Below are 72089 nucleotides of genomic sequence, written 5' to 3'. Positions count from 1 at the left end.
TCTAAGTCCTCATGATATCATTTTATCTTCACCATGGGATTTTCATTTTATGACTGGGTAGAATTCCTGGTGGGTTTCCTGCTGGCTCAGACAGTAAAGAGTCTGCCTGCAATGTAGGAGACCCAGGTTCAATTTCTGGGTTGCGAAGATCCCCTGGAGAAGGCAATGGCAACCCGCTCCAGTATTCCTGCCTCGAGAATCCCATGGACAGAGGAGACTGACAGGCTACAGTTCACAGGGTCACAGAGAGTCCGACACGAGTGTGTAACTAACACTAGCACTGGCAGAATTCCCCAGGATCGGGATTTCTGCCAGGCAATGTCTCTGTATCATTCCTTCTTCCATCAAGGCTCAGCCGTGGCCTTAGGAAAAAAAAAAAATTTCTAATGCATCACGTTAAATGTACAGACTGGAATGACAGGATGGTTTAGGGTTCCAGTCAGAAAGAAAAGCATCCTTGATCTGCCTGACCCTGGATGATGGTGATGAGCTGCTGCTAAGTTGCCTCAGTCGTGTCCGACTCTGTGCAACCCCACAGACGGCAGCCCACCAGGCTCCCCTGTCCCTGGGATTCTCCAGGCAAGAACACTGGAGTGGGTTGCCATTTCCTTCTCCAATGCGTGACAGTGAAAAGTGAAAGTGAAGTCGCTCAGTCATGCCCGACTCTGTGCGACCCCATTGACGGCAGCCCACCAGGCTCCCCTGTCCCTGGGATTCTCTAGGCAAGAACACTGGAGTGGGTTGCCATTTCCTTCTCCAACTTCTAATTCTGCAGATGCTGTAATTTTTTCCCCCAAGTGAACCAGCACGGGTACTTTTCTAACTGTGTGGTTGATAACCCTCAGCACACAGGCCCGGCTTTATGGGGGGAAGGTACCCCTGGGGCTGCCTTAAAGTTGCAAATCTGTACCATTGTCATCCTGGCCTGAAGCTTTATAAAAGAAGATCTTCATGTCCTGCTAGGTCTTTCCTGGTGCCTCAGACTGTGAAGAATCTGCCGGGAATTCTGAAGATCCAGGATTGATCCCTGGGTTGGGAAAATCCCCTGGAGGAGGAAATGGCAACCCGCTCCAGTATTCTTGCCTCGAGAATCTCATTGACAGAGGAGCCTGGCAGGCTACAGTCCCTGGGGTCACAAACGGTTGGACATGACTGCAGTGACTTAGCCCATACGTATGTGGATAACTCATTCACTTTGCTGTACATCTGAAACTAACACACCATTGCAAATTAACTATGCTCCAATACCATGTTTTTAAAAAATTTAAAAAACAGAAATAGTCAAGGTAATGAAGGTAATTTAAAAGCCAGAGCCTCAGTCGGATGCCCGTTCTTTGTTTTGAAACTACAGTGGTTTCAGCATGGGGATTCCCTGCAGCTGAAGAATTACCTGGAGCTACCTACCTCAAAAAGAGGCAGGCGGCCCTCAGAGGAGGTGGTCTCCAGACGCCGATGACCGAAGATACAAACGGTAGTCTGCAGCTGAACAAACAGCTGTAGAGTGTGGGCTACTGACCTGGGCATGAAGCATTGAAATTTAACCCCTGGAGGTAACTCGGAGGGGTTCATGGTTGTAAAGAATCCACCTGCCAGTGCAGGAGACCCAGGCTCATTCCCTGGGGTCGCGAAGATGCCCTGGAGAAGGGAATGGCAACCCACTCCACATTACTGCCTCGGAGAATCCCCTGGACAGAGGAGCCTGGCAGGCTACAGTCCATGGACTGGCAAAGAGTCAGGCATGACTGAGCGACTAACACTTCATGTCCTGCCAATCAGCCCACACTTGCCGAGGCTTCGAGACTGACAGGGCCACTCCAAAGGAGAGAGGGCTTAAATATGTGGTGCAGTGGATGGATTACTCCTTGAGATGGACTTGCAGGCTCTGAACGGTGGGAAATAAAAGTGAATTCTAAAAGCCAGCGGCAGGGGTTCCCTGGTGGCTCAGTGCTCAAGAATCCACCTGCCAATGCAGGGGGCCATGGGTTTGATCTCTAGTCCACCCACATGCTGTGGAGTACAAAGCCCGTGTGCCATAACTATTGAGTCTGTGCTCCAGAGACTGGGAGACCCAACTCCTGAGGCCTGTGTGCTCTGGAACGAAAAGTCTCCCCTGCTCGCCACAGCTGGAGAAAAGTCTGCCCAGCCAAAAATAAATAAGAAAAAAAAATTTACTTAAAAAATAAAAATGAAAGCAAGCAGGCTGGGACCAGTTGGGGCATAAGGATGCTCCCAGTCTTGGAAGCGTGTGGCCTCAATGTGAAAGGGTCCCCGTGTTTAATTACAGCTTCTCTGTCTTTTCATCACCCCTCACCCTCCGCGTCCAGTGGTTTATTTGCTCTTTTCTTTGGCCTTCAGTGACTTCTGTGTCTGGGAAGCTCCGCCTTGCAAACCGTAATAACTCCTGCCACGGAAACGGACTGGTTTTTAACGACAGGAACTTGATTTTACAGGTGGTTCCATCAATTACTAAGAAGCTGCCATCGGGTGATAAAAGGTCGGGGAACCTAAAACCTAATAGAATGGCGGCTAAAAGGGAGGAAAAGATACCTTCGGGAAACCATAATAATAAAAACATCCAACCTGGTGCTAAATTGGGACAAAAAAAGATCCCCCTGGAGAGGGACAAAGTTCCTGCGTGAGGGACATAAAACCCCTCCAAGCTGCCAAATATCAACAATCGTCTGCTAACAATGCCAACTGCCTCTTCCATTCTGGTGGAAAACAAGATTAGTCTTTCTTTCCTATTTTTCTTCCTATAGGACAATGAAAGATTCTTTCATCGTTAAAATCAAACCTAGGGGGCTCCATGGGAGCTCTCTGTAGTTTCTGCTCAATTTTTCTTAAAAAATAAGGTCTGCCTAAAAACAAAATTAAAGCTCAGAAATCAAAAGCAGTCAGAAAGTCATGGAAACTGTGAAGGAAGCACCAGGGTTGTTTCGTGGCTGACATTTGCCAGTTCTGGTCCATCCTAAGGGAGCTCAGTCCCGAGCGTTCATTGGAAGAAATGATGTTGAAGCTGAAGCTCCAATCCTTTGGCCACCTGATGGGAAGAACTGACTCACTGGAGGAAACCCTGATGTTGGGGAAGATTGAAGGCAAGAGGAAAAGAGGGTGACAGAGGATGAGATGGTTGGATGGCATCACTGACTCAATAGGCATGAGTTTGAGCAAGCTCTGGGAGTTGATGATGGACAGGGAAGCCTGGCGTGCTGCAGTCCATGGGCTTCCAAAGAGTCAGACACAACTGAGCTACTGAACTGAACTGAACTGAAGCCTCAGTGTAATGCTCCTTTCACACTGTGTTTGCGAAATCTATGGACATATTCCAGGAAAAGAAGAAAAAAAAGAAATCCATACAGCATGCTTTTGTTTTTCTTCTGTGTATTTTCATGACGAGCTCCCCAGGTGGCCCAGTGGTAAAGAACTGCCCTGCCAACGCAGGAGACAGAGATTCTATCTCTGGGTCAGGAAAATCCCTTGAAGGAGGAAACGGCTACCTCCTCCAGTATTCTTGCCTGGAGAATCCCATGGACAGAGGAGCCTGGTGGGCTACAAAGTCCATGGGGTCGTTAAGAGTCAGACACGACTGAGCGACTGAACAACAGTTTTCATGACAGAAATTCCACGTGGTTTGAGAGAGCGGATCACGATAGATGCAAGGGAAGGTCAGCAGGAAGCCCATCCAAGGAGGGGACTGGGAATGTTTAAGATTGGAAAGGCTATGAGATGATCCGGACAACAGAGCTGAATCCAGTTTCAAAAGGCAAAGAACGTTACCTGCTATTTCAGCAAACACAGGACATTGAAGATATCCACCTGCTCACCATTCTATCCGGAGGGGAATTTGGGCTGGAGAAAAACCAAAAGAGTGATCTTAGGCAGTTATCATGCATATCATACCAAAGGAATACTTTCAAAGAGCCCAGATTCTGGAATCTTCCCATACATCAAAAAGCATGAACTTCCTTTGCTTGAGATATCTGATTTTCTTTAACAGAAACCTTTTGATCTTCAACAGCCACAGGGCTCCTACATACGAACCTTCAAGTTGAGAACTTTTGGAGATGTGAATGTGTGTCTGCGTGTCTGATCACCCAAGTTAGTTTGTGGGTCTGACTTACAGCTCAGACAGTAAAGCATCTGCCTGCAATGCAGGAGACCCGGGTTCAATCCCTGGGTTTGGGAAGATCCTCTAGAGAAGGAAATGGCAACCCACTCCAGGATTCTTGCCTGGGAAATCCCATAGACAGGGCTGCCTGGCGGGCTACAGTCCACAGGAGTCGCAGAGAGAGTCAGACACAACTAAGTGACTGACATCACACATAATATCTGATTATAAGAGAATGAATTATGGGAAAGACATGTGCAATAGAGCCTGTGGCTATGCGACTTGCAACTGCCAATCAAAACTGTCAGTCCCCGCCTGCCTAGCAAAAGTGCCAGTCGCTCAGTCGTGTCCAACTCCTTGTGACCCCATGGATGATACTGGAGTGGCTAGCTGTTTCCTTCTCCAGGGGATCTTCCTGACCCAGGGATCAAACCGAGGTCTCCCACATTGCAGGTGGATTCTTTACCCACTGGGCCACAAGGGAAGCCCGCCTAGATGATCACGTAAAATCTCGGTCTTGAAAACGCCCCCTAACATGAACATTCCTGCACCAGTGCCTCTCTTGGCTTGGCCCACCTCTCCCTTGAGGTAGTCTTTCTCTTCTCTCTTTGATAAAGTTGGCTTTGGCCATGGGTAAGACCTCAAGAGGCTTCTCTCTGTCCTTCCCAAGAACCAAGGCCAAGGACAAAGGGTCCTCCTCACCACTCCCTACCCAGTAATGCTGCTTTCAAACAAAGCTTGGACTCTGCCAAACCTTTGCCCCGATTCTACATTCAATTCGCCTCTGCTCAAGCCTCTTCGTGACAATCCATTTATCACCTAAACCTCTTCCTGAATATACATATAGCCATAGCTCCAAACTTAACCAATTTTGCCATTCATGGAGACACCACTTTGGGAAAGGTCCCCAACGTTCTCTTCTCTTGCTACAAGTAATATTCCATCCTTCCTTCTCTTGACATTTGGCTTGATTGTCCCTGGCTCAACACCCAGCAAGAGATGAGCCCAGCTTTTAGGTAACGGTAGAGAGAAAGCTGGTCCTTTGTATCGTTTCAATTCTAGCAATCTTGGGTTTCATCCTTGGGTTTAGTCCCTTGAGTTAAGAGTTAGGGTCCGTTCTTTCTGGACCAAAATAGCTTCTTGTAGTTTTATGCTTTTGATCAACTCTGGAAATGTAACCAAGTGCAGAAGAACTCTACAAGCCTTTGCATGCCTTACCCGTCACACACATACCCGCTGTCCTGGAACACACTCGGCACGGTGTCTGGCTGGAAGCAGGGCTCTCGTTTCCATATTCAAGGTGGCTGGTAAGTGTCAGGTCTGTTCTCCACGCCCCTTGGTTCTTTGCCAAGGGCACACTCCTCATCCAGTCATTGAATGATGATTCGTTTCCTTGTATTGAATGATTGTGGCAGTCGTAACGTGCGCTTCCCAGGAAACTCAGTGGTAAACAATCTGCCTGTCATGCAGGAGCCGCAAGAGACGTGGGTTTGACCCCTGGGTCAGGAAGATCTGCTGGAGAAGGGAATGGCAACCCACTCCAGTATTCTTCTCTGGAAAACCCCACGGACCGAGGAGCTTGGCGGGCTACAGTCCGAGGGTCGCAAAGCATTGGACACGACTGAAGCGACGCAGCGCCCGTGCATGATGTAAGATCTACCTGCTGTAATATAATAAAATGGAAGAGTATCGACTTCCCTCCATGTCTATGTGAACTGCGCCTTTTTGCTTGAAATGCATCAGACAGAAGGATGACTGCCTCAAGCAACGTATGACTCGTGCTGCTGAGCACTTTAAACCAATTTAAATCCCAGCTTTCTTACTGAGATTAGGAGCTGAAGGCTTTTGTTTCTCTTTTAGTGAGACATTTTTTTCCTCTTCATTTCTGCTTATTATCTCCCTAATGAGTGATCATGTTTGGTCTCAATTCAATGCAGCGATTCCTGTCCTACAAGGCTCTGGTGGTTAGAACATTGCTATTTGCAATCCCATTGACGCTCTGTTCTCAACATTCATTTATTTAATGACAAGGGCATTATCTACTACCGAGTGAGGGATGATGAAAATAAAATTAGTCTAGCAGTTAGGACCAAGGAGAGTGGAATCATGGGATCTCAGGTCCGAACATGGATTTGCTGCGTGATAACTCTGGGAGCCTGAGAAATGCCAACCTCTGTCATGAGTTTTCTGCTAAATATTACGGGGTCACAGTGAGGGTCGGACGACAACAGTGCTACCCATATAGTGAGTGCTACATCATGAGTGCTAGGAGGGTGTGAAGATGGTGATGTCATCTATTCTCCTTTAAAATTCTGCGAGAAGCAGAAACAATGCTGGAGTTTGCTCTCCATGGTCCTGCCAAGAACGGTGTTCTTTCTGCTTGCGAGAACTCTGTGTTGCCAGGAGCCACCTGACAAAACCAGTTTTGAAACAGAGCAGAACCCTATAGTCCTTGGCCCCCATGTCCTCAGCCGGCCTTTTGCTTGCAGAAAAATTTTAGCCAGGAATGAGTTTAAGGAGTAAAGGCAGAAAAAAAGGGAAAACAGGCCAAGAAGACTAAATAATAATAGTTTCGTCATTAAGGATGGTTGTATGCGTGTGAGTGCTCAGTTGCTAAGTGATGCCAACAGTTTGCAAGCCCTTGGACTGTAGCTTGCCAGAAATCTCTGTCCTTGGGATTTCCCAGGTAAGGATACTGGAGTGGGTTGCCATTTCCTCCTGCAGGGGATCAGGACCCAGGGATTGAACATGCACCTTCTGCATTGGCAGGTGGACTCTTTTCCACTGACCTCCTTCATTAGTCATGTACGGAAGTGAGAGTTGGACCAGAAAGAAGGTTGAGGACCGAAGAATGGATGCTTTTGAACTGTGGTGTTGGAGAAGACTCTTGAGAGTCCCTTGGACTGCAAGGGGATCCAACCAGTCCATCCTAAAGGAGATCAGTCCTGGGTGTTCACTGGGAGGACTGAAGCCGAAGCTCCAATCCTTTGGTTACCTGATGAGAAGAGCTGACTCACTGAAAAAGACCCTGATGCTGGGCAAGACTGAGGGCAAGAGGAGAAGGGGTCGACAGAGGATGAGATGGTTGGATGGGATCACCGACTCCATGGACATGAGTTTCAGCAAACTCCAGGAGATGGTGAAGGAGAGGGAAGCCTGGCGTGCTGCACTGATGGGGTCGCAAAGAACTGGATGTGACTGAGGACTGAACAACAACCGCAAGCGCTACAGATAATAATATTTACAGGCATATCCTGTGAGCCATCTTGTAGACACTGAAACGCCCACCATGGGGGAGAAGTCAACTCCGCGATAACCAGACTGTAGCTATGACATAAGCTGCCACGATTTCCAAACCTGACCTCAAAGGAAAGTGAAAGTGAAACTTGGCCAGTCGTGTCCGACTCTTTGCAACCCCATGGACTACAGAGTCCATGGAATTCTCCTTCTCCAGGGGATCTTCCCAAACCAGGGATCAAACCCAGGGCTCCCACACTGCAGGCAGATTCTTTACCAGCTGAGCCACAAGGGAAGCCCAAGATTACTGGAGTGGGTAGCCTATCCTTCCCTAGCGAAATCTTCCCAACCCAGGAGTCAAACTGGGGTCTCCTGCATTGCAGGCGGATTCTTTACCAACTGAGCTATCAGAGAAGCGACCTTAAGGAAATGGGTACAAAATGGAACTGAAGATTAACTGTACTTAAAATAACCAAGATGATGCTTGGTTATTGGAATGACCAATCTCAAGACACTGTCAGAGCTGACTGTGCTTTTTCTGCATGAAGACCCTCCCTCAGCCTATAAAATATAAACATTCTTCCCCTTGACTGTTAGTAGAGCTGGGGGGAGTTGGCCACTTGGCAGAAGTCCACCCTCCCCAGTGGTTGCCACCATGCAAAATAAAGCAAATCTTCCTTTCCGCCAACCTGGCTTCTTTATTGCTTTTGAGCAGTGAGCAACGGGACCTCAGCTTTGGTTACAGTTTTAATAGAGCTGGCTGGTATCTTTTGAACAAATGGAAGCACGTCTGTGATGGGTTTGGTGTAGAGAGTGGGTCAAATCTCTACTTGGAGACGACAGCAAAATGGAATCTGCAAAATTGAAGATGTTTTGTGTTCACTGGAGTAAAACCAAATTTAATTAAAAACGACATTGTCAAAAAAAAAAAAAGACACGGTCAGTCAAACTACCGTATGATCTAACAACTCCACTCCAGGTACACAGCCAGAAAAAAATGAAAACATTAAATCACAAAGACACATGCAACCCTCTGTTCACAGCAGCTTGAGTCACAGTAGCTGAGACAGGGAAGCAACGAAGTACCCATCAAGAGTTGGATGGATAAATAAGATGATATCATGGTTAGTGAAATAAGTGAGAAAAAGACTATAGAATATCAGTTACACACGGAATCCAAAAAATAAAATAAATGTCTGTAAGAAAACAGAAATAGACTCACAGACACAGAAAACAAGCTTGTATTGACCAGTGGGAAGAGGGGAGAGCCAAGATAGGGTAGGGGGTGAGTAAGAGATACAAACGACCATGTGTCAAATACATATGCAACAAGGAGATACTGTATGCTGCAGCGTATTACAGCCATTAATTTGTAACAACTTTTCAGTTCAGCTCAGTTCAGTTGCTCAGTTTTGTCTGACTCTTCATGACGCCATGGACTGCAGTATGTCAGGCCTCCCTGTCCATCACCAACTGCCGGAGTTTACCCAAACACATGTCCATTGAGTCGGTGATGCCAGCCAACCATCTCATCCTCTGTCGCCGCCTTCTCCTCCCGCCCTCAATCTTTCCCAGCATCAGGGTCTTTTCAAATGAGTCAGCTCTTTCCATGAGGTGGCCAAAGGACTGGAGTTTCAGCTTCAGCATCAGTTCTTCCAATGAATATTCAGGACTGATTTCCTTTAGGATGGACTGGTTGGATCTCCTTGCAGCCCGAGGGACTCTCTCCAACACCACAGTTGAAAAGCATCAATTCTTTGGCACTCAGCTTTGTTTATAGTCCCACTCTCACATCCATACATGACTACCGGGAAAACTGTAGCTTTGACTAGGATCATCACAGAAAAGTAAAGGTCATATGTCAGCAAGAATATTTTAGTAAACAATATTGTAAGAGTCACTGTATTTCATTAAGTATCCTGAAACGCATGTGGAAAGTGGATTCTTTTGTCAACATTTTTTATCAATGACTTTTTAAAAATAAATTTATTTAATCAATGACTTTCAAAATGAATTCCACTCGATTTTTTTTACAGTTGAAATACAGTGGACAAACCTAGAGCCTGTTATACAGAGTGAAGTAAATCATAAAAAGACAGTCAAATATCGTATATCAACGCCTATACATGGAATCTAGAAAGAGACAGCAATGGAGATTCGGATGTAGAGAGCAGATTTGTGGGCACAGTGGGGGAAGGAGAGGGTGGGATGAATGGAGAGAACAGAATGAAAACTGTGGAGTGAAAGTGAAAGTCGCTCAGTTGGGCCCGACTCTTTGCAACCCCAAGGACTATACGGTCCATGGGATTCTCCAGGCCAGAATACTGGAGTGGGTAGCCTTTCCCTTCTGCAGGGGATCTTCCCAACCCAGGGATCGAACCCAGGTCTCCTGCATTGGAGGCGGATTCTTTACCAGCTGAGCCACCAGGAAACCCCAACATGCACACTACCATATATAAAATAGATAGCCAGGGGGAGTTGTGTGATGCAGGGAGCTGTGTGATAACCTCGAGGGGTAGGTTGGGGTGGGAGGTTCAAGAGGGAAGGGACATAAGTATCCCTACGGCTGATTCATGTTGAAGTATGGCAGAAACCAACACAACGTTGTAAAGTAAGTATCCTCCAATTAAAACTATATATTTTTAAGAAGATGACATATGATTGACCAGCAACACGATATTGGTTTCAGGTGAACAACTGAACGACGTGCTATTTATATATATATATTACGAAAGGATCACCGCAGTATGTCTAGTCAACGCTCATCACCACCAGTTCCGCTGCACGGCTCAAAATTTGAAAAATCTCCTTCCTTGGCAAGAGTTTCAAAAGAAGAAGGCTGTCACGTTCTCCACAATGAACCTGAACAGAGCTTCTGCCCAACGTGTTAACTTCTCTACATCTGAACCTACAGGAGTTTCACCTTTTAATTAAACGAGGCGCTTCAGAAGCCAGGACCTCCTTGGATAAGATCCTTTTAACCACAGGCCCTGCCTCCTCTCCTAAGGGGAGTTGATTAACAGTTCTGCTCAAATTCTGCCAGCGTGATTTCTTAGATCTAATAACTCTGCGAGCCAGAATGTGCTTCCTTTTATAATCGGTCAGGCACTGCAAGTTGAACCATCGTCTGGCTTTTTTTCCAAGGGCTTTCTGCTCTGATTATGCAAATCTGTGCTGAACACGGGGTCTGGAGGCTAGGTTCCCCCCCCCCCCACCTTGTTGAAGAATAGCTATTTTGTCTGACTTTTGATTAACAAGGGCTCTCACTCACCACTCACACTGTACCTTAACACCGTAGAAAGGAAAAGATTGGACGATTTTATAGAGAGAGAGTTACACAGAAATACAGACGACATTAATTATTGTACATATTAGTGGGCTTCCCAGGTGGCATTAGTGGATCAAGAACTCGTCTGTCAATGCAGAAACTGTAATAGGAGACGTGGGTTCAATCTCTGGGCCGGGAATATCCCGTGGAGGAGGGCACAGCAACCCACTCCAGTACTCTTGCCTGGAGAATCCCACGGACAGAGGAGCCTGGTGGGCTACAGTCCACGGGGTTGCAAAGAGGCAGACACGACTGGGTAACTAACACACACACAATCGTAACAACAAAACTAATGCAAAGTGAGCGCCTCATTTGAGCTAGATGCTATACCATGACTCTTCACGTGTTATTTTTTATGACCATCAAGATGACCTGAACATGTTAAAGTGTCAGTCGCTCAGTTATACCTGACTATTTGGGACCCCATGGACTGTAGCCCACCAGGCCCCTCTATCCGTGGAATTCTCCAGGCAAGAATACCGGAGTCGGTTGCCATTTCTCCAGGGGATCTTCCCCACCCAAGGATCGAACGTGGGTCTCCTGCATGGCAGGCAGATTCTTTACCACCTAAACCACCACTGATCCTATTAACACCTCCTCCATAAACAAATAAGGTGTCTCAGATAACTCATCAAATATACCACATCAATAAAAAAGATTTAAAAAGATCAATTAAAAAAAACAACATAAGTGGGATTAACCTTCAAAAACATATCACACTATTAATAGTTTTTAAAGGCCAGAGGAAAACCACTACATAGGTTATGATTCTAGCCCATTTAAACTTGAGAACAGGCGAGTCTAGAGACACAAGGAGTAGATTAGTGCTCGCTGGGCAATGCGGATGGGGTGGGGACTGACCGCACTCAAGGACAGGTGATTCTTTCGGGGAAGATGGAAATATTCTCCAGGTGCATTGTGGTGATGGTGGAACAACTCTATAAATGATGAAAAAAATCATGACACACATGAGCACTATGGTGTTTTAGTGACTAGTCATGTCCAGCTCTCTGGGACCCCCATGGACAGTAGCTCACCAGGCTCCTCTGTCCATGGGATTCTCCAGGCAAGAGTACTGGAGTAGCTTGCCATTTCCTCCTCCAGGGGACATTCCCCAACCAGGGATCAAACCCAGATCTCCTGCATCTGCTAACTGACAGGCAGATTCTTTTCTGCTTGAGCCATTGGGAAAGCCAGCACATTGGTGTATACGAAAAAAAAAAAAAGCATCTATCAAGCCCTTACTGTGTGCCAAGCACAACCGCTTTGCTAACGTCTTTTATTATTTTTCTCATAAACCCTTGGAGAGTACACCTTATCTTGCTTTTGAAATGCAGAAACTGATGCTTGGAGAGGTGAAGTAACCTGATCCTTGGACCTGGAAGATCCCCTGGAGGAGGGCATGGCAGCCCACTCCAGTATCCTGGCCTGGAGAATCCCATGGACAGAGGAGCCTGGGGGGCTACAGTCCATGGGGTCGCAAAGAGTTGGACACGACTGAAGCAGCTTAGCACGCAGGCACACACTCAATCTAAGCATTATTCCCTTTCATCACTGAGCTTCTTAAAGGTATCAGCTGCATTCTGAAATGTCTGTGGTTGGACCAAGGGAAATGAGTACGTCTGCAAAGTGTACACGGCTGGATCTCCAATCGTATTGTAACTAAGTCATGCAATACTCCTGAAGAACTGCAACATGAAATGATGTTTTAACACAACTTATTGCCAAGTTCACTTTTATCAGACCAATGAATCAGTGTCAAACACTTCAACTGCTATAAATTCTTTTTTCCAAACTTCCACTTAAACCCTTTTTTAAAATAATAATAATAAAAAAACCCCTTTTTATTGCTTAAGGGCATATGAGACAAGCAGAAAGAATCAACAACATAGAGTAATGAATTTTTGTTAACACCTTCACAATGCTAGAGTGTGTTTTATAGAAATTTAGCAGAGGTCAGTGACCATGGGGCTATATTTTCGAGAACTCATAACACTGTATTTAATTTCAAGGATATCAATAGTGGCACAGCAAATATGTTTCTATTGAAAGCAACATGGAAAACTGTGTTATTTCATCTTTCTCAAAGAGGGCAATTTTCTGCACACGCCCTTTGGGGGGACAATTGGCAATATATGAAGATGTTTTTTTTCCTTCCACTACCTGGGGAGGATGGTGCTACTCACAACTCATGGGCATAGGGAAGGGACTCTTCTAAACATCTACAAAGCACAAAGTAACCAACCCTCTACTGCAAAGAACTAACTATTCAGCCCCAAAGGTCAACTGTGCCCAGACTGAGCAGACAGGGCTTACAGAGAAAGCGAAAGTGTTAGTCACTCATTTGTGTCTAACTCTTTGCAATTCCATAGATTGTAGCCCACCAGGCTCCTCTGTCCATGCGATTTTCCAGGCCAGAATACTGGAGTGGGTTGCCATTCCGTTTCTCCAGGGAATCTTCCCAACTCAGGGATTGAACCCAGATCTCCTGCGTTGCAGACAGATTCTTTCCTTTCTCAGCCACCAGGGACTGAGATCACACAATGAACTTCTGAAAGTGAAAGTCGCTCAGTCGTGTCTGACTGGTTGCAACCCCATGCGTGATACAGTCCATGGAATTCTCTAGGCCAGAATACTGGAGTGGGTAGCTGTTCCCTTCTCCAGGGGATCTTCCCAACCCAGGCATCAAATCCAGGTCTCCCGCATTGCAGGCAGATTCTTTACCAGCTGAGCCACAAAGGAAGCCCAAGAATAGTGGAGTGGGTAGCCTTTCCCTTCTCCAGGGGATCTTCCTGACCCAGGAATAGGACTTTTCCATAACCAGTAATCATCTGGATTCAATATTTTCTTAGTACCACTTGATACTAAGAATTACTAGAAATCTACAGACTCCCCAATCAGCACACAGAAGCACCATTTCAACTTCTGTTTAAGGAAAAGACTAGTTTTCCTGTAATAAGTGAGCTACTCAAGTGCAACACTATCGCAGGATCGGGAGACTGACATATGAGTTTGACTTGATAATGTGATTCTTTTTTCTTATTAATTAATGTATTTATCTGGCTGACACTGGGTCTTAGTTTCGGGATGTGGGACCTATTTCCCTGACCAGGGATTGAACCCGGGTCCCCTGCGTTGGGAGCACGGAGTCTTAGCTACTGGATCACCAGGGAAGTCCGTGCGATTTCTTTCAAAACATGACAAAAATGAGCCTGTCTATGAATCATGGACATAAAGAACAGAGTGGTGGTTGCCAAGGGTGGAGGGGGAGGGAGACGGATGGACTGGGAGCTTGGGATTAGCAGAAGCGACCTAGTATACATAGAATGGGAAAAAAAAAATGTCGTCGTGTAGAGCATTCAGAACTATCTTTAATACCCTGTGATAAGTCATCACAGAAAAGAACATTGAAAAGACTCTGTAAACAGAATCCCTTTGCTGTACAGAAGAAAGGAACGCCACACTGTAAACCAACCATACTTCACTTAAAAAAAAAAATTTTATCCATCACCATTTCTGGTCCAGAATGATACACCACTGCACATGGAGCCGCTCAAAGCAACATCCAGAAAAACATCCGCATGAGGGGAAATAAGCCTTAGGGTTTTAAGACTGCTGCTGCAAAGATGGAGCTGATCAAGACGCTTCATTTGCAACTTTCCTTTCCCGCTACGAAACGGTAATTAAAGTCTTTTTAGGGACTCTGGTTTAGAAACTGCTCGGCTGTGGATGATGTCTGGGCGTTGGGGCTAAATTTTCCTGGCTCTGGTCACTGACTGAATGAAGCGGATGGATTGTGATTTCCCACAGAAGGACTTTAGAAATAAAGCTGTTCCAGCCATTAATTTCCCCTCATCACGGAGGCATCAATTAGATATTGATTTATTGGAGAAATTTCAGCTTCCTGGATCTTCATTCCAGGCTCAAACACTCATGAGAGCCGTTTATGGTTTACCACACAAAAAAGTACTTTTCCAGTTAATAAACTTCTTATTTATCTGTTTAAACCTTACAGAAACAGACGGTCATAAAACCATCATTCACTATCCTGAAGGCTCAATTCAGAGTTCTCAATGAAAGGTAGCCACTGTCTCCTGTAGGAGACAGCTGTAGCCCAGATTTTTCCTGATTCCAAGAAATCCTCACTCCTGCCTTTGGCCAAGGAGGCAATTCATTCTATATTAGTCATCAAAGGTGTGCTTTTGGTGGCTCAGCAGTAAAATAATCCACCTGCCAAGGCAGGGGACGAGGGTCTGATCCCTATGTTGGGAAGATCCCCTGGAGGAGGAAATGAGAACCCGCTCCAATATTCCTGCATGGAGAATCCCTTGGACAGAGGAGCCTGGTGGGCTACAGTCCACGGAGGGGCAAAGAGTTGGACGTGACTGAGTGATTGAATACACACACAAAAAAATTTAGAGATTTAAACAATTTTTATGTGAAGGTTATTGGGACACAGAGATTCTTCTAAAAGCATGGGCTTCCTGGTGGCTCAGGGGTAAAGAATCCGCCTCCAATTGATCAGGAAATTGATCCCTGTGTCGATCAGTACAGTGGGTTTGATCCCTGGGTTGGGAAGATCCCCTGGAGAAGGGAATGACAACCCACTCCAATATTCTTGCCTGGATAATCCCAAGGACAGAGGAGCCTGGCGGGCGATAGTCCAGGGGTTCACAGAACTGGACACGACTGAGTGACTCACACACACACACGCACGCACACACACACACTCTGATGGATCCATGTCTCTCTCCTCCCTGTTCCTCCTTCTCCATCCGGTCTTTCCGGCCCCCTCTCCACTCTCCACCCCTTTTTTTCTCCTCCAGCCTCTTTCTGGATTTCCTTCCTCTGTCTTATCTTGCTGCTAACTAATCTCCTTGCCCCTCCTTCTCCCCACGCGACGTTTGGGAACCAGGCAACACGGTTTCCTGACCGGTTCCTTTCTTTCCTGAGCAAAAGCGGCAGGCAGACGTGGGTGTGGTTTGCAACCAGCAAGGAGGCTGCCGATCCTGCCTGCTTTTCCCACTTCCTGTGGGTGTTTGTATAATATTTAAGCACTAATTATGTAACGTTTGTCAAGTGTTTGATGCTCCCAGGGAAAAGGCACTATATCAAAGCACTATTATTAGTGTTTTTCTCAGCGCAATTTCCATCACCGAACGCGTCGGGAAATGAGTGGTGGCCATCTGTCACCCAGTTTTGAAAAGCTTCCTACACGCAGGATTCTCTTTCACTGCCGAACAGAGGTGCTTTGGAAGCCATGTACAAGAACCCTTTTTAAAGACGCGTCGAACAGCTGTTGCGCCCTGCACTCATTTTAACACCTTGCTAGCAGCTATTATTTTCAACAATCACGGTTTCCATTACTCAGTAATGCTCACGTAAGTATGGATTGTGCTAGACCAGAGGCCGTTTTGTTGATAATGAGCAAAAAAAAAAAAAAAAAAAAAAAACAGTGACTCCTACTTGACTTCTTAATGGATTATGAGGTTCTTGAGCTTCGCAGGTGGCTCAGTGGTAAAGAACCCACCTGGCAACACAGGACACCTGGGTTGGATCCCTGGAGGGGGTAGATCCCCCTGGAGGAGGAAATGGCTACCCACTCCAGGATTCTTGCCTGGAGAATCCCATGGACAGAGGAGCCTGGTGGGCTACAGTCCACTGGGTCGCACAGAGTCAGACATGACCCAGTGACTGAGCGCACACACAGGGTTTCTAGGGAAGCAGATCTTTCGTAAGCCCCTGAATGTCGGGAGACCACGCAGAGCATGGTGTCCAAAACACACTCAAAAAGCTGAGGCGTCCTGACCAAACCCACGCTCTGCCAGCCCCTTCATTAACACTCAGTGTTTCCGACTGTCTGTTGCATATTTTCATGTCCTTTAAATAGTTGTTTAAATTATACACACCTTATCTTTGTGCAAACGGTAAGGAAAGAATCTGCTGCTTCACCACCTGGCTTTTCAAGCTGCCCCATCACCATTAATACAATTTATCCATCTTTTTGAAATATCATATTATCATAGACTACATTCTGATGTCTGACGGCATTTTTCTGACATTCTACTAACTGCATTGATCTCTGTTATTAGGCCAACACCAAGCCATTTAAATACATTCACTTGTATCTACTAGGCAAGTTACATATATGAAAGTGAAAGTCGCTCAGTCGTGTCCGACTCTCTGCAACCCCACGGACTATACAGTCCATGGAATTCTCCAGGCCAGAATACCGGAGTAGGCAGCCTTTCCCTTCTCCAGGGGCTCTTCCCAACCCAGGGATCGAACCCAGGTCTCCCCCATTGCAGGCGGGTTCTTTACCAGCTGAGCCACCAGGGAAGCCCAAGAATACTGGAGTGGGTAGCCTTTCCCTTCTCCAGCGGATCTTCCTGACCCAGGGATCGAACCGGAGATTCCTGCATTGCAGGTGGATAGTTTAGCAACTGAGCTGTCAGGGAAGTCTTATTAGGCCAACACCACGCTATATAAATATGGTCTTCATAGGGTATTTTTGTACCGAGTCATGCCTTCTCGAGAAGTTGCATTTTCCTGCTAAATGAAATGGACTTTCTTTCTAAATTCTTTCTAAATGGCACGAAATGGACACCATGCCATTAACTGCAAACATTCAAAGAAGTCTTTACAGAAAGGAGAAAGTGAGTGCTGATGCAGCCCCCTAAAAACCCACTGATACTTTTATAAAGGGAAGCAATTTATGTCTCTGAAAAAGTTTCCAGCATTGTCAACTATACAGCTCTAAAAGCTAGGTCTAGGGTTCATCAGATATATTACAAAGTATCATCTTTGTGGATAGGTTTTGGAAAAGTGCGACTGATCCTTTTTCAAATACCGAGATCTTTGAACTGTGTCTGTAAATGGGAAGAGCTGAATTCCACCATAGCTATGCTCCAAAATATAACGGGCGATCAAAACTAGCCTTTTATCCTGACTCCCAAACAGAGATGGATATCGAATTGTGTGTCTGTCAGGATTCCCTCTGGCTGCAAAAATCCTGCTAGGGCACGGTAACTTACACAGTTCAGGGTGGATTTATCTCTGGGCACACTGCAGGGCAATGGTTTTTCCTGTGGTCATGTATGGATGTGAGAGTTGGACTGTGAAGAATGCTGAGCGCTGAAGAATTGAGGCTTTTGAATCATGGTGTTGGAGAAGACTCTTGAGAGTCCCTTGGACTGCAAGGAGATCCAACCAGTCCATCCTAAAGGAGATCAGCCCTAATATTCATTGGAAGAACTGATGCTGAAACTGAAACTCCAATACTTTGGCCACCTGATGCAAAGAGCTGGCTCACTGGAAAAGACCCTGATGCTGGGAAAGACTGAAGGCAGGAGGAGAAGGGGACAACAGAGGATGAGCTGGTTGGATGGCATCACCAGGTCAATGGACCTGGGTTTGGGTAGGAGTTGATGATGGACAGGGAGGCCTGGCGTGCTGCAATTCATGGGGTCGCAAAGAGTCAGACACGACTGAGCGACTGAACTGACTGACACTTCAGGGGTTGTAGGAGCAGCTCAGGAAGTGTACCCATGACCCAGGATCCTTCCATCTTTGATTCAATGTATCCTTTCTGGGCATGGTCAGCAAACAGTATTTCAAACTACTGACATGATGCCAAATATCCAGGTAGAAAGAAAAGAGAAAGAAGAAAGTGCCAGCAATAGATGATATCGAGGTTCACTGACCACCCTCATGTCAAAAGAACATTGTTGGCTGCAGAGAACTTTGGTAAATCAAATTCCTTTCCCAGCTTTTGGTATAGAGACAGATAAAGACAAAAGGAGGCTGGGTATAGTGTTTAAGTCACCAGCACTACAGTATCATATTAAAAAGTTCACCTTCACGTCAGAGGGTACTCAGAAATACGAAAAAGAAACCCATGCCTAAATATATATAGCCTTGGGATATGCAGACATTCAAAATCAGAAAAAGTTGTCAAGACTTCAGTTCCCCACCTCGTCTAAGAATTCAGACTATCCCGAAGAAACTATCAGTTTAACTCCAGAATTCTCTTCCAAAGTACACACGGCAGGAAGAAAATGGAGATTTGGGCATCTAAGACTGTAAATACAAGTTCTATAACCAGCCACGGAGAAAATGTTCAGTCATGAAAGGACTTCAAAAGTCTATCAAATGCATGTGCTTCTTAAAAAAAAAAAAATTCTTCAAGAATGCTGATAAACTGATAAATGAATCAAATTAATATACCCATGAAGAGAAGTGCTTTGTATAATTAAAATGTCAATAAGCCATGAAATACTGAAACTCTTGGCTGGTTTATAAAGCTGTCATCATGATGAGGCTGAATTCAACACAAGCAACATATATAGTTCATGTTATCATATGTAAATCATTATGTCTACATAACGAACTACATGATAAACACAGATGCAGATAAATGCAGATGCATGATAAATACAGATGCAATAATCTTGACCTGAAAAAAAAAAAGCAATTCATTTTAACCAAAATCTATGCAGAGGAAAGATAAACAATGCTTAAAATACTGCTGAATCATTACTAAGGAATAGAGGGCAGGTGATGGGATTTTAGAACTAAGTATCCAAATATTTTTTCTTGGGTAGAATTTTCAAATACCCAGAGCAGGGAAAACAGAGGAAAACTTGAGCAATGAAGTGAAAGTCAGAAAATGACAAGAAAGAACACAAACTCAAAATTTTAAAAGTAGCAGACAAGCGAATATCATGAAGAAATGAAATTTTACTTCTGTTCACTTAAGTGAAAGTCGCTCAGTCATATCCAACTCTTTGAGACCCCATGGACTACACAGTCCATGGAATTCTCCAGGCAAGAATATTGGAGTGGGGTAAACTTTCCCTTCTCCAGGGATCTTTCCAACCCAGGGATCAAACCCAGGTCTCCCGCATTGCAGGCAGATTCTTTACCAGCTGAACCACCAGGGAAGCCCAAGAATACTGGAGTGGGTAGCCTACCCCTTCTCCAGGGGATCTTCCTGACCTAGGAATCAAACCAGGCTCTCCCACAATGCAGGCAGATTCTTTACCAGCTGAACCACCAGGGGAGCCCAAGAATACTGGAGTGGGTAGCCTACCCCTTCTCCAGGGGATCTTCCCCACCCAGGAATCAAACCAGGCTCTCCCACATTGCAGGCGGATTCTTTACCAATACTTAAAATAGTACGAATTGTACACACAATTTCGACCTGCGGTTCGTGATCATTCTCGCCAGACGAACCTGCCTGAAAGACCCGCAGACTCTCAGTGGTAACAGAGATCAATACTGGTGCCAGTTGCAAGTCAGGGATTACACAATCCATCCAATGAACATCACTCACTCTTTTCCAAACAGGAAACCTTCCCCTTCGCAACACCAAGGATGAACCCGGAGGACGCGGTGCTAACTGAAATAAGCTGGACTCTGAAGGACAAATACTGCACGGTTTCACTCACACGTGATTCCTACAATAGTGAAACCCACAGATTCAAAGAGCGTGATGGCTGGCAGGAACTGAGGGGAACGGGGAAGTGGGGAGGTGTAGGGCAATGAGGATAAATCTCACTGAAGCAAGATGTACAAACTCTGGAGATACACTGTACAACAGAGTACCCGAGGTTCACAACACAGGCTGCGCCCTTAAGTGTGGCTGAGAGGGTAGATATCACGTTAATTGTTCTCACCACCACCACCAATAACCCCAGGAAATCAGAGAGTCATAGTCAAACTAATTCACCAGTTCTAGCTATCAGAAGAGTCGTGGCCCAATGGGAAGAACTCAGAAATAGCTGCTCCCTGGGAGGGCTACCAACATACTCAAGCTTTCCTCGCTTCTGTTGAATATATTTTATTTAAGGCCAGCAGCCTCTGCACACAAGGGTGGAATTTTAAATCCACTATTTGCAAGCACATGGCCTACACTCGTACAGGCCCTCAGATTCTTCCCTGCCTTCCAAACAAATTCATATTAGGACACGGACTGTGTTTGAAGGAGTCATCCCTCCCACCTTTTGAGCATTTACACATGTTGCTATTATTCAGTTGCTCGGTCATGTCTAGCCCGCCATGGGGGCTCCTCTGTCCATGGGATTTTTACACATATTTGAACACAATGAAACACTAGTGAAACATTAACAGTCCTGGGAAAGATCCCCATAAGGTTGACGGGAAACATCCATTGATGTTCAGGCCGTAATGACTGACAATGTTTTTGCCAATTATTTACAAGCAGAAGTGATGCTTGCCACTCTGAGCCTGGCTCATAAAGCCCTTCCATGAATTTCCTTTATGTTTTTCTCCCTTTCTGCTATCTGAGATGGAGTTACTCCCAACCGTCTCTCAGGAAATCCTTGGACACCATACATTTCTTTTTAGTGTTAAAAAAAAAAAAAAACCACTGTAGTAAGACTATTGTACCTGCCTAAAAGTCTGTCTAGTCAAAGCTATGATTTTTCCAGTAGTCATGTATGGATGTGAGAGTTGGACTATAAAGAAAGCTCAGTGCCAAAGAATTGATGCTTTTGAACTGTGGTGTTGGAGACGACTCTTGAGAGTCACTTGGACTGCAAGGAGATCCAACCAGTCCATCCTAAAGGAGACCAGTCCTGCATATTCATTGGAAGGACTGATGCTGAGGCTGAAACTCCAATACTTTGGCGAAGAGTTGACTCATTGGAAAAGACCCTGACGCTGGGAAAGATTGAAGGGGATGACAGAGGATGAGATGGTTGGATGGCATCAACAACATGATGGACATGAGTTTGAGCAAGGTCTGGAAGTTGGTGATGGACAAGGAAGCCTGGCGTGCTGCGATTCACGGGGTCGCAAAGAGCCGGACACGACTGAGCGACTGATCTGCACTGAAGAGTTCAGCTTTTCAATGAAGTCATTCTGGAGCAGGAAAAGGTCTAGGGAAGGGAAGACAGAATAATTAAGTGTGCAGAGCCACTGCTCTATGCAGAGGGCATTTAAGGATCAGTAGGACTTCATATGGGCTTCACAGGTGGTGCTAGTGGTATAGAACCCGGCTGCCAATGCAGGAGACATAAGAGACACGAGTTCGATCCCTGGGTCAGGAATGGGCTCTGTCTGCAAAGATCAGAGCTGCCAAGGGCTATGACTGAAGGCTACAAACTCATAAAAGGTAGAATTGGGATGAATACAGACGTGCCCAGGAAATCCCAGTCTACGACGTCTACCCTCCCATCTAAAAAGGAGGAAATTTAGGACAAACATAGAAAGGATAAGGTGACACAACAGCAGGTAGTAAGGGTCTGATGTACAAAAACTGGAAGCTAGAAGTCCAGAAAGTGAAAAGTGCGATCGTCGCTCAGCTGTCTCCGACACTTTGCTACTCATAGACTGCAGCCCGCCAGGCTCCTCTGTCCATGGGCGTCTCCAGGCAAGAATACTGGAGTGGGTTGCCACACCCTTTCCCAGGCAATCTTCTGGACCGAGGGTTTGAAGATTCTTTACCGTTGGAATCACCAGGGAAGCCTGAAGACCAGAGGTTGACCGCAAATATAAAAAAAAACTTCACATAGGTACTAGAAAAATTTACAGATGACAGTTCCATTAAGGGAGCTAAAATGATTCCTAAAAAATTAAAGAGGCTTCAAAGTGACCATCCAGAAATGAAATGCATACAATTAGAAATCTCTCTAGATCATGAATCTCCCTAACAATGGCGTTGCTCTCACACCCTCTGCAGCAGATTGCTTTGCAGACTGCCCCTGTCTTCCTTCTTCTGCAAACTATTTTTTGCTGTTGGATTTATTTCATACCAGCCAGAGTGCTGCTTTTATGGAATCGCTCACGGACAGGAACCTGTTACAGATTCTGAGTGACCTGAAGAGGCCGTGATAAACTACTAAATTTAAGTAAGATTGAGCTCTACACAGAAATTCTTCACTGACTTCACCGCAGGCATGAAACAGACCCACCCGTGTAAAACTGTCGTGTGGGCAGTTTTGACCGATAAAGGCACATATTGCTAGAAGAGCAGTAAGATCACAAGTGCCATCTATTCAATGCGTGCAGATTAAACAGTCACTCAAACAAAAAGAGCAAGTTCCACAAAAGCATTGCTTTCTACATGACTGCCCACTAAAGCATGTACCATGGCTTCTGGTTATTATACGACCAACAAACTCAACTTTGTTTTTTTAATTAAAATACAGTTGATTTACAATGTTGTGACAGTTTGTGTTGTACAGCAAAGAGATACAGGTATAAAGCATATATGTATACCCATTCTTTTTCAGATTCCTTTCTACTACAGGTTATTGCAAAATATGGAAGATAGTTCTCTGTGCTATATAGTAGTAGGTACTTCTGCTTACTCGCTCAGTCATGTCCGACTCTTTGCGACCCCACGGACTGGATGTAGCCCGCCAGCCTCCTCTGCCGCGGGATTCTCTAGGCAAGAACACTGGAGTGGGTTGTCACGCCCTCCTCCAGGGGATCTTCCCGACCCAGGGATCGAACCTAGTTCACCCGCTTTTAGTTCTCTCTCTGAAACATACAAGTGTGTATAAGTGAATCCCACACTCCCAATGTCTCCCACCCTCACATTTCTCCTTTGCTACCTGCAAGTTGTTTCCTACGTCTGTGAGTCTGCTTAGGCTTTGTAGGTAAGCTCACTTATCTTTTAGGTTCCACATAGCATATAATACTTGTCTTCAATATTTACTTCAACGAGTACGATCATCTCTGAAGGCCACTCATGTTGCTGCAAAGGGCATTACCTCATTTTTTAAAAAATTTTTTGGCTGAATAATGTTTCACTGTTACGTAGGCATCACGTCTTCTCTATCCGTTCCTCTGGTGGTGGGCTCTTAGCTTGCTTCCCGGTCTTGGTTATTATGAATACTGCTGCTATGAACACTGAGGTGGTTGGATCTTTTCGAATGACAGTTTTCTCCGGATATATACCCAAGAATGGGATTGCTGGGTGAGGAGGTAACTCTATCTTTAGTTTGTAAAGGAACCCCCACACTATCCTTAGTAGTGGCTGCTCCAGGTGACATTCCCTTCTACAGTATAAGAGGGTTCCCTTTCTGCACACCTTGTCACGCATTTATTGTTTGTAGACTTTTTGAGGATGGCCGATCTCACTGCTGTGAAGTGATATGTCACTATAGTTTTGATTTGCATTTCTCTGATAATTAATGATGTTGAACACCTTTTCATCGCCTGTTGACCATCTGTATGTCTTCTTTGGAGAAAGCTTTTGATTAGGTCTTCTGCCCATTTTTTAAAATTGGGTTCTTTATTCTTTTGATGTTGAGCTCCAGGACATACTATTTGTATGTCCTGGAAATTAAGCCCTAGTTGGTCACATCACTTGCAAATATGTCCTCCCAGTCCACAGGATGTTGTTTCATTTTGTTTTTGATTTCCTTTGTTATGCAAAAGCCTATAAATTTGATTAGGTCTCATATGTTTATTTTTCACTGCAAAATTTTTAAAACAAGAAGGCAAATGGTGCCCAGCTGGGAATTTAATGCCTCCAAAGTTACTTTCTCATGAATTTCTCTGTGGTCTTCCAAATTGATGGCTTACATACCAGGAATGAGCACGGTTCTATAGCTGCTATTTGGTACCTTATTACACCAACGGGCACTTCTTATACAGGGATGTAATTAATTAAGTGCTTCTAATGATTTATTATTAAAATTTTTCCAAATCCCTTCCTGCTTCCCTTGTACCCTATAATTATGATCAAGGGACATTAACTCTCATGGCCAAACATTTTTTTTTTAACTCTGGAGGTATAAGTACATTTCCAGTAATATGCTTTGTAATCACTGTAACAGTAACATTTCAGTTCAGTAGCCACTGTCATTTCCTTATCGCTAAACCAAACTTCCCTCAGTCACAAAGTCGTGTCTGACTCTTTGAGACCCCATCAACTGCAGCACGCCAGGTTTCCCTGTCCTTCATTATTACCCAGAGTTTGCTCAAACTCATGGCCATCGAATCAGCAATGCCACCCAACTATACCATCCTCTGTCGCCCCCTTCTCCTCCTGCCCTCAATCTTTCCCAGCGTCAGGGTCTTTTCCAATGAGTCAGCTCTCTGCATCAGGCGGCCAAAGGATTGGAGTTTCAGCTTTAGCATCAGTCCTTCCAATGAATATTCAGGGCTGATCTCATTTAGGATGGACTGGCTTGATCTCTTTGCTATTCAGGGGACTCTCAAGAGTCTTGCCCAGCACCACGGTTCAAAAGCATCAGTTCTTCGGCACTCAGCCTTCTTTATGGTCCAGCTCACGTCTCTGCTTTCAAGCAGCTTAAAATTCCATTAGAGAAATGAGACATAGCTGCATCTCTGAGTAGGGCTCACTGAATGTCCCCGTCAGAGATAGGTCATGAAACTTGGATTTGCATTCTTTTAAAATGTATCACTATCAATAGACATAGCGGGATGCGTTGATGATTTCAGATGAGAAATGCGTATGCTGTGACCCAGGAGCCAACTTCTGTCACCACCTTCGTTAGTAAACAAAGCATTACTGAAGCCCAATCACATAGACTGATTTACCTACTGGACTGAGAGTCCAACCAGGCCCACAAAGGGACAGAACAGACGTAGATCCCAAAGACAGAAGAAATGGGAAGTATCCTCAGCAACCAAGACATGAAGAGGCTACTACGCAAAGTTCAGGGTCCTGCTCTGTGCAAGAATGGGGCAACTGATTTCCAAGTCCATAAGGAAAATTAGAAAGGGCTAATTCAAAAGAGTCACAAATAATTGCATCTAGTGCCTAAAAATTAGATTTCTATATGGATTCTAGCCAGAGAAAACAATTCAAAATACAGTACCTCCATTCACAGGACTTCCGTGGAGGTCCAGTGGTTAAGACTCTGCGCTTCCAATGCAGGGAGTAGGGGTTCAAACCCTGGTCAGGGAATTAAGATCCCATACGCCTGGAAAACCCCATGGACAGAGGAGCCTGGTGGGCTGCGGTCCATGCGGTCACGAAGTCGGACACAAGCGAGCAACTTCCCTCTCACTTTTCACTTTCATGCATCGGAGAAGGCAATGGCAAACCATTCCAGTGTTCTTGCCTGGAGAATCCCAGGGACGGGGGAGCCTGGTGGGCTGCCGCCTATGGGGTCGCACAGGGTCAGACACGACTGAAGCGACGTAGCAGCAGCAGCAGTATATGAGCAGCACTTGGGAGGCTAAAAAAAAAAAGAAAACAAATTTTAAAAAATAGTGCAACGTGGGAGTGAGAGGCTGAGGCAGGCCCACCAAGTTCACAGGCTCCTGCCTTGACAAGGTGTGACTCAGAGGCCTCCCGTAGAGGCAGAAGGGATGGGGCAACTGCGGAAAATTAAGTGGCATCTAGTTCCTTACCATCCTGACAGCTCATTACCCCTGGGACCCAGAGAGGTGACTGTAACACATCAGCCAGCATCCTTTTATAAGCAAGCCCAAAGGACCCCACTGGAGCTTATATACAAGCAGACTTTTCCAGAGGTGGCAATGCAGCTGTTAAGGGACAAAAGCTAGGCTTCAAGGCTGAGCAGCACAGACGGCCATTATATTCCCACCGCTCGTCCAAAGCCACTTGCCTAAATGCCACTCGAGGGTTTGCGTTCAGATCTTTTGAATGACAATTTCTGGCTCTGTTGCCTACTTCCACTGGGCCACTTCCAAATGCAGCTTCTGGCGTGGTTGTCTACTGTGATAGAGGGACAGCCACTTTTAAAGGCATTACCTTAATCATCTCTGCTCCTTTGACTTAGTATGAGGGATGGCTGATTTCATTTCCTTGCTTATTGTCAAGAACGTGGCTCAGGGTCAGATGAGTTTTATTTTTAAACTGAAAGTGTGGATCACAGACGCAAAAGCTTAGAGCACAGAGGCTTGCGGCTTCATTTCGTATACACAGGTGTTAAATCAAATTTAACAACGTGACTTTGCCAGGGCTGAACCAACCGCAACGCAGCGTTTGCTTGACAGGAGAGATCATGAGAAATGAATCTGCAGGACAGTTTCTCCATCAGAGCTTGAGGACACTGGACCATCAGCAGTCACCACGCCCACCCATTAGGACGGAGACTAACATGTCATGCGCTCGATTCAGTCATGTTGCTTCTTATTATTCTTCAACCTGGATTAATGGTTACATTTAGAAATGTTTTCAGATTTCCTAAAAAAAGTTTCTCAAAGGCATAGCAATTAAATAATAGACACATTGGATTACATCAAAATTAAACATTTCTAAGCATCTTAGGGCATAATTAACAGAGTGAAAGACAACCTATGAAATGGGAGAAAAGAAGGACAGATCATACCCCTGATAAGGGGTTAAAATCCAGTATACATAAAGAACTCCTACAACTCAACAATGAAAACACCCCAAATCACTCTATTAAAATATGCACAAGGGATTGAATACACATTTCTCCAATGATCAACAGATTGGCAATAAGCATATGAAATGATTTTCAGCATCCCTAGTCATCAGGTAAATGCTAATTAAAATCACAATGACATACCACCTCACACCCATTAGAAGAGCTACTATCAAGAAACAGAAAGCATTGGCAAGGAGGTGGAGAAATCGGAAGCCTTACGTACTCTTGGCAGGATAGTGTAAAACTGTGGGCGCTATGAAGGACATGATGACAATTCCACACAAAAAATAAAAGTAGCACCACCATATGATCTAAAAAGCCTCTTGATGAGAGTGAAAGAGGAGAGTGAAAAAGTTGGCTTAACGCTCAACATTCAGAAAACGAAGATCATGGCATCCGGTCCCATCACTTCATGGGAAATAGATGGGGAAACAGTGGAAACAGTGTCAGACTTTATTTTGGGGGCTCCAAAATCACTGCAGATGGTGACTGCAGCCATGAAATTAAAAGACGCTTACTCCTTGGAAGGAAAGTTATGACCAACCTAGACAGCAGATTAAAAAGTAGAGCCATTACTTTGCCAACAAAGGCCCATCTAGTCAAGGCTATGGTTTTTCCAGTGGTCATGTATGGATGCGAGAGTTGGACTGTGAAGAAAGCTGAGCGCTGAAGAATTGATGCTTTTGAACTGTGGTGTTGGAGAAGACTCTTGAGAGTCCCTTGGACTGCAAGGAGATCCAACCAGTCCATTCTAAAGGAGATCAGTCCTGGGTGTTCTTTGGAAGAAATGATGCTAAAGCTGAAACTCCAATACTTCGGCCACCTCATGTGAAGAGTTGACTCATTGAAAAAGACCCTGATGCTGGGAGGGATTGGGGGTAGGAGGAGAAGGGGACGACAGAGGATGAGATGGCTGGATGGCATCACCGACTCGATGGACGTGAGTCTGAGTGAACTCCGGGAGTTGGTGATGGACAGGGAGGCCTGACGTGCTGCGATTCATGGGGTCGCAAAGAGGCGGACACAACTGAGCGACTGAACTGAGCTGAACTGAACCATATGATCAAGCCATCCCCCTGGAGGGTAGGGACCAAAAGCAAGGAGAGCAGGGTCTTAGCAGCTATTTGCATACACATGTTCACAGCCACAGTTTCCACGACAGCAAGAAGTGGAAGTGATGCAAGTGTCTGTGAACAGATGCAAGCATCAACACAATGCGGTCCACACACATTGTGGAATATCATCAGCATTGAAAAGGAAGAAAATTCTGACATTGTGCTAAACATGCCTGAACCTGGAGGACAGTTTAAAAATGCTGTGTAATTCCACTTATATGAGCTATTTAGAGCAGTCAAACTCAGAGGAACACAAAGTATAGTGGTGGTTGCCAGGAGCTGGGGCGTCCCAATAATCTGCCTGCCAAATGCAGGAGACCCAGATTTGGTCCCTGGGTCGGGAAGATGCCCTGGAGAAGGGAATGGCAACCCACTCCAGTATTCCTGCCTGGAAAATCCCATGGTCAGAGGAGCCTGGAGGGCTACAACGCATGGGGTCGCAAACAGCCGGTGGGGGGTTGTGTGTGGAGAGTTTAGAATTTCATTTCTGCAAAATGAAAAACCTTCTGGTGATTGGTTGCACAGCCATGTGGACATACTTGAAACTATTGAACTACCGATTTAAAATAGCCAAGATGGCAAATTTAATATATTTCATTGCAATTTTTAAAACGTTAAGTTTAAAAATATTTTCTTAACATCAAGAGGTTTTAACATTTTTTGTTTGCATCCAATCAAAACCTTTTAAATCACAAGTTTTGTATGTCTACCTAAAAACATAAATAGGATTAATTACATCGTCAAACAGAATAAATGGATTTTTCAAGTAGCCACTTTTTTTTTTAGGAAATGTTTCCAAACCAGAGGGAAATGTCTGACGTGGTTGAAGCCCCCTTTACCACGCTTGCTTTTGAACACCACTGTAGTCACTGGTAGCTCAATGGTAAGAAATCCCCTGCCAATGCAGGAGACAGAAGTTTGATCCCTGGGTCAGGAAGATCTCAAGAGAAGGGCATGGCAACCCACTCCAGTGTTCTTGCCTGGAGCATCCCATGGACAGAGGAGCCTGGTGGGCTATAGTCCAGGAGGGTTACAAGGAATCAGACACAATGGAGCATACACCCACCTTCTGATTGTAAACTGGGGTGATCAGCCAACAGGCCTTCCACTGAAACCAGCATGAAACTTGTGTTTTGCAAGCTGTTTCAACCGATGACAGAAATGGGTGGAGAGAGACTTCCTTGGTGGGCCAGTGGCTAAGACTCCGTCCTCCCAAAGCAGGGTACTCAGGTTCCATTCCTGGTCAACGAACTAGATCCCACATCCCGCAACTTAATAAAAAGATCCTACATGAAACAGCAAAGATTGAAGATCCCACATGCCAAAACAAGACCCAGCACAGCCAAAGAAATACTTATTAGAAAAAAAGGGAGTGGGAAAGAAATGGATGGGGAGAGATGCTGAAGGACAGGGTATCTATCTGAGGTTAGGATGCAAAGCCCACTCTCTGAAAGCTGACATTTATAAAGAGATTTCATAAGACTGCAGACTATTTCATGTTCTCAGCAAATCAGGCATGTTATTCAGCTAAAAACAAAGATGGCCAGTTCATGGCCCCCAAGCAGATACAAGGTGACTCCAGGAAATAATGAAAAAAATTCTAGGTGGTTATGTCATGGGGTAGAAATGTCACAGTACAATATACAAACCCAATCCTACCTAAGCCAGTTCACCTTTTCTAGGAGGCGGGCTCAGGAAGAGCCACTGAACGGGAGTTCACGTTGCACACTCTTCAAGGAGAAAAGATTCGGCTACTGTTCAAGAATTGCCTTTTTACAAATGCTTGGAGATTTTTTGTGGGGGAGGGGGACAGGGATGGTGGCAGAGGAGGAGGCGGGAAACCTTCTTTTAAAGATGGCATGGATTCTTATGCTGGTTAAATTTTGAGTCCACACAGCTAGATTGTGGTGCCTAGAAGTTTGGTCCAATATTAATCTGGATGCTACTAAGAAGGTATTTTGTATTGATAGATGTGTGAACCTCTACGATCTACCAACTTTAAGGAAATGGGAATATCCTCTTTAATAAGATGGTAAAGAATCCAGCTACCAGTACAGCAGACGAAAGAGCCATGGGTTTAATCCCTGGGTGGGGAAGATTCCTTGGAGCAAAAAATGGCAAAGCACTCCAGTATTCTTGCCCGGAGGATCCCCTGGACAGAGGAGCCTGGCGGGCTACAGTCCATGGGGTCACAGAGAGTCGGACACGACTGACTACACACAAGTGTGACCCTTACCCAGTTGGTTGAGGGCCACAGCAGTTTCACACACTGCAGGTTACCTGGAGAGGAGGGAATTCTGGCTCAAGATTGTAACAGAGAAATAAATCCAGCCTGCCCTGGATTTCAGACTCAAGACCACAAGATCAGTCCCTGGAGTTTTCCAACCTGAGTGCCTCCCCTGAAGATACAATTCAGACTCCACGAGTCTCAAGATGGCAACACCCATTCGTGCCTGAGTTTCCAACCCACCCTCCTCTACTCTATGGAATCTGGACCTGCCAGACCCTGCAACTGCATGAACCGATGCCTTCAAATAAATTTCTCATACATATTTATAGAAAAAAGAGGAAGTGTTAGCCGTTAGGTGTGTCTGACTCTTTGTGACCCCATGGATTGTAGCTCGCCAGGCTCCTCTGTCCATGGGATTCTCCAGGCAAGAATACTGGAGTGGGTTGGCATTCCCTTCTCCAGGGGATCTTCCCAACAAAGAGATGAAACTCAGGGCTCCTGCATTGCAGATGGGTTCTTTACTGTGTGAGCCACCAGACAAGCCATTTATATATTTATATCTGTGTATACATGTGTATATATAGAGTATCTATACAGTGTGTCGGAGAAGGCAATGGCGCCCCACTCCAGTACTCTTGCCTGGAAACTCCCATGGACGGAGGAGCCTGGTGGGCTGCAGTCCACGGGGTTGCTGAGTCAGACACGACTGAGCGACTTCACTTTCACTTTCCACTTTCATGCTTTGGAGAAGGAAATGACAACCCACTCCAGTGTTCTTGCCTAGAGAATCCCAGGGATGGCAGAGCCCAATGGGCTGCCATCTGTGGGGTCACACAGAGTCGGACACGACTGAAGCGACTTAGCAGCAGCAGCAGCAGCAGCATAGTGTGTGTGTGTGCATATATATATATATATGTATATATATATACACACATATATATATACAATGTATATATAGTATAAATATATAAAGTAATACATATGTGTATGTCTGTCTATTTATCGATCTAGCCACCTATCTATTATCTCTCATTGTTTCAAAGAACCCTCACCAGTATAACTTGAAAAGGGCATAGCAACCCGCTCCAGTCTTCTTGCCTGGAGAATCTCATGGAGGAGCCTGGCGGGCTGCAGTCCATGGGGTCGCAAAGACTTGGACACGACTGAACCAGCATGCGTTGACACAGCTCTCTGCCAAATCAAGAAGGCAAGGCTCAAGCAGAGGGGGAGGGAGGTGGGAGAGGGGGTTCAGGATGGAGAACACATGTACACCCATGGCTGATTCATGTCAATGAATGGCAAAAAAGCATGACAATATTTTAAAGTCATTAGCCTCCAATTAAAATAAATAAATTAATTAAAAAATAAAAACAGTATATATAAAAAAAAGAACAAACTTCAACTGCAGGGAGAACACTTCCATTTCCTTGTGTCATATTCCCTCTCCAGGAGAGAGGTGAAGGTGTTTTTGTCCCCCATAACCACTCCAACTTTGCGAGGACTGTGCCAAGACTTGCTTTTCCACCCACGTTGCTTGAAAGCCGTAGATTCGGCAAAACTGGAACGTTCCCAGTACCGCTCTTCCCATCATCGCCATGAATATTAAATATTGAGGGCACCTTCTGCCTATCAATGCCACATGCTGCCACTAATCCATTCTGGAGGCTCGCTACACTCTGGCCGCTCCTGGTTTTACCCCACCCAGAAGGGTCAGCATCCACTGGTGGACTCCCTTCCAGACCTCACACATCTCTTCCGAAGCAAGACTCATAAACAAACACGAGCAGTCGCCAAAATGCAATCAGACATCAGGGCAGTGCCACAGCATAATAGCTTTATCGTGGAGGGTACCAGACCATACTCGCAGGACGCCTTCAGTAAACCTAATAAAACGCGAAGTAATTGGAAGGGGGGACTAATTAATTTCCCTCATCTACCCTTCCGCCCAAGACAGATGAAACAGCCTTCCTTAAAACAATGCTATGGCTGTTCTTACTTAGGAAAATTGCTTTCCATCCCCTGAGTGCATAATACTTAAAAGCATTGCCTATAAAAGCCACACTCTACTTGGAGATTTAAAAACAGAATCTATAACTCTGAGCATAAACTTCGGGTTTCAACTCCTCAACAATGTTTCTATTAACAGAGGTGGTGAGTTTCAAGGTTGTTCACGGAGACCATTATTTGTTACTTTGTAACTGCCTGAATTCTCTCTCATTTTCATGGGAATCACCATGCCTAGACCCTGCAAATTCCTCACTGGGCTTCAAGAGTCCCACTGTGTGCTTTGTGGTACTTTTAAAAGTTTTTGATTTGTTTTTACTTGAAGGATGATTGCTTTACAATATTGTGTTGGTTTCTGCCATCAGTTCGGTTCAGTCGCTCAGTCGTGTCCGACTCTGCGATCCCATGAATCACAGCACGCCAGGCCTCCTTGTCCATCACCAACTCCCGGAGTTCACTCAGACTCACGCCCATACATCCACATGAATCAGCCATAGGGATACACGTGTCCCCTCTGTCTTGGACTTCCCTCCCACCTCCCATCCCTCTAGGGTTTCACAGATCGCTGGGATAAGTACTTTGAGTCATAGAGCAAATTCCCACTGGCTCTCAATTTCACATTGGGTAATCTATACGGTTCCACACTGTACATCTCTCTGTTCATCCAACCCTCTGCTCCCCCCACGTCGGGGGTCCACAGGTCTCTTCTCTACGTCTGTGTCTTCAATCAGTTCAGCCTAGTCGCTCAGTGGTGTCTGACTCTTCGCAACCCCATGGACTGCAACACGCCAGGCCTCCCTGTCCACGACCAACTCCCAGAGTTTACTCAAACTCATGTCCACTGAGTTGGTATCTTCAATGCTGCGCTGCAAATAGGCTCATCCACACTTTTCAAGATTCCATTTCTATGTGTTAATACGCGATAGTTGCTTTTCCCACTCTGACTGACTTCGCTCTGCATAAACAGCCTCTAGGTTCATCGCCATCATTAGCACTGACTCACGTGTGTTCTTTTCTATGGCTGAGTAATATTCCACTGCATACATGTACTGCCTTTGTTGTGCATTTTGGTACATTGATTATGAACATGGACACTAGGAAGGATCAAGATGAGGCAGGCACCCATCTCTTGACACGAGTGTTACTCACTCAGTCGAGTCAGACTCTTTGCAACCCCAAAGACTGTAGCCTGCCAGGCTCCTCTGTCCATGGGATGCTCCAGATAAGGTTACTGCAATAACTTGCCATTTCTTTCTCTAGGGAATCTTCTCTGCTCAGGGATCAAACCCACATCTCTTGGATTGCAGGCAGATTTTTATTTTTTATTTTTTTACCATCTAAGCCACCAGGGAAGTTCATCTCTCTACACACTTTGTGGGCAAACACACTTCAGATCATTCAGAATCTGTCCTGGCCCAAGGAAGATGAAATAGTCTGTACAAACAGCTCACTTCTGAGAAGAGAGGCAAGCTTTGTGAAAGAATGGGTTCTGGCTCACTAGAAATATTTTTGCATGGTGAGATTTGCACTGCTGTGTTACAGAGCTGGGGGAGTAAAGGGAAGCCACTGGCGTACCAAAATTTCTTTCTGTCAATACACAGTAATATCAGCTTTTATGGAAATATTCCACTTTTCTTGAAGACAGTCATTTCATGGCTGTCTCTATGTTTAGAGAAAATTATCCTTTAGAAGTAGGTTCAAATCACAGGGTATCTGTTAAACATACCTATTGGCATGTTCTATAGCAAATAACCTTAATAAACATACGATTTTATTCTGCAAAGTCTTTTTTTTTAATGTAAGAAGGGAAAGGAAAGTGTTGGGTTGGCCAAAAAGTTCTTTTGGTTTTTTTCCAGTTGATGTCACAGAAAAAGCTGAAGGAATTTTTGGCCAACCCAATACAAAGTAGTATAATGTAAGAGCATCTTTTATTATTTATTTGTTATTTAATTGGAGGAAATTTTCTTTACAATGTTATGCTGCTTTATGCCAAACATCAATGTAAATTGGTGATAATTATATACATATATATATATATATATATATATACACATATCATATTGCTGCTGCTACTAAGTCACTTCAGTCATGTCTGACTCTGTGCGACCCCACAGACGGCAGCCCACCAGGCTCCCCTGTCCCTGGGATTCTCCAGGCAAGAACACTGGAGTGGGTTGCCATTTCCTTCTCCAGTGCATGAAAGTGAAAAGTGAAAGTGAAGTCGCTCAGTCGTGTCCGACCCTCAGCGACCCCATGGACTGCAGCCTTCCACACTTTATATATATATCGAATTGACGTCTCTTATGCCTCCGGCATTGGCAGGCATGTACTCTGGGCATCCCAAGTGGCACTAGTCGTAAAGAACCTGCCTATCAATGCAGGAAATATAAGCAATGTGGGTTCGATCCCTGGGTTGGGAAGATCCCCTGGAGGAGGGCATGGCAACCCACACCAGTATTCTTGCCTCAAGACTCCCATGGACAGAGGAGCCTAGCGGGCTACGGTCCATGGAGTTGCAAGAGTCCACAGACACACGACTTAGTGACTAAACCAGCACTTCCATAGTCCAATATTTTCTTGATCATTTTCATTTCCTTACTGTCCTCGAGTTGAGAAAGAAGGTCTAAATGAGTATGAAGATCTAAATGACCCACTCACCCGTTTTTCCTGCAAAGACCACACACATGCGCTCCTAGCTCTGGAGACCCCTTCTCAGGAACACCCTGCTTCTGTTGCACAGGCAAGTGGTGGGCAGCTGTGGAAGGACTCAGCTCACTATGAGAGCTACTCTTAGACACTTCGATTGGCTCAAGAGCAAAAATGTGCTTAAAATACTAAATGGCAATTAAACCACCACTTGTCCCTTTTAAGGGTTTCCCTGTGGCTGAGAGGTTAAAGCATCTGCCTTCAATGCGGGAGACCCAGGTTCGATCCCTGGGTCGGGAAGATTCCCCTGGAGAAGGAAATGGCAACCCACTCCAGTACTCTTGCCTGGAGAATCCCAGGGACGGAGAAGCCTGGTGGGCTACAGTCCACGGGGTCGCCAAGAGTCGGACACGACTGAGCGACTTCACTTTCGCTTTGCCCATTTTAAGTGTGCTGCTACACACACTTGGCGATAAGGCAAGTAAACAAGTCACGCTGTGCTTCTTTATTTCGGTGAGCAGATTAACAGCTACTGTCGTCTTGATAATCACAGATAGTTGTGACTGTTCAACACTGCATTTAATATATGACATCATCACCATAATCATCCTCCTATTTTGGGCCAGTTCAGAAGTAGCCTGTTTTCATTTCCAAGACTCTAGAAGCGGGTATTTTCACTACCTATATCATAAAGACCTGAGGGCATTTTTTTTTTTTCAAACTTTAAACTTTCTTTTTTTTTTTTTTCTATTGGCCTAGAGCTGATTAACAATAGTGTGATTTCAGGTGAACAGTCACACATACACGTGTATCCGTTCTTCCCCAAACTCCCCTCCCATCCAAGCTGCCACATGACATGGAGCAGAGTTCCCTGTGCTGTCCAGCAGGTCCTTGCTGGTTCTCCATGTGAAACACAGCAGTGTGTCCACGAACCCCCCATGGAAATGAACTCAGCCAACACTGAATCTAGTACGCTTGGTTACTTGGTAGCAATGCTCATGCACCTCCTGAGATGGCAGGGAGTCACTGCTGAATAACATTGTTTCTAATTATCCAGAGATGTCATTTGCCCTTACTTCTGTTCATGATCCGCATAAATAACAGAGTTGTGTCTGCACTGAAAACAATCTGTAGTTCTTGTGTGTATCATACTCATTTTGCCATGAAACAGTGGTATTTCCCTGGGAAATGTGAAACAGTGAGGATTTATCTCAAAGGATTAGAAGCTTTCTAATTATTCACATTTACCTTGGGATAATTTATTTTTTCTTTAGCTGGAGTGCTTTAGCTTGCTTGTTGGCCAGGAAAGATAGAAAATGAATCATAACCCAAAGAATTAGAAGAACAACAAAGTTCTCTTCAAGCTCACAGCATTCTGAGTGGAGACGGTAGACACCACGGCAAGATGAAACAGCGAGAATCCTTGATGGACCAGTTTTCTCCCTGATCTGTAACTGACTCATCTGGCTTTCATGAAAAAAAAAAAAAGCCAATTTTCTAGCTTTCCCTGACTTATGGGCGACAAACCACTTATGGCACGGATCAGATGTTTCTTTCTATCTCTCTAACAATAGAAAATGTATCTTGAATTATTATTTGCTATCGTTGGTCATTTATTAAATAATAAACGTCTAGATCTGCCCAGGTAATGCTTCAGCAAACATCCTGAAATTCATTTTGGCCTTATGAGATTAAATTAGTGGCATGCACGGTACCTGTCGCAAGTCAAATAGTGTTAGTAGATCAGGATGGAGAATTTAATCATTACATTTAATAACAGGAAGATCACAGGCGATCCTGACAAGGCAAGTTTCGCTGACAGTGGCAGAAATTTTAGTAGAATGGGTTAAGAGACTAAACAGGCATTTAAAAATAAATCATAAGTGTCACGTATATGTGGAACCCCAAACGATACAAATGAACTTATCTATCAAACACAGAGAACAAAGCAAAGAGAACAGATTTGTAGCTGCAAAGGGGAGGGGGTGGGGGGAGTATGAATGGAAGTTTGGGATTGCCAGTGGCAAATTATTATATAGAGAATGGATAAGGAACAAGGCTTTTACGGTAGAGCACAGGGAACTATATTCAGTACCCTGTAACAGAGCATAATGGAAAAGAATACAAGTGTGTGTGTCTGTGTGTGTGTGTGTATACAAATGTGTGTGTGTGTGTGTATACAACTGAATCACTTACTGAAGAGCAGAAATTAACACACACTGTAAATCAACTATACTTCAACAACATAAATTTAAAAAAATGAACACATTCAGTCGGACATGACTGAAGCGACTTAGCAGCAGCAAGGAGATGCAAGTTCGTTCTCATTGTGACCCACAGGAGCAAAGAACTGATAAATTATCTATTAGGATATCTCAGCGGGAGCGGCTTTGGCAGCCTAACAGAAGACTTTAGTTACAAAAAGTTTGATGTCCCCAGAAATGCCAATGAGGGCGAAAGAAGGGGGGAAAATTCAGCCAGATACCAAGGCAAAGGGCAGAGAGCTACAGCAGGAGTTCAGTCAGGAGGACCGCTCGGGAAGCCCGACAGATGAAGTGAAGGGTCACCAGAAAGTAAGCACGGACAGAACAAGAGGCTGATCGTTCAAGAGCCAGTAGGGCATCCGTCTTGAAAACACTAGCTTTCTCTCCGTCTTCCTTCACTCACGATTGTCATTGACTGCCTTACTTAAGGTTACTTTTTTCTTCCCTCCCCCGCCGCCACCCCCCCCCCCCCCCCCCACCACAAGGGTCCATTGCACACGAGCAAAGCAAAGTGAGCAAAGGAAATGATGAAAGGAATGCACCCAGCAACCGTGAGACACACAGCCCTTTTGTTCTGCATTGGCTGGGACCGTGAGCACCTACCATTTTGTTTCAGAGTCATTGAGAAAATAAATCACTAATTGCGTAAAAGGTGCCTGGGAGTTTCTCTGGTCTTCCGTGTCCTGGACACGGAAATCTGAAATCTGTTCCTGTCAGCTCTAATTTATAAGCTACAAGGCCGGGCTGGATTGTCCTTGTCAGTCACCAGCCTGTGGAGGCAAAGACATCAAATCAAATACAGCTCTGCGAGAGGAAGACCTGGATCCTTGCAAAGGCTGCCCTCAGTGTAGACTTAAAGATACCTTTGCATGTCAATGAATCCACGCTTTGGAGAACAAACTTGCATGGGTTGCTAAGGGCTCTTTGTTGAAAACACGGGAATCATTTTAACGACCGGCCATTTTCCATCAGTTTGTAAAAGATTAAAATATCTAATTGGCACTTTGGAGAACAAACTTGCATGGGTTGCTAAGGGCTCTTTGTTGAAAACACGGGAATCATTTTAAGGACCGGCCGTTTTGCATCAGTTTGTAAAAGATTAAAATATCTAATTGGTTTAAGAAAAAAAAAAAAAAGGAAATCGATAATTGTAAACTATGGTGTCAAGAATCAGAAAAAGATTAATTGCCGGTGGTCCTTGCTGAGGGTGAATTGACAACCCCACCGAGCAAGGTCCTAGCAATTAATAAAGCAAACGGCTGTGAGATTTACATTAGTGTTCAAAGGTCAGTCTATTACAATGAAAGAGTGCATTCATTAGGACAACGAATGCTCCAAGGAAATCCTATAACTGCCTCTTAGCCTGCACGGCTATGTAAGCCTTTCAACTGGCAAAAGCCCTACATGAGGAAAGACACCATAGTCCAATAGTAAAAGATATGGAACGCCCTTCACAAACCCTGAGAAGTTAATGTATTATTCCTCAACTCAAACTGTGAGTTGAGCTCGGGAAAAGAAAACACCGGGCCCCACTTGCAATCGTACAGAAACACCGACTTCGTGTCAAGGCAAATCGAAGGGGCTGGGGGGCTACCTGGGAGATTATTAATTTTTTTTTCCATTAATATTGAGGTGGCCAAAAAACTCATTCCACTGTAAGGAAAAAATCTGGATGAACTTTTTGGCCAACCCAATGTTTCACTCCTGTACAATGTCACAAACCGCAGTCCATAGTTCATCAGGCACTCTTGACGCTTACTCCTTGGAAGGAAAGTTATGATCAGTCTAGACAGTATATTGAAAAGCAGAGACATTACTTTGCCAACAAAGGTCTGTCTAGTCAAGGCTATGGTTTTTCCAGTAGTCATGTATGGATGTGAGAGTCGGACTGTGAAGACAGCTGAGTGCCGAAGAATTGATGCTTTTGAACTGTGGTGTTGGAAAGGACTCTTGAGAGTCCCTTGGACTGCAAGGAGATCCAACCAGTCCATCCTGAAGGAGATCAGCCCTGGGTGTTCTCTGGAAGGAATAATGCTAAAGCTGAAACTCCAATACTTTGGCCACCTCATGCAAAGAGTTGACTCACTGGAAAAGACTCTGATGATGGGAGGGATTGTGGGCAGGAGGAAAAGGGGACGACAGAGGATGAGATGGCTGGATGGCATCACCAACTCGATGGACGTGAGTTTGAGTGAACTCTGGGAGTTGGTGATGGACAGGGAGGCCTGGCGTGCTGAGATTCATGGGGTCGCGAAGAGTTGGACGTGACTGAACTGAACTGAACTGAACTGAACTGAATGTTTTTCTCTATTTTCCCTTCATTTATTTTTTTTAAAGGCTTTCAGTTCAGTCGCTCAGTCGTGTCCGACTCTCTTTGACCCCATGAACTGCAGCACGCCAGACCTCCCTGTCCATCACCAACTCCCGGAGTTCACTCAAACTCATGTCCATAGAGTGGGTGATGCCATCCAATCACCTCATCCTGTGCCGTCCCCTTCTCCTCTCGCCTTCAATCTTTTCCAGCATCAGGGGCTTTTCCAATGAGTCACTTCTTCGCATCAGGTGGCCAAAGGATTGGAGTTTCAGCTTCAGAATCAGTCCTTCCAATGAACACCCAGGACTGATCTCTTTTAGGATGGACTGGTTGGATCTCCTTGCCATTGAAGGGACTCTCAAGAGTCTTCTCCAACACCACAGTTCCAAAGCATCAATTCGTCGGCACTCGGCTTTCTTTATACTCCAACTCTCACATCCATACATGACTGCTGGAAAAACCACCTCTTACATAAACATTAACAAATGACAAAAAATAGAATATTGAAGGTTTACGTTGCTTTCATTGGATTTAGTATGACCTGGCTGCAATGTATACCCAATGCTCCATACCGTTATCACTCAAGACTCACTAAATCTGCCTTGCTTTTTATTTCACTTTATTCCCTGACCTTTGGGAATGTGACAGATATTTATTTATTCTCGAGTTTAAAAATTTAAAGTATACACCCACTTTCTGGACTTTTTTTTTGTTCTAACTGCTCTCCTTGAATAACCTCATCAATTCTGTTTTTTAAAAAAACAGTCCCCATGAAAGAAGAGAGGCGTTTCAAATGCCTTTGGCATGTTTGCAGACCTTGAACCAAGTAGGAAACACTGAGCATAAAAAAACTGGACTTCTCTATGCAAATGTTAGTATATCTGAAAAGATCTTAGACATTTTTTCAAGTGACTCCTCTGGGTAGTACTTTCGGAAGACAAGAATATGAATCCAACGAGTTTCCATTTCAATCCCTAAAGCACATGACCCAACAATCCCACTACTAGGCATATACTCTGAGAAAACCATAACTAAAGAAAAGAGACATGTACCCTGATGTTCACTGCAGCACTGCTCACAACAGCCAGGACATCGATGAGCTAGATGTACCTCAACAGATGAACTTTTAAAGAAGCTGTGGTCCACATACACAATGGAATATTGAGTTCAGTTCAGTTCAGTTCAGTCGCTCAGTCGTGTCTGACTCTTTGTGACCCCGTGAACTGTAGCACACCAGGCCTCCCTGTCCATCACCAAACCCGGAGTCCACCCAAACCCATGTCCGTTGAGTCGGTGATGCCATCCAACCATCTCATCCTCTGTTGTCCCCTTCTGCTCCTACCTTCAATCTTTCCCAGCATCAGGGTCTTTTCAAATGAGTCAGCTCTTCACATCAGGTGGCCAAAGTATTGGAGTTTCAGCTTTAGCATCAGTCCTTCAAATGAACACCCAGGACTGATCTCCTTTAGAATGGACTGGTTGGATCTCCTGGACTGGTTGCAAGGGACTCTCAAGAGTCTTCTCCAACACCACAGTTCAAAAGCATCAATTCTTCAGTGCTCAGCTTTTCTTCACAGTCCAACTCTCACATCCATACATGACCACTGAAAAAACCATAGCCTTGACTAGACGGACCTTTGTTGGCAAACTAATATCTCTGCTTTTGAATATGCTATCTAGGTTGGTCATAACTTTCCTACTAAGGAGTAAGCCTCTTTTAATTTCATGGCTGCAATCACCATCTGCAATGATTTTGGAGCCCCAAAAAACAACGTCTGACACTGTTTCCACTGTTTCACCATCTATTTCCCATGAAGTGATGGGACCAGATGCCATGATCTTCGTTTTCTGAATGTTGAGCTTTAAGCCAACTTTTTCACTCTCCTCTTTCACTTTCATCAAGAGGCTTTTTAGTTCCTCTTCACTTTCTGCCATAAGGGTGGTGTCATCTGCATATCTGAGGTTATTGATATTTCTCCCGGCAATCTTGACTCCAGCTTGTGCTTCTTCCAGCCCAGCGTTTCTCATGATGTACTCTGCATAGAAGTTATATAAGCAGGGTGACAATATACAGCCTTGATGTACTCCTTTTCCTATTTGGAACTAGTCCATTGTTCCATGTCCAGTTCTAACTGTTGCTTCCTGACCTGCATATAGGTTTCTCAAGAGGCAGGTCAGGTGGTTTGTTATTCCCATCTCTTTCAGAATTTTCCACAGTTTATTGTGATCCACACCTTCAAAGGCTTTGGCATTGTTAATAAAGCAGAAATAGATGTTTTCCTGGAAGTTTCTTCCTTTTTCGAGGATCCATTACTCAGCCATATAAAGGAATGCATTTGAGTCAGCTCTAACGAGGTGGATGAACCAAGAGTCTGCTATACAGAGTGAAGTAAGCCGGAAAGAGAAAAGCAAATATTTCATATGTGAAGGCAGATGTGTGGAATCTAGAAAGGTGGTCTGATGGGCCTGTTTGCAGGGCAGCCATGCACACACAGACACAGAGAACAGAGTTGTGGACACAGGGGGGCAGGGGAGGAGAGGATGGGAAAAATGGGAAGAGTAGCTTGGGAACATACACACTGCTAAGTCGCTTCAGTCGTGTCCGACTCTGTGAGACCCCATAGATGGCAGCCCACCAGGCTCCCCCGTCCCTGGGATTCTCCAGGCAAGAACACTGGAGTGGCTTGCCATTGCCTTCTCCAATGCATGAAAGTGAAAAGCGAAAGTGAAGTCGCTCAGTCGTGTCCGATTCTTCAAGACCCCATGGACTGCAGCCCACCAGGCTCCTCTGTCCATGCAATTTTCCAGGCAAGAGGAGTGGAGTGGGGTGCCATTGCCTTCTCCGAACATACACACTACCATATATAGAATAGATAGCCAGGAGGAACTGGCTGTTTGACTCAAGTAGCTCAAACTGGTGCTCTGCTGACAACCTAAAAGGGGGGATGGGGTGTGAGGTGGGAGGAGGGTTCAAGAGAGAGGAGACAGACGTCTACCTATGGTTGACTGATGTGGATGTATAGCAGAAATTGTTACTAACACAACACTGTAAAGCAAATATCCTCCAGTTAAAAGAATAAATCCCTAAAAAAAATTTTACTGGTTATTTTACGCCAATAAGGAACAGCTTAATGTAACATTCCAATACAACATTCATTCATTGTTCTAAAACTCACTGCAGAAGTATTTATTTAGTCCCTACCACATAGCAATACTCTATGCTGAGATAACAAATTAATGTTGATCCAGTGGTGGAACCTGAAATCAAGCAACCGAATAAATATTTAACAGCATCAGTTAATTACACCTTCAGGCTTTGCTGATACGCCCAAAGTCTGAGGTCATTAAAGCGTAACTCAAGCCACTCATTGATCTTAAGATTTTTACATTAAGCATTTCAATGGATCGTTAGGAAAAAATTCATCCCAAGGTGGGTGTTTCAAATATCAGCATTCAGGCTCCTATCAACCACGATGGGACATAACTAAATGAAACTCTGACATGCACTGCCAACCTGAAACTACAGAGTGACTTGCTGCCATTCTTGTAACGTTCACTTTGTTAAGAGGGAATTCGAGGAAAGAGTTCCACACACCACCTGCCTGAAACATGTGAAGACAATCTCACTGAGCCCTTGTATGTGACATACACGTCCATGAAACTTTCCCCATCACGCTGTACCAAGCTAACGGGGATTGCACCATCAGCAGCTGGGTCTCATTACGGAAAAGGTTTTCTTCTTCAGTTCAGTTTAGTTCAGTTCAGTTCATTCACGCAGTCGTGTCCGACTCTCTGCAAGCCCATGGACTGCAGCACGCCAGGCTTCCCTGTCCATCACCAACTCCCAGAGTTTCCTCAAACTCATGTCCATTGAGTCAGTGATGCCATCCAACCATGTCATCCTCTGTCATCCCCTTCTCCTGCCCTCAATCTTTCCCAGCATCAGCGTCTTTTCCAATGAGTCAGCTCTTTGCATCCAGTGGCTAAAGTATTGGAGTTTTAATTTTTACGAATTCAGCAGCTTCCGCAAGTGATTTTGCTGCCTCTGTGTTTTCCTTATAACCGCATCACCCTTCACAGTGCGTTACCCCGGGAAGACACGACCCATGGACGTCACTCAGACAGCATTCCACCGAATAAAACGTTTACACAAAACCACATATTCTGTTCACAGAGGCTCCAAGCCTTCCTACACACACTGACTTGTGTGGGAGTGTGTGTGCTCATTCACACAGTCATGTCCAACTCTTTGCGACCCCATGGAGTGTAGCCCACCAGGCTCCTCCGTCCATGGAATTCTCTAGAAAAGTATACTGCAGTGGCTTGCCCTTTCCTCCTTCAGGGGATCTTCTCCACCCAGAGATCAAGCCCGCATCTCCTGCACTGGCAGGTGGCTCCTTTACCACCTGAGCCACCTGGAAAGCCCCCTTGTATGGGAGAGAGTCCTGAGAAAGTGAAAATGAAAGTCGCTCAGTCGTGTCCGACTCTGCGACTCCACGCGCTGCAGCACGCCAGGCTTCCCTGTCCATCACCAACTCCCAGAGTCGACTCAAACTCATGTCCGGCCACATATATATATATATTATTATTATTATTATTATTATACATGATTCCAGAGAGAGGCAAATCAAAGATCTACAGACTTCATTTCCAGTTCAAATGCAAAGGCCAGAAACAACTGGCAAACCAGAGGGAGAGGCGCCAGTGACACCACCATTGAATACAGAATTTTCTCTTCTTTCAGGGAAGGTCAGGCTTTTGTGCTAGCCAGGCCTTCGGCGGATTGCATGAGGCCCACCAGGATAAGGAGAGCCATCTGCTTTACTCAGTCTATTGATTTCACGTTCATCTCACCCAGCACGACCTCACAGAAATACCCAGAAGAGCGTTTGGCCAAGAGTCCAGTCACCTCATGGTCCACACAAGCTGGCACATCCTCTTAACCATCACAGGAACAGGGCCTGACTAATCACCCATTCTTCCATTATCCAAGGTTGCAGAAGTCATGCAGTACGCCATTTCTGAATTTAGGCATTCAGCATTTCTAACGGGCAACTCCAGCAGACTTTACCAGAGCCGAGGCAGTGTCTTAGATGAATACATATAAAGTCATTCAAAGTCTCCAGCCTGCTGAAGTGTGTCAGAAGGAAACACCAATGCACAGAAACCATTATTTCTATTATTGGTTAAACCCACAAAACAAATAAGCCTGTCCCACTTTTTGAAAGCATTTCATCCTCTGCCTAAGGTGAAGAAAAATTTCAATTTATATTGCATTCAGGTCATAAACCCTGCTAACAATGGTGTGAAAGTGAAATTTTCATAGAAATCCATTTCAAGATGCGGAGAGATCTTCTACAAAACGTCCGTGGCATTGGTCCTTCTAATACTAATTTTGCCATTTTAATAAATGTTTTCTCTGTTAACATTCTTACATCTACATTTTGATATTAATTATTATTATTATTCTGCTATCCTCACTCAAGCTGGAATCAAGATTGCTAGGAGAAATATCAATAACCTCAGATATGCAGATGACACCACCCTTATGGCAGAAAGTGAAGAGGAACTAAAGAGCTTCTTGATGAAAGTGAAAGAGGAGGGTGAAAAAGTTGGCTTACAGCTCAACATTCAGAAAACTAAGATCATGGCATCTGGTCCCATTATTTCATGGCAAATAGATGGAGAAACAGTGGAAATAGTGACAGACTTTACTTTCGGGGGCTCCAAAATCACTGCAGATGGTGACTGCAGCCATGAAATCAAACGACACTTGCTCCTTGGAAGAAAAGTTATGATGAACCTGGACAGCATATTAAAAAGTAGAGACATTACTTTGCCAAGAAAGGTCCGTTTGTTGTAGTCAAAGCTATGGTTTTTCCAGTAGTCATGTATGGATGTGAGAGTTGGACTATAAAGAAAGCTGAGCACCAAAGAATTGATGCTTTTGAACCATGGTGCTGGAGAAGACTCTTGGACTGCAAGGAGATCCAACCAGTCCATCCTAAGGGAAATCAGTCCTGAATATTCATTCAAAGGATGGATGCTGAAGCTATAACTGCAATACTTTGGCCACCTGATGGGAAGAACCAACTCATTGGAAAAGACCCTGATGCTGGGAAAGATTGAGGGCAGGAGGAGAAGGGGATGACAGAGGATGAGATGGTTGGATGGCATCACCGACTCAATGGACATGAGTTTGAGTTAAGCTCTGGGAGTTGGTGATGGACAGGCAGGCCTTGCACACTGTGGTTCATGGAGTCGCCAACAGTTGGACATGACTGAGAGACTGAAGTGAACTGATCCTAACGCTCCTTATTGCTTCTGCTTCCTGAGACTTTCCACCTGCACTGGACTAGGAAAATCAAAGTCAAACTCGTAAGTTCCACGTCTCTGAAGTATACTATTGTCATTGAATCACTAAACCAGTATCTGACTCTGTGACCCCATGGACCGCAGCACGCCAGGCCTCCCTGTCCTCTACTCTCTCCATGAGTTTGATCAAACCTATGTGCACTGAGTTGGTGATGATCCAACCATTTCATCATCTATCATCCCCTTCTCCTCCCACCTTCAATCTTTCCCAGCATCAGGGTCTTTTCCAGTGAGTCAGTTCTTCGCATCAGGTGGCCAAAGGATTGGAGCTTCAGCTTCAGCATCAGTCTTTCCAATGAATATCCAGGACTGATTTCCTTTACAATGGGCTGGTTGGATCTCCTTGCTGTCCAAGGGACTCTCAAGAGTCTTCTCTGAAGTACTTGGCTTTAACTTGCTTTTCTGATACTTTTGAACACCCAGTTTCACAGGATAGGTAAACAGGAGCCTGTGCTGTGCAATGCGGTGCTTAGCGGCTCAGTGGTGTCTGACTCTTTGCAACCCCATGGACTGCAGCCCACCTGGCTCCTCTGTCCATGGGGATCGTCCAGGCAGAATAGTGGAGTGGGCTGCCATGCCCTCCACCAGGGGATCTTCCCAACCCAGGGATCAAACCCAGATCTCCCACATTGCAGGCAGATTCTTTACCATCTGGGCCACCGAGGAAGGCCAAGAACACTGGAGTGGGTAGCCTATCCCTTCTCCAGGGGATCTTCCTGACTCAGAAATCGAACCAGGATCTCTTGCATTGCAAGAGGATTCTTTACCAGCTGGGCTACCGGGCAAGCCAAATTGGAGCACAGGCTTAGAAATCATGCAGCGAAGGCTTGAATCCTGGGACCTCGCTGGTGGTCCAGTGGCTAAGAATCTGCCTTGAAGTGCAGGGGACAGAGGTTCAGTCCCTGGTTGGGGAAGTACGATCCCACATGGCATGGAGTAATGAAGCCCTCACACAGCAACTACTGAGCCTGCAAACCACAGCTAGAGTCTGCGCGTCTCAACAAAAGACCTTACATGAGGCGTTGAAGACGGCATGTGTGCCAACTGAGGCGGGATGTCGCCAAATAAAATAAAAAGATTTGAATCCCAAAAGACTGTCTACAAAGCAAACTAGGGAAATTTTTGTTTTCAGTGTAGCAAGAGAAGAGAACCTTATTCGTGTCAGCAGACACTTGGTCATGTCCAGAACATCCATCCTGTTTGGTCCAGGCCAAAACATCTTTGATATCTGATCCTGTGCAAAACATCCAATAGTGTATCTGGTCCATGACAAATGTTTCTGGATTTGTCTCAGATATCAAGCACAAAATATCAAGGACGTTTTGGTGTGGACCAAAGGTCTTAAGGACCTTTTGGGCAGGACCAAATATCAAGGACCTTTTCCATAGACCAAATGACTCCATGGACTTCTTGGACAGGACCAAACATGAGCAAGTATCCAACAACTTTGGTATGGATCAACTGACTCCATGGACGTTTTAAACAGAACCACATGTCTTGCCAGGAATTTTAAAGAAATGAAGAAAATGAAATGGAACAGAGGTGATGAAATATGAAGGTAGGCCCAGAAGTTCCTATCTATGTACCCTGTACAAGAAGCTTTCTTGTACATTCACGCATTATCTTGGACTATTCTTGCACTATTCTGCAAAATGATTACCCTTTTCCAACCTGCGCAGAGGAAAATAAACCTGAAGCTGGAAGAAGGGAGTGACTTGCCTAGAGTCACAGAGGTGGTGAATGCCCAGATCTTCTGACCCTAAATCTCACATCTTTCCCATCAACATAACAACGATTGAGATTGTTATCATAAAGTCTCTATTAGAGTCACTTTCATAATGATGAAATTTCAGACGGAAACTATCAAAAACGATCAGAATACCATGCCTTTTCTCCATCAGATTAGTTTGTACAACTGAGGTAAGCTTTAGAGAACTCCTAGAGTCACGAAGTCATCGTCTTTTTAAAAGCCGCCAACAGTATCCCACACCGAAAAATAATCACTGACGGTCAGAAGATAGTGGAGCGGGTAGTGTGAAGAGGTCTCAAAACCAGAATTGATTTTCCTCACCAAATGGTTGGTAAGGAAAGAGACAGCTCTTAAAACTGTAGCACCACGTTAATGGAAAAAATACGAGAAGCCTAGGAGTGTGCCATTTATTTTCTCAGCAATCTGCCTCAACCTTATCTTTGCAGGATCTTTGGGGACACTCAAGCACCACTGGGAGTTGGAACTGCCAGCATCAGCTCCCTGGTTTTCTAATTCGATGGGGATTATTAGCTAACGGGCTGTGTGTGCACAGTAATACAAACTTCAAATATGACAGGATATGAAACAGGGTATCAATACTTCATTGTATCCCTTTTCTCCACATTGTACGGTTGTCCTCTTCCTTAAGTGAGATTTTTTAAGCCATCGTACTTTTACTAAAATACAGGTGGTTCTTAAGACAGATACCTAGAAGCCTCTAAGAATGACTTCAGTGTTTCAGTTTTCAGACAGAAGGGAATGAAAAGCAGAAGATATCAGTGAAAATCTAATCCTAGTAACGACTCCAAGTTGCCACGATCTATTCTGCCGTGAGTTCAGCCCTTTCTTCCTCTGCACCTTCCCCACCCATAACCAAAGCTCAAACATGCCTGATGCTTTGCAAGACATGGACTCTCTAAGCATGTCATAACTTTTGCTATATGCGATCTGTTTAATCAGGCAGGAAGGCAGGTGAGAATTGTTCCACCGAAACACCCACATCACCATGTGTGAAATAGAGAGCCAACGGGAATTTGTTGTATGACTCAGGGAACTCAAACTGAGGCTCTGTGACAACCTAGAGGGGTGGGATGGGCTGGGAGGTGGGAGGGAGGTTCAAGAGGGAGGGGATGGATATATGTATACTTATGATGGTGACTGTAGCCATGAAATTAAAAGACGCTTACTCCTTGGAAGAAAAGTTATGAGCAACCTAGATAGCATATTCAAAAGCAGAGATATTAGTTTGCCGACTAAGGTCCATCTAGTCAAGGCTATGGTTTTTCCTGTGGTCATGTATGGATGTGAGAGTTGGACTGTGAAGAAGGCTGAGCGCTGAAGAATTGATGCTTTTGAAATGTGGTGTTGGAGAAGACTCTTGAGAGTCCCTTGGACTGCAAGGAGATCCAACGAGTCCATTCTGAAGGAGATCAGCCCTGGAATTTCTTTGGAAGGAATGATGCTGAAGCTGAAACTCCAGTACTTTGGCCACCTCATGCGAAGAGATGACTCATTGAAAAAGACCCTGCTGCTGGGAGGGATTGGGGGCAGGAGGAGAAGGGGACGACAGAGGATGAGATGGCTGGATGGCATCACTGACTCGATGGACGTGAGTCTGAGTGAGCTCCTGGAGTTGGTGATGGACAGGGAGGCCTGGCGTGCTGCGATTCATGGGGTCGCAAAGAGTCGGACACGACTGAACTGATGGCTGATTCATGTTGCGGTTTGGCAGAAACCAACACAGTTCTGTAAAACAATTATCCTTCAGTAAAAAAAAAATAAAATTAAAATTAAAAAAAGAAATAGGACTGGAAGGCACTGCGGATACAATCTCGGATTATGTGCAAAGACCAAGAGTAGAAAGAAAATATTTCCATACTTTAAACAGAATATTTGAATAAACGAGTCAATCCAGCCCCCGAGCAGAGCAAGCGGCTACATTCGCAGCACGTAAATGAGAAGGTGGTTTGATTTTATGCTGTGTAGGTAGGTGGAGAAGGAAATGGCAACCCATTGGAGTGTTCTCGTCTGGAGAATCCCAGGGACGGCGGAGCCTGGCGGGCTGCCATGTATGGGGTCGCACAGAGTCGGACACGACTGAAGCGACCTGGCAGCAGCAGCAGCAGCAGGTAGGTAGATGGAGCCTCAGAGACAAGCATGGTTATGTACTTTTTAGGCGTAGATGCAGACAGTAACACGTCATTTGCACACACAAGGCTCAGGGCCCTTTGGGCGGGTGAGATTTAGCCAAGCGTCCCTGCGGTGAGTTAAAATTCTCACCAGGAATGTTCAAACTCTTGCAAACACACAGGAGCCTCAGGCTTTACCCTCATCCATCTACACAGGCATCCTGGTCTCTCCAGAAGAACAAATGGAAAACTCTGTGAAGTCGCACGCAGATGACCGGCCCGGTTATAGCCACTGATTTTCATAAAACTAGTCGGGCTTAGCAAACAAACCCATGGAGCTTCTAGAAGTCACAATTTGATTTATCATCATCTTTTAGAAGATCTCTTCCAGAACATTAAGATTTATCGTCTAACTGACCAGACTGTAATTTCCAGAATGCTATAATCAGCTTAAAACAAACAAACAAACAAACAAAAAAGAAAAACAGCAAAAAAGAAACTGGGTCAACATTCACTCACTTCTAACTCTTTCACATTTTCTTATGAACCATGATCATTCAGCAACTCAAGTAGCTACTAGCCTTGGTCCCAGAGTTTGAATTTATTTTATAAAGCTGCAGCCTATCGCTGTTTCCTCACTTGTCAACTTCCATGCAACTCTATTTGCTTTTGGAGAAGGCAATGGCAACCCACTCCAAGTATTTTTGCCTGGGAAATCCCATGGACAGAGGAGCCTGGTAGGCTACAGTTCATGGGGTCGCGAGGAGTCAGAAACGACTGAGTGACTTCAATTTCAGTTTTCACTTTCATACACTGGAGAAGGAAATGGCAACCCACTCCAGTGTTCTTGCCTGGAGAATCCCAGGGACGGGGGAGCCTGGTGGGCTGCCGTCTATGGGGTCGCACAGAGTCAGACACGACTGAAGCAACTTGGCAGCAGCAGCAGCTATTTGCTTTTAACTTTAAAATGTGAATACCATTTTCTTCCGCAGAAAAGGCAGAGGAAAACCAGGCTTTGAAGCCGCCCTGGACTCTCTTTCTGTTAATATACCATCTGCTGTCAATAACGGGCTTGGGTCTGCTGGCTTTTCCTGCTGCTGCTGCTAAGTCGCTTCAGTCGTGTCCGACTCTGTGCGACCCCATAGACAGCAGCCCACCAGGCTCCCCCATCCCTGGGATTCTCCAGGCAAGAACACTGGAGTGGGGTGCCATTTCCTTCTCCAGTGCATGAAAGTGAAAAGTGAAAGTGAAGTCACTCAATCGTGTCCGACTCAGTAACCCCATGGACTGCAGCACCCCAGGCTCTTCCATCCACGGGATTTTCCACGCAAGAGTACTGGAGTGGGGTGCCATTGCCTTCTCCGGCTGGCTTTTCCTACCCAAAGGCTAACTCCAAACTACTGTTTAGGTTTCCCGAGCATTTTCCATAAGCTGGGGATTCAGCGTTCCGGGTGTCCTCTTATTATGATCTTACCATTGCACATTCGAAGACGTTCTTTTCCTTTTCCTTTTCATCAGGCAACATGTTGCACTGCCAAGTCTTCTCAACCGCAGAACCCAATGACACCTGTCATCACAAAACACACCATAAAACTCCCACTCCAATAAGAGAAAAAAGCCAGCTATCATTCCAAACTACTGCTTATTTTGAAAAAAAAAAAAAAAAATGAGTATTTATCTTTTTAAAATTATCTTTAGTGTGGAGAACACTGAATATATGGAAATTAAAGACACCCTGAGGAAACCAGAATTGAAAGAGACACGTGTACCCCAATGTTCATCACAGCACTGTCTATAATAGCCAGGACATGGAAAGAACCTAGATGTCCATCAGCAGATGAATGGATAAGAAAGCTGCGGTACATATACACAATGGAGTATTACTCAGCCATTAAAAAGTAAACATTTGAATCAGTTCTAATGAGGTGGATGAAACTGGAGCCTATTATACAGAGTGAAGTAAGCCAGAAAGAAAAACACCAATACAGTATACTAACACATATATATGGAATTTAGAAAGATGGTAAGGATAACCCTCTATGTGAGAGAGCAAAAGAGACACAGATGTATAGGATGGACTTTTGGACTCTGTGGGAGAGGGCGAGGGTGGGATGATTTGGGGGAATGGCATTGAAACATGTATACTATCAGGTAAGAAACAAATCGCCAGTCTATGTTCGATACAGGATACAGGATACTTGGGGCTGGTGCACGGGGATGACCCAGAGAGATGATATGGGGTGGGAGTGGGGAGGGGGGTTCAGGATTGGGAACTCATGTACAGCCGTGGCTGATTCATGTCAATGCATGGCAAAACCAATACAGTATTGTAAAGCAAAATAAAGTAAAAATAAAAATTAAAAAAATAAATAAAGACAATGATGTAACGAATGGAGAAGGAAATGGCAACCCACTCCTGTCTTCTTGCCTGGAGAGGCCCACGGACAGAGGAGCCTGGTGGGCTGCAGTCCACGGGGTCGCAAAGAGTTGGACATGACGGAAGCGACTTAGTACGCACGATATAATGAAATCCCAAGAAGCTTTCTGTCCACTTCCACAATAATCGATATTTTGCCAATCTGTCATCTACCTCTCTGCCCACACCCACCTTCCATGTAGCTACCACTTAAACAACTTCTACTGTTGTTAGTATTACTTGGCTGGACGTAAAGGTTCCGAGATCTTAGTGTCCCAACCACGGAGTGAACTCGTGACCCCTGCCTCGGAAGGTGGATTCTTAACCAATGGACCCGCAGGGTAAATCCCTGTAGTTATCGTTTTCGGCATCCTTTTTCTCAGCTACACTACGCATATCTTGAAATACACAAAAATTACCAGCACAGTTTTGATGGATGCACGCACACCATGATCCAGAATTCTAACACCATAGAGAATGTCTTCATCTCTTCAGAAAGCTCTCGCCACTCCCCAGTCAGTCTGTCAACAAAGAGGCACCGCCTGTTGAATTTCTTTTCCCCTGAGGTTAGTTTTGCCTGCTCTAGCATCTAAGTACGGCATCAGTTCTTCAGTAGGAGGTTTCAGTATCAGCATTTATCGTTCAGTTCGGCTCATTCCCTCAGTCGTGTCCGACTCTTTGCGACCCCATGAACCGCAGCACACCAGGCTTCCCTGTCCATCACCAACTCCCGGAGCTTGCTCAAACTCATGTCCATCAAGTCGGTGATGCCATCTCATCCTCTGTCGTCCCCTTCTCCTCCTGCCTTCAATCTTTCCCAGCATCAGCGTCTTTTGAAGTGAGTCAGCTCTTTGCATCGGGTGGCCAAAGTATTGGAGTTTCAGCTTCAGCATCAGTCCTTCCAAATAGTCCGACTCTCACATCCATACATGACTAGTGGAAAAAGCATAGCTTTGAGTTTTTATTTGTTTTATCGTTAGGTCTGTGCTTCATCCCAGTTGTAGGATGTTATCAGCGGTTCGTCCCTTGGGACTGTTGAGCACTACTGCACTGTATGATATACACTAAACATACATATCGATCGGATGACTATGACAAACAGCTCCCCCCTTCTCCTGCGGGGCACCTGGCTTGTCTCCACTTTGGGGCACTTGCAACTAAAGCTCTTATGACGGTTCTTGCATAATCACTTTTCACGGATAAACACCTGAAAAGAGAACGGCTGGATCAAAAGACAGATATGTAACTCATTTTAGAAGAACCTGTTCAAACTCACTCTGATGTTGCTGGACATCAGTTTCTCCCACAAAACTGTCGTTGTCATTTTTTAAAAATATTTCAGCCATTCTATTTGCTGTATAAATAATGTCTTGCTGAGCGTTTCATGTGCATTTCTTGCATAACCAGTGATGCTGAACCCATTTTCATGTGCTTACCAGCTGTTTGTGTATCATCATTAAAAAAAAAAAAAAAAGCTTTTAGTTTTGAACTCATGTTAGAATTTCTGAGAAGCTGCAAAAATAATAATTACCTTTTTGCCCTCACCCTGCACTCTCTAATGCTAACAATTTGTTGCTCAGTTGTGTCGGACCTTTGGCAACCCCATGGACTGTAACCCCCCCCAGGCTCCTCTGGCCACAGGATTGTCCAGGCAAGAAGACTGGAGTGGGTTGCCATGCCCTCCTCCACGGGATCTTCCCAACCCAGGGATCAAACCCAGGTCACTTATGTCTCCTGCATTGGCGGGCAGGTTCTTAATCCCCAGTGCCATCTGAAAAAGCTATCTGGGAACTCTCAAGTTGGAACCCCCCTCAAAGTCATAGCTCCCTCCCAGCAGACGGCCCAAAGGCAGAGAAGATGAAATTCACAGTCAAGGCCTTGCAGGGCTCTTCTGAAATCCACAGGAAATGGAATGCCTCAAGGATGACCCCAGCCCATCCGACAGAGGAACCAGTCCAGACTGGCTCCGATTTCAGAACATTCTAGAAAGACGAGGACCAGCCCTCCTACTTCTGGGACCTGTTGCTGATGTAAGCGCTTCCAAGGATAGAGAATGTCCCCCCCACCCACCGACTCCTCCACATCAGATCTCACCAGGTAACAGACCCACACACAGAGGAAGGCCATTCCTTGTCTGCCAGCCAGAACCGAGCCAGAAGGGCCCCCTGAAGACACCCCGTCTCAGACAGCCCCGCCCATCTGCTTTGTCTTCTCAAGCTGGCCCCAAACCCCGAGACCCTGCCAAAGCTTTGGAACCTGGTTCATTTCCTCTCCTCATTCTGCTGACCCATGGCTTCCAGGAAATTCCTCAACCTCTCTTTGTCTCCATGAGCTCAGCGTTTTTGTTGTAGGCTGCCCCACGTGGGATGCGGGAATCTCAGTTCCCCCACCGGGGACTGAACCTCTCTTAGGGCTTTGCTATCACAGTCTCAACCACCAGACTGCCAGGGGAGCCCCTCATCTTTAGAATTAGTGTTAGTCACTCAGTCGTGTCCGACTCCTTGCAAAACCCACAGAGGCCAGGCTCCTCTGTGCATGGGATGTCCCAGGCAAGAATACTGGAGTGGGTTGCCATTTCCTCCTCCAGGGGGTCTTCCCAACCCCAGGGATCAAACCTCGGTCTCCAGCATTGCAGGCAGATTCTATACTACCGAGCCACGAGGCTAAAATATTTCACGGAGCTCCCAAGAAACACGAACCTCATCACATCCATTTTTCCTGCTGAAATCGCTACAGGGAGTCCCTACTGCCTTAAGGATAAAACTCTAAGCCTGAGCTGCAGGAAAATATATGGTATCACTCAATGTTTATGAACACTGAAAATGTGTAAAACCCAAAATCATTACGGAATAAATGCCTCTGTTACAAAAGTATGAAGGTGTGAATAAGGCTGGCAAACAATAGTTCAGGGCAGTGCACACATCTGGGGCATGAGACGAGGCGAATAGAGTCAGGGTGGGGTATACAGTAAGTGGCACTTGTGTGTGTGTGTGTGTGTGTGTGTGTGTGTGTACACGCCGTGTGCTCAGTCCTGGCCAACTCTTTGACCCCATGGACTGTAGCCCGCCAGGCTCCTCTGTCCATAGGATTTCCCAGGCAACTTCCCTGGTGGCTCAGATACTAAAGAGCCACCAATGGCAGGTTGCCATGTCCTCCTCCAGGGGATCTTTCCGACCCAGGGATCGAACCCACGTCTCCAATGTCTCCTCATTGCCAGGCACATTCTTGACCACTGAGCCACCCAGGAAGCCTCATCACTGAATTCATAGCATCAGACAAAGGAGAGCCTGTCCCCTCACGTGGATCCCTGGACACAGACCCTTTCACGGCTAACCATCCTTTTGGGTCTATCACTCTGACGCCTGGACCAGGTGCTATTAAAGCAGATATTCACACAACCCTCGGATGCTACAGACGGCGTTTTCTGCACGACCAACACGACGGAATGAAATCCCTACGGGGCACAGAAAAGTTGTTGTTGCTAAAAGTAAGGAGACGCCAACTTGGAAGTTCAGATGCCATCAACAGCGGGAGAACCGGAACCATTTTTAATTTTAGCTTGATGCAGTGAATTTCAAGCATGGGCGTGATACACAATTCACAAGTTGGTGGGAAGTAAGACTTCAAATACATTATTTCACAGAGAGGTCGGGGGAGACGTGGCATTCCTACTGTTTTTCCATTTATTTAGTCAACTTCATCCCCTCCCTCAAGTAAGTATTTGAGTTGAAACAAAGGGAAACATTCTTCAGTCTCGACAGATTAAACCCGTATCTTATTATTCTTTTCTTTCCAACGTGCAAATGAGTGGAACAATTTTGTCCCGGGCAGGCTGGAATGCAAATGGTTTCCTTGGAGAACACAGTGTCTCTGCTAAGTCCTTCGTGTGTGGATGTGGCCTTCGCAGAGTGAAGGAACTGAAACACTCTACATTGTCAGCTTTCAGTTACTTTGTTCTAAAGACAAGACCCAGGGAAGGAAGGAAGCAGGTGGGGCAGGGTATAAAGGGAAGAATAAGAAAAAGAGAAAGGACTCGTCCAAAGAAAGGGGGGAGACTGCACTGGGTACCCTGTGAGAATTTTCCACTCTTGTGTATGGTGTTCATAAAGTCAAAATACAGTAGCATCCTGCTGTGGGTGAGGGGAGGCTTAAGAGCAGGAGATATGTATGTATGTATGTATATGTGTGTGTGTGTGTGTGTGTGTGTGACGTGTGTGTGTCTGTGTTTGTGTGTATTTCCCAGGTGGCGCCAGTGGTAATGAACCTGCCTGCCAACGCACCAGACTTAAGACATGCGGGTTCGATCCCTGGATTGGGAAGATCCTCCGGAGAAGGGAATGGCAACCCACTCCAGTATTCTTGCCTGGAGAATCCCATGGACAGAGGAGCCTGGCGGGCTCCATATCATCGCAGTGAAGTGAAATGAAAGTCACTCAGTCGTGTCCAACTCTTTGTGACCCATAGACTGTGTAGTCATGGAATTCTCTAGGCATCTCAGAGGCAGACACAAATGACGTGACTTAGCATGCACACACACACACCTATATATACATGTATATACATATATACATACATGATACATAGAGTTATGACTGATTCTCAATGTTGTACAGCGGAAATCAACACAGCATGGGAAAGCAGCAATCCTCCAATTAAATATTAAAAAAAAATAAATTTCACTTGGCTTTCAAACTTAAAAAAAAAAGATATTAATAGCATGCAGGCAAAGACAACATCCTCAGATACAAGTCGTTAAGATTTAGTGAGCACCTCCTCACGACTGTGCAGGAAGCTGGCTTAGGAGGGGTGAGGGAGGGGACAGACCAGGATTTCCCCCACGAGTCCAGCTGATGGGAAGTGGAGGACAAAGGGGTCTGTTGATGCGGCCAGACGTCCGGAGCCCCGAGCGCAGAGGGAGACGGTGGGGAGGGGTCTGAAGGGGAGAACGCTCAGCCCGCTTCGCCAGCATTGCTGCAGGTTGCTGAGACATTTGCCATTGGCACTAGTCGGTGTGACGTCAACCTCCACCCCGCTGTTTTTACCTGAGACCATCTCCAAGGAGATCATGCCTGGGATGCGGGGAGGGGCAGAGGGAGGAGCCCACCGACATGTCTGATTGATTTGCTGGCTCATCATTAATTGTTTCCTCTTAGTATTAGACCCCAATTTATCCATCACCCACCTGATCCATTCTTTCACTCTTCATTTCTTCTTTCACTATTCATCTAATTTACCCTTTCACTCTCATTTGTGATCTATGTATTTAGAGCATTCATCAATCTACAGATCTATAATGTGTCTACATACCTATCAACTATCTAATTTATTCTTTCATTATCTATTCTTTCCTATTAGCCTCTATTCTTTCACTATCATTCATCACCTATTCTATCCATTATCTATCATCCGGGTCCCTCATTTATTCTTGCCTATCAGGCTCCAAAGAAAGCTGAGCACCGAAGAACTGATGCTTTTGAACTGTGGTGTTGGAGAAGACTCTTGAGAGTCCCTTGGACTGCTAGGAGATCCAACCAGTCCATCCTAAAGGAGATCAGTCCTGGGTGTTCATTGGAAGGACTGATGCTGAAGCTGAAACTCCAATACTTTGTCCACCTGATGCGAAGAGCTGACTCATGTGAAAAGACCCTGATGCTGGCTGGGAAAGACTGAGAGCAGGAGGAGAAGGGGACGACGGAGGATGAGATGCTTGGATGGCATCACCAACTCAATGGACATGAGTTTGGGTGGACAGGGAAGCCTGGCGTGCTGCGGTCCATGAGGTCACACATAGTCAGACACGACTGAGCAACTGAACTGGACTGACGAGGCCCTAATTTATTCTTTGATGACCTGTTTTATCTATCGATTTATCATTCATCATCTATTCTATCAGCCATCTATCCATGAACTATCATCCATCTAATTCATTCGTTCATTACGTATTCTTTCCTCTTGGACTCTAATTTACTCTTTGACTATCTCTCCATCTATCTATCACTTGTCATCTATTCTATCAGCCATCTGTCTAGGCATTAGCTATCTACCACCTATCTGCTGATCTAATGTCTTACTTCACTATTTATTATTTCCTATGAGGCTCTAGCTTATTCCTTCACTATCTGCCTACCTATTTGTCATCTACCCTATCAGCTCTCTGTCCATCATCCGTCTACCATCTTATCTGTCCGACTTATTCTTTCATGGTTTATTCTTTCCTACTAGGCTCTAAGCGCGCTATGCCTTCTCTTTCCCGTACTCCTTTGTACTTCTGAGCAAAGCGCTTGCACACCAAGTAAAGTTCAAAAAACACAGGTCCTGAGTTTGGGCCTGAATTCAGAAATACGCACGTGGGACCATCAGACACAGACACAGCTGCTGTTTAACAGCTGGCGCTGTGTTCTAATTGTATCTCCACGGCACGCGGATCGGCTGCTACAAAAGCCAGTCTGTAGACTGAAGGTCCGGAATGTGCAGCTACCAGGGAAAACCACGTCCTTTCCCAGCTCACAGGAGGAAGCAACACGCAAGACCAGGGCTAAGGTGTCTCCATTCTAAAACAACTATCAATGGACGACCTGCTTAAGAATACGTGGTCCATGTACACAGTCAACTATTACGCTGCATAAAAACAATAAAATCATGACATCTGCAGCAACGCGGATGGACCCATTGATTATCATACCAAGTGGACAAATTCAGATACAGAAAGACAATTGTATGACATCAGTCATACGTGGAATCTAAAACCAATACAATTAAAAGTATAAACAAAACACAAGCTCACAGGCATAGGAAACGAACTTACGTTGACCATGGGGCTTCACTGGTGGCTCAGACGGTAAGGAGTCTGCCTGCAGTGCGGGAGACCCAGGTTCGAGAAGATGCCCTGGAGAAGGAAATGGTAACCCACTCCAGTATTCCTGCCTGGAGAATTCCGTGGAAGGAGAAGCCTGGCAGGCTACAGTCCATGGGTTGCAAAGAGTCGGACAAGACTGAGCGACTTCACTTTCGTGTTTACTGCAGGAGAAGGAAGGGATAAATTAGCAGTATGAGATTAATGCCAATGCTAAGTCGCTTCAGTCGTGTCCGACTCTGTGCGACCCCATAGATGGCAGCCCACCAGGCTCCCCCGTCCCTGGGATTCTCCAGGCGAGAACACTGGAGTGGGTTGCCATTTCCTTCTCCAATGCATGAAAGTGAAAAGTGAAAGTGAAGTCGCTCAGTCGTGTTCGACTCTTAGCGACCCTGTGGACTGCAGCCCACCAGGCTCCTCCGTCCGTGGGGTTTTGCAGGCAAGAGTGCTGGAGTGGGTTGCTATTGCCTTCTCTGATGAGATTAATAATTACACACTATTTTACATAAAATAAACAACCAAGACCTACTTGTACACCACAGGGAGCTATATTCACTGTCTTATAAAAGCCTATCATAGGAAATAATCTAAACAAGTATACACAAGTGTGTGTGCATGCACGCATGCGTGGTAAGTCTCTTTAAGTCGTGTCTGACTCTGTGCAACCCTACGGACTGTAGCTTGCCAGGCTCCCCTGTCCATGGGATTCTTCCGGGAAGAGTACTGGAGTGGGTTGCCATTCCCTTCTCCAGGGGATCTTTCCAGCCCAGGGATCAAACCCGTGTCTCTTTTCCTTCCTGCATTGGCAGGCAGGTTCTTTACCACTGGCTCCACCTGGGAAGCCCTGTGTGTGTGTGTCTGTGTCTGTGTGTGTCTATGTGTGTGTGTGTTACTAGCTCAGTCGTGTCTGACTCTTTGTGACCCCATGGACTGTAGCCCACCAGGCTCCTCTGTCCATGGGGATGCTCCAGGCAGGAATACTGGAGTGGGTTGCCATGCCCTTCTCCAGGGGACCTTCCTGCCCCAGGGATTGAACATCTTCATTAGCAGGTTGGTCCTTTACCATATGAGTCACCAAGGAAGGAAGCCTGGTGTCTTGCAGTCCATGGGATATCAAAGGGTTGGACATGGCTAAGCAACTAAGCAACTCAATACAGTCATATGCATACATATATATACACATGTACAGTATATACCTAGAACTATATATATATACACATATACAGTATATACCTAGGACTATACATATATACACATATACAGTATATACCTAGAACTATATATATATACACATATACAGTATATACCTAGAACTATACATATATACACATATACAGTATATACATAGAACTATATATATATACACAAATCTCTCTGCTATACACCTGAAGCACAGTTCAGTTCAGTTCAGTCGCTCAGTCGTGTCTGACTCTTTGCAACCCCATGAATCGCAGCACGCCAGGCCTCCCTCTCCATCACCAACTCCCGGAGTTGAGTCAGACTCATGTCCATGGAGTCGGTGATGCCATCCAGCCATCTCATCCTCTGTCATCCCCTTCTCCTCCTGTCCCCAATCCCTCCCAGCATCAGAGTCTTTTCCAATGAGTCAACTCTTCGCATGAGGTGGCCAAAGTACTGGAGTCTCAGCTTCAGCATCATTCCTTCCAAAGAAATCCCAGGGCTGCTCTCCTTCAGAATGGACTGGTTGGATCTCCTTGCAGTCCAAGGGGCTCTCAAGAGTCTTCATCAATTACACTTAAAATTTATTTTAAAACTGTCTATTCTAAGAGTTTCTCCCTAAACCTTTTGTCAAGTCACAGGAAGCCGCTACTGCAAGTCTGCTCATAAAAGACAAATCATGCTAACAGAAGCAAATAAACAGCCTTGGGGAAAAACTCAGAACCAGTCTATTATACATAAGCGTGCCTGCTGGCTGAGTCTGACACATCATAGGAAACAAGGGCACATTTTCTGATGACAGAATTTCTCTCAATTGCTTTCATGGGATTAAAATACCTGCATCCCATAATGTCCTGCAAAGACCACTGTGAATTTCAATCTCTTAATAGCTAAAATAAAGCGAAGAATCACTCTCAGGACCCATGTCGAGTGTCCTCAGCGTGAACACCTTTTCCATCTCCATTTGATCCTCACAGAGAGTGCTTACCGGGCATATCAATCAATAATAAGATACTTAGAGGCACCTTCTGTAGGAGACCTACCCCCGCTTCTGTGACTCTCTCTCGGGTTAGACTTTGGCCAGCTTGATTTCTTCTTCTGCATTACGGAAAAATAAAGATCTTTCAGCCTAAATATCACTTTACTGAATGAAAAGGGAAAGTCGCTCAGTCATGTCCGACTCTTTGCGACCCCAAGGACCATACAGTCCAGGGAATTCTCCAGGCCAAAACACTGGAGTGGGTAGCCTTTTCCTTCCCCAGGGGATCTTCCCAACCCAGGGATCAAACCCAGGTCTCCCTCATTGCAGGTGGAATCTCTACCAACTGAGCTATTCTTTAAAAGTCATATATCTATAGGATCCCACCCTCACACTCCAAATTCTGGACACAATGGTTTTGTCCATCTCTGCACCTCACCACACACACACACACACACACACACACACACACACACACACACACACAGCATTCTCCTCCCTCTTCATGATTTTTTTGGTCCACACCATGCAACCTGTGGGATCTTAGTTCTCTCACCAGGGATGGAACCCATCCCGCCTGCAATTGAAGCTCAAAGTCTTAACCACTGGACCCCCAGGGAAGTCCCTCCCTCCTACTGACTAGCTGTGGCCCGAGGCCCGAAACCGCATAATGAGCTGCACCCTGTGAAATAAGAGGAGGGCACAATGGTAGAGAGAAAGGGCTCGAGACAAGAAAATCAGAGAGTACAAACCAAAGAGCGACCAGGACAGACCAGTGGGATTTGTTGTTGCTGTTGTTCAGCCGCCCAGTCGTGTCTGACTCTTTGTGACCTCATGGACTGCAGCACACCAGGCCTCCTGTCCTTCACCAACTCCCAGAGCTTACTCAAACTCATATCCATCAAGTCAGTGAGGCCATCCAACCATCTCATCCTCTGTTGTCCCCCATCTCCTCCCATCTTCCATCTTTCCCAGCATCAGGGTCTTTTCCAGTGACTCAGTTCTTCACATCAGGTGGCCAAAGCACTGGAGTTTCAGCTTCAGCATCAGTCCTTCCAATGAATATTCAGGGTTGATGTCCTTTAGGATGGACTGGTTTGACCTCAAGTGACCATTTGGCTTTTTATTTCCAGGAATCTAAAAAAAAGCCAAGTTTCCGCACTAGAGTTAAGTGGCACTTGACGGAGCTGTAGATACATGCCTTCGTTTCCTCACTGTGCCTGTTCAACCAGGCTCAGGAAACCAAACACAAAGCCAGGGTCGTTGCACTGAAGACCAAGAACCAAGGGAAGAGGGCTTGGCGTGGCCACCGGACCATGCTGACCATGTTAAACCCAGTCTCAGGAAATGGAAATCCACCCAGACACTCCAGACAGAGAGGGCCATCAACAGTATTGCATTAAAGGGACCCAACTGGGTATGTATGTGTATAAGACCATGCACCATTTAATTTAACATGACCACATTTACATTTAATGGATGTGACTGAATGTCGGACATTCGCCTAAACAAGGCAATTCAAATTCACTCCAGTAAACCAGGCAAATACTGAAGCTTCAGCATCCCCTTCTTTTCTTCTTCTTCTTTTTTTTTTTTTGCTTTTGGCTGTGCTGCTTGGCGTGTGGGATCTTAGTTCGCAGACTACGGATGGGAACTCATGGCCCCTTGCAGTGGAAGCCCGGAGTTTCAACCACTGGACCAACCAGGGAAGTACCGCCCGCATTTTCTTTTAATAGCTACGTCACAACAGCACGTTTGCGCTTGAAAGAAGCAGAAAAGACAATCTCTTCCCCAAACTGCTTCCATTTCAGAACGTACCTCCAGCCTTATCAGAGAAAGATGACCACGTGTGTACTCGTGACATCACAAAGTATATGTACCAGCATTGGGGTGTTTCTGAAGAATTTAAAGGGATACAACAGGGAGCCAGGCACTGAAATTTTTCTCTAAGAACAGTGCAGCAAAGGAGGAATGCATTTAAGGTTCTTGCCGCCTGTGGGCAGAGCCCAGAAGGAGATGTGATTATCAGGCATACCAAGGACCTGCCTTTAGAGCAGAAATAGGTGTACAAGAATTCTTTTTTAAGTCGTGATGCCATCGTGACTTGTGGGTTTCTACCATGTAATTCTTTCAAGGGAATCAACATGGTTTAACCTTCCAAAGAGCCCTCAGGGGGGATGGGTAAGACATAGATCTGAAGGGAACGCATGACTTAAAAGTCACAGAGTGTTAGTCACTCAGTCGTGTGTGACTCTCTGCAACCCCATGGACTGTAGCCCACCAGGCTCCTCTGCCCATGGGATTTTCCAGACAAGAATACTGGAGTGGGTTGCCATTTCCTCCTCCAAGGGATCTTCCCAACCCAGGGATCGAACCTGCGTCTCTTGTATTGCAGGCAGATTCTTTACTGCCACCAGGAAGCCCAGATTTGAACAGAGTGCTTAATTTAAATTTCCTTCCCTTCCTTCCCTCCCTCCCTCACACTCCCATTTCCTTTTGTCATTCGAAAACCACTGCAACAATAAAGTTCCTACAAGATGCATATGCATTCTGGAACCTTTCAAACTACAGAAGGCAACAGTCACACCAATACTGAAAGTGAAAGAACACACACCTCAAGCTTAAAACCAGGGGAGAGAAGTTGGAGGAGGGGCGACGTGGGGATTTCGGCCAGGGACAGTACCCCAGGATGTGGGAAATCTCATATTTATTTCTTCAAGTGGGTGGATGCTACAGACGGTTTTCGTACAACATAATTCATCGAACTGTATTACTAAAATGTCTGAGCTTATTTGTATTTGAAGTGTCAGTAGGGAGGTAAATTTTAAAAGTGAAGGTAGAAATGCCTACTGGTGAGATAAGCTCGCGTTTAGCTCCTCGTAGTGGCGTCTGTGGTTGCTGCTACATGGTCTCACTGGCTTTAAAATCCTGAAAGGTACAAGTAAGCTACGTGTCTATCGGCAGAGCACTGGATAAAGAAGCCACGGTGCGTGTGTACAGTGGAACGTCACTCGGTCACGACAAAAAAATGAAATAATGCCACTTGTCGCAACATGGATGGACCTTCACTCATACTGTGTGAAGTTAAGTCAGACAGAGAAAGAAAAATATCGCTGACATCGCTTAGACCTGGAATCTTTAAAAAAAAAAAAGGGTCCAAATGAACTTATCTACAAAACAGAAATAGACTCAACAATCTTATGGTTACCAAAGGGGAAAGGTGGGGAGGGGATAAATGAGGCGTCTAGGATTAAGAGATACACGTGACTACATATAAAATAATGACCAATAAGGACCTACTGTATAGCACAGAGAACGATACTCAATATTGTATAATAATCTCTAAGGGGAAAAAGATGAAAAAAAAAAAAATCACTCTGCTGTCCATCTGAAACTAATACAATATAATCAATGCTACACTTTTTTTAAAAAAAATTCTTGAAAGAATGATTCCCTGCTGTCCTCTATGAATGCAGTACACCAGCAGTATGTCAGCTTCAACCTCTGTGTTTGGTGGAGAAAATTCAACATTTCAGAAGACAAGTCCTCAGGTTGACTATTCCATCTTTCTTCCACTGGATCGGACCACAGTTGAAAACTGCTGGTGAAAGATACGTGCAATTTGACACTAGATTCCAAAACTGCAAACCACTTTGTGGCAAAGGTGTTAAGGAAGCAAATGAAGGAAGAAAGCATAGCAGCTGTCTTGAGACTTTCCCGGTGGTCCAGTAGTTAAGACTCTGCCTTGCACTGCGGGGGACACAGGTTCCGTCCCTGGTCAGGGTACTGGATTCCACTTGCTGTACAGTGCAGACAATAAATAAACAAATAAAACCTTTTTTTTTTTTTTAAAAAAAAAGAAAGCATAAGAGATGTTTCAATGGTGTGGTGGTGGCGGTTTAGTCCTGTTAGACTCTTGTGACCCCATGGACCATAGCCCACCAGGCTCCTCTGTCCATGGGATTGCCCAGGCAGGATTACTGGAGTGGGTTGACATTTCCTTCTCCAGGAGATCTTACCCACCCAGGGATCGAACCCAGGTCTCGTGCATTGCAGGCGGATTCTCTACCAAGTGAGCCACCATTAGTTTCATTAGTAAGGAATCACATACTCAAGTTTTTTGGTTGCTAGCTCTTCCCTGTTCTCATATTATTTACTAGCTTACATGCTCTTGAATAACCTACTACTAAATCGTCCAGGTGGAAATAGTGGTAAAGAACCTCCCAGCCAATGCAGGAGACGTAAGACACACGGGTTCCATCCCTGGGTCGGAAAGATCCCCTGGAGAAGGCAATGGCACCCCACTCCAGTACTCTTGCCTGGAAAATCCCATGGACAGAGGAGCCTGGTGGGCTACAGTCCACGGGGTCACAGAGTCGGACATGACTGAATAGACTCAGCACAAAACCGTCCATGCAGAAAATATAAAGAAAAAAAGTGTGGCTCTCATTGATAGAATCAGCAGACGTAGGCGACAATTTAGGCAGATGGTCTATTTTAGCTCAGGTGTGAATCTGTACCGCGCCGAAAGCATTTCTGAAGGTGAATGCGTCTCCCTCCTTCGCTGTGGATTCCAGGGCAACAGACTTCCTCTACACTCGGGGAAAGAGGTCCCATTGCAGGATAAAAAGAGGATATCTGAACTTGTAGAGAGGTTACGTGGCCTTGTTCTGTGAACTTATGATGGGGAAAAGAAAGTGTCCAAGTTCGAAAGAATTTACCAACTGGGAGGACTGCTCACAGAAGCCAATTTCACATCCCAATTAAGACAAAACAGAAGTCTTTCCAAGCTGACAGAAGCAGACAGCGCGGGTATAGTACCAAGATGAGTAGGCTTCAGACATGCATGAGATTAAAATCTGACTTGCAGACCCTCAGTACCTTGATCCTCTTCACTGGCCTCCTGGCTTGCTCTGTGGGATTCTTATTTCCATGAAAGGAAATATTTCCTCTGCATCTTAGGAAACCGAATCCAGGCCGCTTGGTTGGTGGTTTTATATAATGCTGTCATGTGGGATGCGGAACAGAAGAGCTATATTGACTAAAAACTTCCTGCGTGGGTCAGAGAGGCAAAGACTGAAGACAGGAAATAACACAATATACAGACCATCAGAGATAAATGGCCTTTCAGATATGCAGGTTTTGGAAACTATCTTCTTAGAAATCTGGAGGTTACATTGTCAGGTTTTTTTTTTTTTTTTAATTGAAATGGAGTTGATTTATAAAACAAGGCTGTGTTCATTTCAGCTGTACAGCAAATGGACTCAGTTACCCATCTGTATTACCCTTCTAACTACACTCCTTTTCCTATTCTTTTCCATTTCCAGAGTCCACGTTTCTTTTGGTATTTCCTTCATGTCCCTTGCTATCTCCTTGCAGGTTTTCTTATGTTCTCATTTTGAGCAATACCGCAGGTTACATAGTCGGAAGTTCAGAATTTCGAATATTTTTCCTGGTGAATAAACTGTCCTTTTTTGTGTGTTATGCGTTGTCTTTCTTTGTCTCTATTAACGTTTGCCTTAAAATCGCTTTTCCTTTTAATTATACTTGATTTACAACACTGTGCTAATGTCTGCTTTACAAAGAAGCAATACAGTTTTATATATATATATATTTTTCATATTCTTTATAAAATCTTTCATCTTCTTTTCCATAATGATTTATCACAGGATACTGAAAACAATTCCTTGTGCTATCCAGTAGGTCCTTGGTTTTTAATCCACCCTCTATATAACATTACAGTTTACATCTGCTAATCCCAAATTTCCAACCCTTCCCTCCCCCACCGCCCAATTTCTCAATGTTTAAAAAGAAAACAAAATATTCAACTGCTTCAGTACACTGATCAATTATGAATACATCTGGGGCAAAAAAAAAAAAATCATCTTTCCTACACACGTGACACGTAACTGTCTTAGACGATGCAATATTCTGCCATAAGATAATGCAGACAGAAGGGTGGAGCAGAAAGTGTATTCACTGGTGCCACTGGCTAACTGCGGGGCCTTAAAAGACCTGTTTGCCCTCTTTGGGATTTTCTTCCTCATTGAGAAATAAAGAGTTCGTCCCCTGGTACAGTTAAGAGTTGCAGATTCTTAAGGCTGCCTACCATGTTCAAGGAGGTGGTATAAGTGAGTGTGCCAAGAACAATAGAATAGGAGGTCAGAGGGCTTGGGCTGCACTGGAAAATTCGTGCCATTGTCAAATCTGGAAGGCATCTCCTAATAAGACCTCTTTGATTCACAGAATGAACTTTGAGGGCGTGCATGCTTCAGTGTGTACGACTCTTTCTGACCCTGTGGACTGTAGCCCGCCAGGCTCCTCTGTCCGTGGGATTCTCCAGGCAAGGTTACTAGAGTAGGTTGCCAGCCCCTCCTCCAGGGGATCATCCCAACTCGGGGATCGAACCCACGTCTCAGGTCTCCTGCATTAGCAGGCACGTTCCTTATCACTAGCGTCACCTACATTATATATGCCCAGATAGCAAGTTTAACATACAAGAGGGACAGCTTGGGTATTCAGTTCTGCACAAAGCATTCAACAACCCTAGTTTGCTATCATTGCTATTGTTCGTCACGGTAGCTTTATTTGTTCACCGCCATCAGTTGCAGACAACACAGAGAACTTAAGCAGGAAAGGATCTATGGGGCAAATAGACAGTTCACCGTCTTCAGAATGGATGCAAAAGCAGACCCAAAGATACATTTTCAAGAGAATCTCCTAGAAGCACAGTGAAGAACTGGCTTGATGGAGGAGCAGCTACGTGGCTTCATCAGTAAGCGACTACCAAAAGCCAACCTTATGAACCATGCCTCCAGTGTAGTCAAGACAGAAGGAGCTAGACATGGGTGTTCTCGGTCTTGCTTGCTTGTTACAATCAGTGGTGCAAAGTCAGAATTTACAACAAGAGGATGTCTGAAATGAAAAGACGATGCTTCAAAGACTTTCAGGTACATAGATCTTAATGTGGCTAACTATTCACTGCGTATGGCCATTAACTTTAAGGTTGATGATTTAAAGATGTGTTTTTCTTCTGGGAACTTTCTAAGAGAAATGGTTGCCTGGGGTGGTCATGACAGGTGATTCTTATTTGTATCTTTCTTAATCAAATTACGTTATCCAGGGGAACTCTGTCGACTTGGCTTTTGGTATACGTCCTTGAGAGAAAAGCTGCCAGATTGATGGTTAAAATCTTAATTGCTGCTCAGGCAATTAACCCAGCCTCTGAAACTCAAAGCACTTTCCAAGATGGAGTGGGATTTACGATGTTTGCATGGTGAGCATATATAAACTTAATGGGGGGTGATCAAAGCCTTCCTATTACAAAGGCAGACAAGAAATAAGAAAAGTAGAAAAAGAGAAAGAAGCAGGTTTTGCTTTCAGGGAAAACAGAGAGATGAATGTTTAAAGTGGTTATGTAAGATACTTTATGTTTTCTCAAAACCATGGAAGCAAATTCTTTTCACTTTCAAATACATACCAATGGTCAAACAAGTCTCCTCTATCGGTAAATCTCAGGAGACCTTGCAATCGTCCTTACTGTCATATGGTACTGAGTATACGGTGGTGGATAGTTGCTGGTTCAGCAGTGGTCGTGTCTGACTCTCTGCAACCCCACAGACTGTAGCCCACCAGGGTCCTCTGTGCATGGGATTCTCCAGGAAAAGGACCCTGGGCTGCGTTGTCATTCCCTTCTCCAGGGGACCTTCCCGACCCAGGGATTGAACCAAGGTCTCCTGCATCGTGGGCAATCTCTTGCATTGCAGGCGGATTCTTTACCAGCTAAGGCACCAGGGAAGCCCGTGACTACATGGTGGATGAAAGTTTTGCTCTGACCCAGGTTTCTCAGCCTCGGCAATACTGACTAGTCTCCAGCACTCCGGAGCCCTCTGCATTCTTGAATATCACACACCTAAACCTGGAGGCCGTGGAATTTTTGGCCCTTAAATGTTCCAGCGCAAGACTTCTTTCACTCTCTCTCTTTTTTTTCCCGAAGGAGAGTATCTTTGGGCTGGCTATTTCTTTTCAGTGCTTGGAGGATGGGGAGCATCTTATTGCTGGGTACCATGGTGAGCAGGCCTCCATCCACTAGATGGCAGTAGCACCCAGCCCCTCCCCTTCCATCCGCCCCCTCCCCCAAAAAATCTCCAGCTATTGCCAGATGTCCTCAGGGGGCAAACTTTCCTTCCTGCATTTAAGAATGTTTTTTCTAAGTGTAAAGTTAAAGAGTGTTGAAGAACTGATGCTTTTGAACTGCGGCGTTGGAGAAGACTCTTGAGAGTCCCTTGGAGTGCAAGGAGATCCAACCAGTGCATTCTAAAGGAAATCAACCCTGAATATTCATTGGAAGGACTGATGCTGAAGCTAAAGCTCCAATCCTTGGACCATCTGATGCAAAGAACTGACTCATTGGAAAAGACCCCGATGCTGGGAAAGACTGAAGGCGGGAGAAGGGGACGACAGAGGATGAGATGGTCGGATAGTGTCACCAACTCAATGGACATGAGTTTGGGTAAACTCCGGGAGTTGGTGATGGACAGGGAGGCCTGGCGTGCTGCAGTCCACGGGGTCGCAAAGAGTCGGAAATGACTGAGCAACTGAAAACTACAACAAAGGAGCACTCTTTCATCTTAACATGACTCAGTTATATCTGAAAACAGACAAGAACGATTAGGTTTCTTTTTTTTTCTTCTCTTTTTTGGGTTAAAATCACTGCAAAATATGAAGGCATCCTCCGAGACTGTTCCTTAAAACCGATGAAACAAGGGTCAGATGAATCAATTGGGTTCTCTGCCTGAAGGAGGCTGGGGAGATCACTGCTTCTCTGCCCAGTTCGCTGGGTCACGACTTCTTCGCAACCACAGGGCAGGCAAGTAGCCACAGCGTCTGACCACGTGCCTGCCTCTAAGTCACACAACTGCCTTCTGCCAGCACCTGCTCCTACATTCAACACGTGCCTACTTTCATTTCTATGATTTTTTTTAAAGAAAGATTTAACTCTTTAAAAAAAAAAAAAATCAGAAGCCACAGCCACAATGCAAAAGTACGTACCATTTTCTTCTTTTTCTTCCCAAAGACAGTCACATTTTTTTTGTCAGGGAACCAAATTACATAAATCCTTAGGAAGGAGATGGTGTATGAGAGCATCACACCGTACTGGGTATTATGACACATAACAGCACCAACATGATGTTTATCACATTTTAAATAAAATAAACAGTGGAGCCAATGCAAGGTGCCTCTGATGTTGAACAGGTATGTCTTCCTTTCCGGATCCTGGCTGGAATTAAAAGATCATAGGAAGACACAAACAGGTTGAGGTGGACGTGAGCAGAACTGCCACTGAAAACGATACAGTGTTTTGTGTGTGCGCGGCATCTGGAGGGAAACTGGGCCGTGCAGAATTTATCAGGGAATCTTCTACTTTCTTTTTTTTTTTGAAGACGTCATTCACAGCTCTACTGAAACACTTACTCCACACAATGTAGGACACCCTGGGGCAATCTGTGGGCAAGGAATTAATTTCTTTCCCTGTGTTAGGAGACCACTGGCGAGCTGTGTGGAATCCAAATGTCTGTCTTCTGAAATCATTTCTGAGAGAGTGGCTTGCAGCTGTCAGTCATGGCGCAGCACACCACGGGAGACATCTATTTCATCTGAGGTCCTGCCAGTGGGCGGCGGTGCCGATCAATTTCATGCATCGTTAATAAGAAAGGAACACAGCCCATTGGCGAGAGGGCTATCACTTTCTTGATCCCTTTTAAGCCTTGCTGGGGTCTGCTCAAAGCCCACTCTCCGAGGAGCCCTGGTCATTCTTGGCTCTGAACCCCCTGATGTCTCTGACCAGCCGTCTCTGTATACACAGGAATGGTTTGCCTCTCTGCCTGGTCAAAACTGAGTATAGCTTTGCCATATTCTCCATAGTATGCCTTTGCTCAAGAAGTGGGCTATATCACTGATGCCATGGCGAACTGAGTGAAGTGAACGTCGCTCAGTCGTGTCTGATTCTTTGTGACCCCATGGACTATACAGTCCATGGAATTCTCCAGGCCAGAACACTGGAGTGGGTAGCCTTTCCCTTCTCCAGGGGATCTTCCCAACCCACGGATCGAACCCAGGTCTCCTGCGTTGCAGACAGGTTCTTTACCAGCTGAGCCACCAGGAAAGCCCATCCATGGTGAAGATGATCATCAATTCTTAGTAAATTTCAGAGCTTTTCCAAGGTTGGAAGCATTTCCTTCCATTTCCTTGGTGGAATAAGCTAGCAGCCCCCAAAACGGTCAATATGACTGAGAAGGCCCAGAAGATCTCTGAATGAAAAACTTGTAGGAACTTCCCTGGTGATCCAGTGGCTAGAGTCCAGGCTCCCAGCTCGAGGGGCCAGGGTTTGATCCCTGGTCGGGGAGCTAAACTCCACACGCAGCAACAAAGAGTTCCCGTGCCACAGCTACAGATGTGGTGCAACCACACAAATGGTTTAAAATGAAGCGATTGCAATGGCCTTTCACGGCATGAATTACGCACTGCACACTGAGTCAAGCATGACTATGCCCAAACTAGATTTTTCTCAAGTCTGGACCGGAAGACCTTCCCGAATTTCTCAGCCACCCTTGAGGTATTTTCTCCTAAGGCCGACTGCCTCTACCCCACAAGCATCATGCTGTTCACATCAAAATCTGGGGCTCACATGTCGCACTGAAGAGGAACGTGAATCACCCAGGGTTCCTGCATCTGGTCCCAAACTATTATAATAAGGCTTGCGGCTTTATTGTTTGTATTTCCGGTATTTATTCTACAA

This window comes from Budorcas taxicolor, chromosome X (assembly GCF_023091745.1).
Source record: "Budorcas taxicolor isolate Tak-1 chromosome X, Takin1.1, whole genome shotgun sequence".
Lineage (NCBI taxonomy): Eukaryota > Metazoa > Chordata > Mammalia > Artiodactyla > Bovidae > Budorcas > Budorcas taxicolor.
This window is presented reverse-complemented; position numbering follows the sequence as displayed.